Genomic DNA, 71,468 nt, shown 5'->3' on the forward strand with positions numbered 1-71,468 from the left:
TCCCCTGACTTTGTCAAGTGGAGAGCATCTTGCCTTTGTAAGGGCTGAGACATTATTATGGTCTCAGAAATATCCCTTACTTGTAGAATAAAGGTGATAATTATCTTCTCACTTGTTCAGGATCGACTGCTTTCTTACAATGGGAAGCGTGTATCCAAGTGCTTTTTCTTTGACCTTTATTGCTGTTGGCGTCGTTAATAGCACGAGATATGGACCTTAACACTGATCAGTCAACGATCCGGATCTTAAGAAACTTCTTCTCATCATCCAATTTCTCGAATTCAAATTATGACAGGCTCCATCAATCGGAATCGGTTGTGTGCCTATCACAGCAGCTTATATCTCTGTCTCAACTGTTTAGTAAATGATAGAATGTAGTTAAGTCACATCATTAACTTGGCTTTGTCTGGTATTGCAATTCAGAGTTAATTAGGAATTTTTCCAAACAGAATCTCATACGGTGATAAATTGAGAGGACCTCGAGGGGTTAATCTGATAACATGTAAAACTTTTGGCAATGCGTCAGGCCATAGCATTCTCGTTTCCTTGAATACTTTATACAGTTTATTTTTAATAATCTCGTTGTATCTCTCAACTTTCCCACTACTTTGTGGATGGTACGGTACATGAAGCTGTTTTATAACTAACAATTCACACATTTGCTTAAAAACAGACCCAATAAAATGATGACCTCAATCAGAAGAAAGTACCTGTGGTATGCCATATCTACATACAAATTCTTGTACAATTTTTCTTAGCTGTAACATTAGCAGTGGCTTTTTCAACTGCGTAATCTTCAACCCAACCACAAAATTGATCAACACATATTAATACATATTCTAACATCCTACACTTAGGAAGTTGGATAAAATCAATTTGAATTATTTGAAATGGGCCGTCAGTTGGTGGCAGGTGATTAGGTATTGTTTTTACTGCCTTCCCTGCATTACTCTGTAGGTAGATAATACATCAAGCACAGTACCTGGCAGCTATGGCTGAAAATCCAGGTGCATATCAATACATATGGACTATATTCTTCATAGCAGTCTTACCTGCATGGGTTAATACATGACTCATTTGTGCCAATGCTGGTAAGAGTGCTCTGAGAACTACAGGCTTACCTCCCTTTCCACGCCACAGTCCATCTTTACCAATTTGACATCCTGCCATTTCCCATCGGGCCTTTTCCTGTGAAACACAACCTTTTTGTATCTCAATCAGTTCAGTTTGATCAGGTATTACAACATTTAGAATTTCAGTATTTTCAACAATCTGTGCAATGTCTTTTTCTGCTGCTCTCTTAGCAGTTAAGTTAGCTCTATGATTTTCTATTTGTTACTTCATCATGTCCTGTCATATGCGCTTGGCATTTAATAACTGCTACCTGTTTTAGTAACTGAATAGCATTCAATAATTCATTCACAATTTCATGATGAGCGACTGTTGTACCATCAGCTGTAATGACATTTCTTTGTCGCCATATTTCAGCATAATCATGAACAACACCAAACTCATATTTACTATCGGTGTAAATATTTACTATTTTATCCTCTGCCAATTGACAAGCTTTAATTAATGCTTTTAATTCAACGATCTGGGCGAAATGTGGAACCGATAAGCTTTCAGAATATACAGTCACATTATCATCCACTATTGCAAATCCTGACTTCAATGCTCCTGTATCATTTCTCCTATGACAACTACCATCTACATATAACATCAAATCAGGATTTTGCAATGGTATTTCTTTTAAATATGATCGTGATGCAGTAGTTTGCTGCATGTATACAACACAATCATGTAGTTCATGAGCAAAATGTTCAAAATTCTGCCGTTCACTTTTGTTTGCATTCTCCTCATCTGATTCACTTAATGCCAAATTATTATCATCTGTATTCAAATATACCTTCCCCTCCTTTTTAATCTTATCAGATTCAATATCAGAAGTAATAAACAATTGTAGCAGATTATTTAAAACGTTACATCTGACAAGTGTAATATTTGGAGCCATTAGAAGAATCAATTCCCATTTTGTTAGTCTGCAATTTGTAATATGTCTAGTAATATGACAATTTAAAAGTGTTAGTACAACATGTGACACTTGAACAGTAAGCGGATTTCCCAAAACTATATTAGCACATTTGTCTACCAACACAGCTGTGGCTGCAACAGATTTTAAACAATTTGGAAGCCCTCTAGCCACGGGATCAAGTTGCTTACTGTAGTATGCAACAGGTCTGGGGATATTCCCATGGGGCTGTGTCAAAACACCAGCTGCATGACCTGAATATTCATGACAAAACAAAGTAAACAACAACTCATAATTTGATACATTTGGTTTCAATTTAACAGAGATCAGGCTAATCTTCATTTTCCCAGTCTCATTTAAATCTGTAGTCCACAACTGACTAGGTACATTTTCTAGCATGTCATCTACCTTTTTATTTAGCCATACAAGCTGAATTTCATATGTGTCGTGATAAGGCATATTAGCATCTATATCAAGAGCTATCTGCACTTCATGTCTATTTCTCTCAGGTATGTCTAAAAACACTCCATCCGGAGTACGATATATTGAACATCCTAACTTACACAACAAGTCTCTACCTAATAAATTAGAAGGAGCATTTGCTGCCAATAAAAAAGAATGTTTATCTGTGATAGGACTTTAAGTGACTTTTTATCTGGCTCCGTTTCTTTTAAAGAAATTACATGACCAACGACTCCTATAACAATTCTGTCAGTAATTGGTAATAAACTTTAATTTTTTAGTACTGATCTTGCAGTTCCCGTATCAATCAGAAATTCATGCTTATTACCATTAACTGTCATATTCACAATGGGGTCCTTTACATTGATTTTTAATACTGGACACATGTGCACAAGAGCTGCTGGAGACCGTTAATCAATATTATCCTGAGAAGTTGTTATTTGATCTGGTCTTACCCGATTGTCTCTGTTTCCTAGGCTTTCTGCAATTGGTAAAATGCCCCCTCTCCTGGCAGTTATAACATATCACTTGTGATCTGTTACTTCTGTCAGGATATTTAACCCTTGCATTAGAATCAGCCCCCTGAATAGTGGCTTTTAGCTGCTTGCATTTGCAAATTCATTAATTTTGTTTCTGCTTGCACCTTTTTAATTACCATATTATCCTCATGATGTGCAGCAATTGCGGCTAAGGCATCAATATCTTTCATAACCCAAAGAGGGTCATAAATTATCACTCTGACTTTTAAATTATTTTTCAACCCTTCCACAAAAGCACTAGTCAAAATACTTTTAAAATCCGCTTTTGCAAACACATCAGAAACACCCGAATAATTTACAACTTCTCTTCTGAATCTAGCATTATATTCTCTTACCCTTTCAATTGTACACTGTTTAATAAAAAAAAAAACTTTAGAACAATCTAAAAATTTAGCCATAGCAAAATTCCACTGTACATAAATTTCAACTCTTGCACTATTGCTAGGGGTTTGAAAATCAGCCTAATTTAACTAAAATTGCAAAGCTTGCATTTCTTTACTTTTAAAAACACCCTTTCCTATTTCTCCTAAGACATTTATATCAAAATTTCCTTTTTCTGTAAATTCAGGACTACTTGTTAACCATTTATGCACATATTGAACAGACCTTTTTCCATATTTATGGAACATAACAGCCACTGGAGAACCAGGAGGAAATTATCAACCTATCATTAGGCTTTTCCAGTGTGGTTGCATATGCTCCCATGGCGCAGCTTATCTTTTTTTATACTCCAGTCAGTCTGCGTCATGGTAATAGGACTACAATCACTATTAATATGCAACTCCCCATTTACCGGCTCCAACCGTTATTAGGGACTCCACACCTTATCTCGTCAGATAAATCCTGGACTTATCACATACTCACGTTACACGCACTGCTATCTAAGGCCTTATAGTGTATTTTTATGTTTCACCGTAAGTGACTTGGGACTATGCTTTGCCTCCTTCAAACGTTAACCTGAGTGATATTTGAATTCGGCAACTGACCTGGATTCTGGCCTCGTAAAGAAAGCCCAATCACACTCACATACATTCAATCATGTCATGGTTAACAAAGTAAACCCAGTCTCTGAATAATGAACAGAAAAGAGAAATTCTAATTGGTACCAAATCTATGCTTCTACATCTATACAAACATATGGACAAACAATTAAAGATACGTTTGCAATTTCATACTTACAGAGATAACTATAAATAACCTTTTCAGCAAACCCAGAGAGTGGGAGACAGAAATATATAATCATAAGATAAAAATATATTACCTTTGTGGCCACATTTGAGTATATATTTTCCTCTCCCCTCTTCCAGAAGTGTTGGCTGATCGATAATTATAGATATCTCGGTGGGACCTCCATAAATGTTGACGCATAAATGATTAAAAAAATATATAAGTATTTGAAAAAGCAAAGGTTATCTTTATTCTTACAAATTGCATATGCAATGGCTTGTATTCATCATGAAACAAGGCAATATTCTCTATGTAAGACAGAGGTTATATAGAAGTAACACCACCCCTCTTACATACGTCACTAATCACTTCACATACTAAAGAATATACCTCATAAGGACAAAGTTGGTTATATATATATTCTCCACAACCTCATCATAGTACATAGATTTCTGTGCCTAAGCAGGTCAAAGGGCATATGTGACCTCTTACACTCTTCTCTCTATATAGTGTTATGTGCGTATTGTCGCTAACCAATAACGATTGTCGAACCTCGATTTGTGTTTCCAAAGCACAAAGATTTATTCGCAATAAGTAGAATAATATGCTCAAGCAAAGTAATAGTAAATACAGCCGTTACTTATCGCAGGCGCTCTGGATCCAGTGCAGTCATTCAATCCTGAAGTCTGGGGACAAGATGTCTGCACTCTGGATCACAAGCTGCTGCTTATATACACAATCACATACAGTAATACAATGAAGATGGAATCGCTTGCATCTATTGGTCCAGGTCTCAGGAAGGTCCAAGGGGTCATCATCATTGGCCAGTTCATACAAAGGAATCCAAAGGAGGGGGTCATCTCAGCAGGGGGTATGCTCTGCTCTTCCCGCCAAGATTCCTTAGTCTTAAGTAGTTCATAATTCCCTATCACTCATAACTTGTGTATGCACTCTGCGATTCCCTCGCAGAGTGAACCAAACAGTAGGATATGTAACAAGGTTCAATATGATACCACTCATGATGTTATTCCTTCAACCCATTCCGTGTATTTCACTAATATGCATGTAACTCTGATATAACATATAAATACAACTATATTTCGACATAACTGACTATGTGTTGCAACTACCATTAATGTGTACTATTTTATAAGTATGCATGTCTGTGCGAATGTATGGTAAAAGACCGATTACTGTTGCTGCCACGTGTAGTGGATGCGCACGCCCTTTCACGCCGTAGCGTGCCCTTGTACGCCGTAGCGTACCATACGCATCTTTTCAGACAAAGACAACCAAGTTTGCTAGACCTTAATTGAAATTACTTTTATCCAATTTACTGACTTCGACAATAGCTTGACAGCTGCTGACTATTTTAACATCCTATAAATAGATGCCCTATTGTGGGGTATAACATACTAAAAAGATTTTAACAGAATACAGAAAATCACTTGACCATACAGATTTTATACATCAACATTGTTTTATCCAACATATATTTGTACCATAATTTATTCCATTACATAGACCACTTCTGCTCATTCCAAGAAAGTATCTTTCTTTCTGGTTTCAGTGCTTTGGATTACTTGCCTGTAATTCATTATCATCATCAACATTTATTTATATAGCGCTTTACAATTGGGATCGCTCTTCTTGAGTTTGCTGGCACTCTCTGAAAGTGTCTAGGTCCTCACAGTTTTTTTCCCAATTATAATTAGGGATGGGAGGCTATGGCTCACTACAAAGGTCAGTGTATCTTTTTGACCCTCTGATACTATAACAGAGAGTTTGGTAGCACAAAAGCTAAGTGTTTCACTAGGTTTACACTTGTTTCATAAGCACACCTTGTAGTTCATTTTCAGTTGGTTTACCAGGTCTAAATGGATATAAGACTTGTAGCTCTTCCACATGTACATCAACTAACTGGACTGTAATTGTCCTCACCTGGAATGCTGTGCTTGTAAATGTTCCATTTTCAAACAGTTACTGTGGGAGATGAGCTCTTTTCCCAAACATCTATGGGTGCAGAGATTGTTAACACACACAATCAACAGGCAGCTGTTTTAAACTGCAGAGTTCAGTGCATACTGTAAATCCACTTGTATCTCAATTATATTATCCTGGAAATCACTTTCCTTAACATAAAGATGTTGAAAACAATTCAGTTGCTCATAGGTTCATAGTTCATAATTCTTGCTATACAGGTTTGTAAGTTTTACTGCAAGCTCCTCCACAGCAGGGTGCAAAGTAACACTTCAAAATCACACTTCAAACATCACATTTAATAAGATCGCTTTATGGGAATACTTGTTAAAATAATGACGAGAGTTCATCAAAATGTGCTTGTGGCGCACCCAACCCTCTGCTCGATATCACTACGAGTTTGAGCCTCACAGTGGGGTCCAGGGGTCCGTGGTCCAGGCTCCGTGTCTCTTTGCCTATGTATTTTGGTTCCTGGGAGTTACAATGTGGCCTAATCTAGCGGTCAGGGTTCTCAGCCATCCAATATTCATTTGCAACCTTTGGGGTCAATTTCACAGAGCAGGCACCCAAAGGGACCCGCAGAAGACTGGAGGGCCAGTCAACAACCCATCCCCTCAACTAACCCATCACAGTGGTAATTTCCACCAGCCATCTTCGGCGATGACGTGCACAAAAGCCTGTATGTGATTCCACACATTTGGCCCAACGTGGAGAACCCGTTGGCCCCACCCAAGCATGGTCAGCTCCATATCCCCCACCACGAAAGCATAGGACCTCACGTTGCACACACAGCCCCCTTCCCCCCACCAACATGTAGTACCAACAGTCACGCCGCCATGCCCTCACCAGTGGTCCCAAACTGAGTCCCCCCACCCCTCATCACCAAATCACATTGCTGACACTGGTCACCCAAGATATATCTGGCACCCCACCGCCAGTCTGTATGACAGGTTGAGAAGCAGCCCCTGTAGTGGCCCAGGTACTAATATTTGTCGTATTCCAAATACAAATGACACAGAGTTGGGCGACACAGTGGCTTAGTGGTTAGCACCTCTGCCTCCTGTGTGGAGTTTGTATGTTCTCCTTGTGTTTGTGTGGGTTTCCTCCAGGTGTTCTGGTTTCCTCTCACACTCCAAAAACATACTAGTAGGTTGACTGGCTGCTTTTAAGTTGACCTTAGTCTCTCTCAGTTTGTGTGTGTATGTTAGGGAATTTAGACTGTAAGCTCCAATGGGGCAGGGACTGATGTGAGTGAGATCTCTGTACAGCGCTGCAGAATTAGTGGCGCTAAATAAATTCCTGCTGCTGATGAGCCATAGAGGAACCTGGACTGTTAGACAGACGCTGCAAAGATCCAACAAGATAGGACATAGCGGCAATGAGGGGCACCCACAGTGGCATCCCCACATCCGGTGAGTGTGTTTTATCCACCCACCTTACTTACACATGACACTAGTCCACCAATTGACAGCACTAGTGAAGACTCCTCTGACGCAGACTAGGGCCCAGCGCAAGCTGCTTAAGTTACTACAGACTCACTAGGAAGGCAGGCTACGCGGACACCCAAGGACACCGTTACACAGTATTAGAAATAGCGCCAGAGATAAAATTAGAAAAGGTGTATTCATAGACATGTTCACAATCATAGACATGGCAAAAAAGAATTTGCCCGCTGGGTGTGAGAGGAACTACATAGGTGAGGAGGAATACATCAAACTAGGCCACTAGGCCAGAAGAACACACATATGTTTGGCGCTACCTCCAATTAATAAATGACATATTCGTCAATGATGATGCCATGATCTGGCGATCGAATGTCAAACGATTTAGACGTAAGATGAGCGGGCAATCAAGTCTTCCACTAGGTTTCAAAGATGTTGAATAACAACAAAAGCCCCCTGCGCTTGATAGGCTCGTATAGTTACACAAATAGCCCCACAAAAAAGTAAACAAATAAACAAGAATAAACACTCAATAATACAATAGAAATTCATGATCATGTAATCTGGTACGTTATCAAAAATACCCAATAAACAACTGAGCCAGTTATCATTTGTGGGACACTACTCACATGACCATTCAAGTATAAATATTGTAAAAAAACGGTCACAGAAAGCGTTTTATATAATGCAATCATATCATTTATTTTCTTTATTAACATTTATCTATATAGTACTGCAGCACTTTACAATTGGGAATAAAAAGTAATATAACAATACTGGATATTATCAGATAAAGAAAGTGGTAAGAGGATCCTGCTCCCAACCTTACAATCTAAAGGAAAATAGGCATTTTATTCAGTGCAAGTGTTTAGTGGAGCTGTATGATCCAGTCATACAGCAATGTTGGTTTGGGGCTGAAAAGGTTGAGTATAGAAGAAAAATAAATGTAAGTTTTGAGGGAACTGTGTAGTGGGGTGTTAATTAATGGCAATATGGCATGTGATCCTCAACTACCAGAACCGCTTCACAAGGTATTCACCTATAGCAGCCCCCTTACTGTTATATGTGTTCCACAGTATTCAGTTGCCCCCATGATTTATGCTCAAGCAGTAGTAGCTGCTGATTACACTATTGCCAATGGAGTGAACAAAACACAGAAGGAGGTAGTGAGCAACCTAGAGAGTAACAGAGGAGGGGAATTTTCAGGGAACACTTAAAGGTCTGGCGGTTAGGGGAAGTCTTGTTGTACAAAGGGAGAAATTCCACAGAGTGGGTGCATACTGAAAAAAGATCTGTACCTGGGATGGGAAGTACTAATATTTTCGTCAGAGCAGAGAGGTCATGTTGGGAGATATTTTGAGACAAATAATAAAATCCATGTTGGTGCTGTTTTATTATTGGCTTTGTATGTCAATATACTGTATTTGGTAAAATACAGGCAACCTAAGCAGGTACTGACAGAGTGGAACAACAGAAGAAGAATCTTTTATGAAGACAGTTAGCTTAACCGCTGAATTCAAACTACCTTGTCTGTGTGTATGTCTGGATAGGGGAAGACCAGTAAGAAGGGAATTGCAATAGTCAATGCAGAAGATAATGAGTGCATGAATTAAAGTTTTTCTAATGTCTTGTACAATATACGTGTCTATTCTGGAAATGTTTCTCTAATGTCTTGTACAATATACGTGTCTATTCTGGAAATGTTTCTTACATGTATGTAACAGACTTTGGCTACAAATTGGAAGTAGGGAACAAAAGAGTTCTTATTCAAGGATGACACTTAAGCTTGAGGGGTAGGTAGTTTCTGTTGAGTTTGGCAAGAGCACATCCATAAATGATGAAATTACAGAAACACATACAGTAAAGTGAGTTAAAACAGATTGTGACAGATCCAGAGAGGATAAGTACATTTTGCTGTCATCTACATAGAGATGGTGTTAAAATCCAAAGGAGCATATTCATTTTCCTAGAGAAGTGGTATAGGTAGAGAAGGGGGTATAGGTAGAGAAGGGAAAAACACTTTGAACTGAGCACTGTGGTACTCCAACTAATAGAGGGTGATTCAGAAATATTAGCACTCAAAAGGCAGTTTGATAAGTAGGATGAGAACCTGTATAGGACAGTTTCCTGAAGACCTAGGGAATGTAACATTTGTATAAGAAGAGAATGGTCAAAAGTGTCAAATGCAGCAGAGAGGTCTAGGAAAAGGGTGTGATGCAAGTGTAGGCAAGCTTCTCAATAAGCTTGGAGAATCATGGGAGTTGAAAGATGAGACTTAATTTGAAAGAGTGTTTGGGCTAGAATACATTTTTTCAGAACAGGAGTAATAATCATATGCCTGACTAAGGATGGAAAGAAACCAGTGGAGAGAGAGATTACTTAATACTGTGATGAGCACAGGAGACAGCAATCAACTGATTTGTAAGAGTAAAGGGTCAAGTGGATGGCTAGTAGAGAAGGAGGAGAATAGAGTAGATAGTTAATTTTCATTTGTGGTTTCAAATAAAGAGGAGGTGCTAGATGAAGCAGGAAAGGGATTAAGCAGGCTATAGCTCTGGAAGGAAGAAATAATTTTTCCTTGAAGTAAGAAGCACTTGGAAGTAGGAAAATCTTGGGTATGAGGGTGGTCGGTGGGGTTGGCTTTGCAAAGAGGTAATTCTGGTTAGAAGCCTGAGCTAAAATGAGAGATTGCAAGTATGTTTGTGAGGCAGTGTCCAGAGCACTTTAATAAGAGTAGTAGTTAAAAGTATATTTGAGGAAGTCATTATAAGTACAAGACTTTCGCCAGTGTCATTTTACTTTGCATGTTTCTTTAGTGTGCCACCTCTAAGATTTTTGTAGGGGTTGAGTAGTAAAGAGTAGCTGGAGACACTTGATCCATGTAGAAACTGAGTACAGAATTTTTGCACAGAGGTGGAAAGTCATAAAAAATTGAATAGAAATTATATTTTTGCGGGTAGGAGGAGGCTTGGTAGAGTTTGAAAGCAAAGGGGTTAAGTGGCTGATGGGAGCTTGCAGATGATAAGGTAATGGTCTAAGAGAGGGCAAGGAGTACTACAGAAATCAGAACCTGAACAATGTCTGGAGAAAATAAGTTCAAGATAATAGCTATCACCATGAGTAGAAGAGACAGTCCAGTTGGAGAGGCCAAGAGATAAGGTTAGAGAAAGTAGTTTGAATGCATAAGGAGACTGTGGAAATTAAATGGTATGTTATAATTACCCAAGATGATGGCGGGGATGTCAGAGGATAAGAATTGAAGTGGCCAAGCAGCAACATGCTCAAGGAATTGTTGGTGTGATTTAAGGGAGTGATATATAACACCAACACAAATAGAGAATAGATTGAAAATCTGCACAATATGTACATCCAAAGATGAGAATGTGAGTGATATGAGAGATGGGACATTTAGCAGAAATCTACATGTACAGTCATGGCCAAAAGTTTATTTTTTACAAAGTCTGCTGACTCAGTTGGAGTGATTCAATGGGCTTTGGGAGAGAAAATGAGGATGCCAAGAAAAATCTGTATGATAACTTGGGAAACCAAGGGACAATTATTATCACTCCTGCATAGTTCTTCTTGATGTTCTGTAACATTCTGGATATTGGAGGGACACATAAGGGAAATTCCACAGAACGGAAAAAGCATATACAAATATTTCTTCAAATACAAGCAGAAAACTGGTACTTTGGTGTTCCATAGTAAACTATCAGATTCATTTACATGTATTTAATAGATACATGTAACCCAAAATAAGATGCATATCAAAGTAGAGTGTGTCACGAACACGCTTCCAGCTGCCGTGACTTTAGGTGTTTGCTGTATGAGGTCACACACGATTCCAGCCCGCAGTCTCTCTCTACCTATCACACAGGTTATAGACCTACTGAATCGCCCCTAGACAGCGCTCACACCCCCACACACTTCAAGTTTGCCACCACCTATTGAATATGAGCAATAGGACCCCAATATACTGTCCCACACTGGCACCACACTGGCACATAAGGCTTCTAGCTACCACAGACTAACAAGGCCCCCACCAGCAAGCAAAGGGTTAACTCTTCACGCCTCCAGACTGTTACACAAATGTAAAGGCAAACACACACTAAGCTTGTTAATCAACTGTATAAAAAAAAAAAAAATAATCACACACCGGCATTCAAAGGGTTAACTTGGTCGAGTTATATTCTTCTTAACAGGCTAATGGATTCGTTAGCGTATCAAGAATGCCACATATTAAATTATAGATTTAATATACAAAAGTACAGGGCATTCAGATATAAAAAAAAACAATTAATAAATTGACATAACATACATAAGCAAAACAGTTTAAAATAAAAAGGGTTACATTCAGAGTATAACTTACATGACTTGTATAATCTGTTCCATGGGAAATTGGCTAGGATGATGAACAGTTTATCAATGTGGATTGGTTTTCCCAAAAGAAAGACAATTTGGTGTAACTGGTCTCAGCTTTTTAAAGACACCTTTACACCTTCCCACCTCCTGGGGGTTGTGGTCTGTGATACTTTTTCAGTCACCCTTTGCATGTTGTCTGATTTACTATCCAATTCTACTATGTGACCTAACTTTTCTGTGGAGCGTCACACAGACCCAATTTTATTATTAAGAAATACCCTATGAATTTGACCATCTTTTGATACCAAACACGCCTAAATACAGTGTATTCGTAGAGCTTACACTCATTTACTTAACTTCTCTGTGGGGCAGAATTTTTAATTTGACATATGAGCTGCCCTTCATCATGCTATTGAGGAATATGTGGTTGATCACTACTTTTATTGATTTTTAAAAATTAGTTTTGTCTATATCACATATTGCCAAGTCAGCACATGGGCTCTTTGAGCCAGACACCATGCTGAGCAGTTCCTCATACTCTATTCAGGTGTCAAAACTCCATCCCAGGCCAGGGTATATCTCACAGTAGGGGCTCTTTGAAGCCTTCACAGGTGACACTTCTATCTTCTCACACTGGAATGTGCAGAGTTATCAAATACACATAAAATGAAATGAATTTAGAGCCATAAGGTCTATTATGGCCCTGAAATATCCTAATGCTTTTCAGACTAGGAAGATGTGAGTATACCCCATTCCACACAGACTATAACCTCTTCAGTTTGCCTCAGATGCTGTTAGGGGTTGCCTCACTTAATTGGACCTTATCTTTGGCCACTTTTTCACATTTCTCAGTGTTCTACAAAGAATAAAATCTGATCTTTCTGTCTTTGTCATTTATAAGGTCGACTTCTTTTGTACTTTTTTATATGAAGATTTGTTAGATGCAGCCTGAGTCAGCTCTTCTGCCTTCAATGTAGAGGCAAAAAAGTTCCTTATCCAGTGTTCTAATTGTTTAGATGAATCTACCTGTCACTAACATGGCCACAGCACTCGTCTTGCTGCTCTGCTCAAACCCATGGTCTTAGTAGACAATCACATGAAGTATAATAGTGTTTTACAAAATTATTAGGACTTTGCACTGGGTACACACTATACAAAATATCTCCTGTGTTATATCCTTAATGATTTTATCAACAATTAAAAAAAAAAAACCTCCTGATCAGCATGCCGCCTTATGTGTACACACTAAACCCAAAAACAAATGTCGCACTAGTATAAATTATGGACTGTTGACTCTTCAATTCATCTTCTAATATATGTTATTCTCTTTCAGATACCTGAAAAGCATACATTGCTTAAATCAAGTAACGGTGCTACCAGCCAGCCACAAATAACATCAATTAAGGACAAAAGAAAAAAGAGGGAAGAATGCTGGAACTCCGTTCGTGCACTACGCAGTCTGACAAAATGTATTTATGTGTTTTATCATGTAACAGACACAGACTTTCAAACTTTTCTGCATTGTGGAATATCATTGATAATAAATTATACTTTTTACAGTTTAATTTAGTCTAAAATTAGCTTACCATAAATTGGAACCCACATTAGAAGCTCACTATTATTTCAGAATTACTGATCTTTAGTCAAGCCACAAGTGACTCACCTTTTTATAGCTTCTAATTTCACCACTAGCCCCAAAAGCTAGCTTTTTTTTTACAAAAAAAACCAAACATATTTTATTGAATTTTGTAAGTGTATGAATTCACAAAGAAAGGAGGGAAAGGGGATTTAAAAATAAAGACAATTTTGCAATGAGAATTCTTGGTAACAACTGAGATGATTTCGTTTTTCAATATAGATTACATCAATAATGATAATAAGGAGGAATAAAAAGACTCATAATTAAGTAATATAGTGTAAAATATGTCACCTATTTATGTCTTAGCTATCATAAGTAGACTACTGTATAGTTACACGGAGGTAGACATTAGTGGGTAAATGTATCAAGCTGCAATTTGACTCTTTTCTCAGGGGACTTTAAACTTGCCGACGTATGTGTTACGACTGCTGCGACTCGCTCTGGCCCCACAGACGCGTCCCGGCCATATTCATGACGACCAGGGCGTCACTTCTGGTTTTTGTCCAGGGTCATCACCATGACAACGGTCGGGACGCTCCTCTTATCACCGCCTCGAACCGGCCAGCTGGCCAGACGGGCGCGTGCGCAAATACCAAAAGCTAATTCATTTCCAGGTGGGGAATGATCATCATCTATGCCCCTCTATTCTATTGGTCCTTCCTAGTATATTAGGCTTAGCTTAGCCTCCCTGCTGGTTATAGTTCTCTGCTTCAGTGTACTTAACTGCTCCCTTTCTCTGTTCCTCTGCTCCTAGCTATTTGGATTGATTTTTCTTGTATGACACCTGGCTTGCTTACTGGACTCTGTTGGATTGCTTGTGACCCTGAACTCTGCCTGTTACCTGGATACGCTGTTTTGCTGCCAGCCCTGACCTCTGCCTGGACCTCACTACCACTGCCTGCTGTAGCCCTTTTGACCTCGGCCTGTTTTCTGACTTCGCTGCTGCTACCACCACCAGGCCCTTGCCTGCGCTACGGTAATATTATAAACTTGTATTACTCTGAGTTTAAGACCTTTAACTATCAACTCATACTTGAAAGTGAAAGGAAAAGTGTGAGTTGACTGTAAATTGCCAGTACAGGGATTTTTTCAAACTCGCCATTCCCAAAATCACTACAAATCGCAGTCCCAAAGTTTTGACACTCTAACAATACAAGTCGCCATATGAATGAAGCTGCGATTTTGCACACTCGCCCCAGATTCACGTGAAAATTGCCAGATACAACACACTGCGTTGGATAGGCGAGATTAACAAACACATCACTTTTCCACTGCTGGCCAATGTTAATATAACAGAAGGAACAATACGAGTTTAACTTAATCATGATTTCTTGTTTAGGGGGCAAAAGTGATTATTAATTATCTAATGGGGGAAATTATTTTATGAATAAATTAGTGGACCAAATTTCATTAATGATTATATGTAAGGATTTTTTTTTATTTTATTATATTATAGCGGGTTACTATTTCATTACCAATGGGGCAATAATTCTATTTTGTTATATGATGTGGCAACACTTAATATTTCCAGATGGGGACACCATGTACAGTACATAGTTGTGGCACTAGAGCGGCAGCGTGCACCATTACTACGGTAACATTATTACTGCTACTACAGTTATTTCAATGCTGATTTTTCCTAGCAGCTCTATGAGCCACAAGCAAAAATCTGCGTTAAAATTACCGTAGTAACGGTAATTGAGCGCAGTCTGCGTTGGAATTGAATTTCCTCCTATGTCTTCAATACAGAGGTGTTTTTGTGATGGAATTTCCACAAATAACATCTAATACTATTTTTCTGTAGCCACTGAAAGGACGGATCCTGAGTCCAGTTCCATTTTTAACTTAACTCTCTCTACTTTAGGAATGATTCACATTACTTGGAGATGTGTCGCTGTGCAATTCAAGACAGGATAAATCTTTTTCTGTTTCTTGACTGTCAGTTGAGTCTGACTCATTTGCATCACAAGGTGAAGATTTATTTCATTTATGAGTTTGTTGTTTAATATCCTTATTGTATATTCTTTCTGATCTGTATACTATTTCAATTAGAGATGAGCGCACTCGGATTTTGTAAATCCGAGCCCACCCGAACCTTTCCGATCCGAGTCGGATCCGAGACAGATCCGGGTATTGGCGCCAAATGAAAACTTGAAACCGAGGCTCTGAGTCATAATCCCGCTGTCGGATCTCGCGATACTCGGATCCTATAAATTCCCCGCTAGTCGCCGCCATCTTCACTCGGGTATTGATCAGGGTAGAGGGAGGGTGTGTTAGGTGGTCCTCTGTCCTGGTAGATCTCATGCTGTGCTGTTTAGTTCTGTGCTGTGCTGTTTAGTTCTGTGCTGTGCTGTGCTGTGTTCTACAGTATCAGTCCAGTGGTGCTGTGTGCTGTGCTCTGTCAATTTTGAGTTCAGTGGTGCTGCTGGGTCCTGTGCTGTGTCCTGTTCAGTCCAGTGGTGCTGTTTTCTGTGCTCTGTGCTTCTAAGGGCATAGTTATTTCCCCATTATTCCCAAGTGTTTTAAAAAATAAAAAAAAGTTATAAAAATAAATACAAAAAAATAATTAATTTTTTTTTAATTACAACAAAATTTGCAAAACCAATCCTGCAGTATAAGCCCATTGGTACTGCAATATTACCAAGTTCACACATTCAACAGTAAAAGTCCAATGGTGCTGTGTGCTGTGCTCTGTCAATTTTGAGTTCAGTGGTGCTGCTGGGTCCTGTGCTGTGTCCTGTTCAGTCCAGTGGTCCAGTGGTCCAGTGGTCCTGTGCTTCTAAGGGCATAGTTATTTCCCCATTATTCCCAAGTGTTTAAAAAATTAAAAAAAAGTTATAAAAAAAAATACAAAAAAATAATTAAAAAAAAAATTAATTACAACAAAATTTGCAAAACCAATCCTGCAGTATAAGTCCATTGGTACTGTCTGCAATATTACCAGGTTCACACATTCTGCAGTATCTTGTGCTACATATAATGGAGACCAAAAATTTGGAGAATAAAGTAGGGAAAGATCCAGACCCACTTCCTCCTAATGCTGAAGCTGCTGCCACTAGTCATGACATAGACGATGAAATGCCATCAACGTCGTCTTCCAAGCCCGATGCCCAATCTCCTAGTACAGGGCATGTAAAATCCAAAAAGCCCAAGTTCTCAAAAAAAAGCAAAAAGAGAAACTTAAAATCATCTGAGGAGAAACGTAAAGTTGGCAATATGCCATTTACGACACATAGTGGCAAGGAACGGCTTAGGCCCTGGCCCGTGTTCATGACTAGTAGTCCATCTTCACCCAAGGATCTTAGCCCTCCTCCTCCTCCCCCCCTACAAAAAATTGAAGAGAGTTATGCTGTCAGCAACAAAACAGCAAACAACTCTGCCTTCTAAGGAGAAATTATCACAAATCCCCAAGGCGAGTCCAAGGGTGTTGGTGGTTGTCAAGCCTGACCTTCCCATCACTGTATCCTGTATCCTCCGAGAAATCCTGCAGCGGTACGCCTACTACTGCCACTGCTGCTGTTGCTGCTGTTAGTCGGTCATCTTCCCAGAGGGGAAGTCGAAAGACCGCTAAGTCTTTCACAAAACAATTGACCGTCCAACAGTCGTTTGCCATGACCACAAAATACGATAGTAGTCACCCTATTGCAAAGCGTATAACTGCGGCTGTAACTGCAATGTTGGTGTTAGACGTGCGCCCGGTGTCAGCCATCAGTGGAGTGGGATTTAGAGGGTTGATGGAGGTATTGTGTCCCCGGTACCAAATCCCGTTGAGATTCCACTTCACTAGGCAGGCGATACCAAAAATGTACAGAGAAGTACGATCAAGTGTCCTCAGTGCTCTGAAAAATGCGGTTGTACCCACTGTCCACTTAACCACGGACATGTGGACAAGTGGTTCTGGGCAAACGAAGGACTATATGACTGTGACAGCCCACTGGGTAGATGCATCGTCTTCCGCAGCAACAGTAACAGCTGCATCAGTAGCAGCATCTACAAAATGGCTGCTCGTGCAAAGGCAGGCAACATTGTGTATTACAGGCTTTAATAAGAGGCACAACGCTGACAAGATATTAGAGAAACTGAGGGAACTTATCTCCCAGTGGCTTACCCCACTTAGACTCTCATGAGGATTTGTGGTGTCAGACAATGCCAGTAACATTGTGCGGGCATTAAATATGGGCAATTTCCAGCATGTCCCATGTTTTGCACACACCATTAATTTGGTGGTGCAGCATTACCTCAAGAGTGACAGGGGTGTGCAGGAGATGCTTGCGGTGGCGCGAAAAAATTGCTGGACACTTTCGGCATTCAGCCAGTGCCTACCGCAGACTAGAGGCATATCAAAAAAGCATGAACCTGCCCTGCCATCACCTCAAACAAGAGGTTGTGACGCGCTGGAACTCCACCCTCTATATGCTACAGAGGATGGAGGAGCAGCAAAAGGCCATTCAGGCCTACACAGCCACCTACGACATAGGCAAAGGAGTGGGGATGCGCCTGAGTCAAGCGCAGTGGAGACTGATTTCCGTGTTGTGCAAGGTTCTCCAGCCGTTTGAACTTGCCACACGAGAAGTCAGTTATGACACTGCCAGCTTGAGTCAGGTCATTCCCCTGATCAGGCTGTTGCGGAAGCAGCTGGAGAAAGTGAGGGAGGAGCTGGTAAAGCATTGCAATCCAACAAAGCATGTAGCTCTTGTGGATGAAGCCCTTCATACGCTTTGCCAGGATCCGAGGGTGGTCACTCTTTTAAAGTCAGAGGAATACATTCTGGCCACCGTGCTCGATCCTCGGTTTAAAGCGTATGTTGTGTCTGTTTCCGGCGGACACAAGTCTACAGCGGTGCAAAGACCTTCTGGTCAGGAGATTGTCCTCTGAAGAGGACCGTGACATGCCAACAGCTCCACCCTCATTTTCTTCCACATCTATGGCTGCGACGAAAAAGCTCAGTTTTCCTAAAAGAGCCGCTGGCGAGGATGCTGATAACATCTGGTCCGGACTGAAGGACCTGCCAACCATTGCAGACATGTCTACTGTCGCTGCATTGGATGCTGTCACAATTGAAAAAATGGTGGAGGATTATTTTGCTGACACCATCCAAATAGACATGTCAGACAGTCCATATTGTTACTGGCAGGAAAAAAAGGCAGTTTGGAAGCCCCTGTACAAACTGGCTCTATTTTACCTGAGTTGTCCCCCCTCCAGTGTGTACTCGGAAAGAGTTTTTAGTGCAGCGGGGAACCTGGTCAGTGAGTGGCGAAGGAGGTTGCTACCTCACAACGTTGAAAAAATGATCTTTATAAAAATGAATAATCAATTCCTCAATGAAGTACAGCACTGCCCTCCAGATAGTACAGAGGGACCTGTGGTTGTGGAGTCCAGCGGGGACGAATTGATAATGTGTGAGGAGGAGGAAGTACACACTGTAGGGGGAGAGGAATCAGAGGTTGAGGATGAGGATGACATCTTTCCTCAGTAGAGCCTGTTTAGTTTGTACAGGGAGAGATGAATTGTTATTTTGGTGTGGGGGCCCAAACAAACCAATCATTTCAGCCACAGTTGTTTGGTAGGCCCTGTCGCTGAAATGATTGGTTTGTTAAAGTGTGCATGTCCTATTTTAACAACATTAGGGTGGGTGGGAGGGCCCAAGGACAATTCCATCTTGCAACTATTTTTTTGGCATTATGTGACCATTCAACAGTCGTTTGCCATGTTCAAAAAGTAAAAGAAAATGTCTACAAATTCCAAAAATGTAATCAAAAGTTAAATGCCCTGTCATTATTTAAAACAAGAGGGTTTGACGTGCTAAAATTAGTGTAGTGTTAATATGTTATAAACGCTACACTTGGAACTTGGAGGAGGTATTGTGGGCCAGGTATCAAATTTAGTACCGGGGCCACCCCACTACACAGTCCAGAATTTTTTTTGGGGAAATTCAGACCCGTGGAGGGTTTTTTATTAATTATATTGTGGTGACCACTCCTCTACGCAGTCCAGATACATTTATTGGTGCGATTCATACAAGTTCAGGGTTTTTAAATTATATTGTGGTGACCCACTCCTCTACGCAGTCCAGGTACATTTTTTGGTGCGATTAAGACCTGTTGATGGTTTTCTTATTATATTGTGGTGACCCACTCCTCTACACAGTCCAGATACATTTATTGGTGCGAATCATACAAGTTCAGGGTTTTTAAATTATATTGTGGTGAACCACTCCTCTACACAGTCCAGATACATTTATTGGTGCGAATCATACAAGTTCAGGGTTTTTAAATTATATTATGGTGACCCACTCCTCTACGCAGTCCAGATACATTTATTGGTGCGAATCATACAAGTTCAGGGTTTTTAAATTATATTGTGGTGACCCACTCCTCTATGCAGTCCAGATACATTTATTGGTGCGAATCATACAAGTTCAGGGTTTTTAAATTATATTGTGGTGACCCACTCCTCTACGCAGTCCAGGTACATTTTTTGGTGCGAATCATACAAGTTCAGGGTTTTTAAATTATATTGTGGTGACCCACTACTCTACGCAGTCCAGATACATTTATTGGTGCGAATCATACAAGTTCAGGGTTTTTAAATTATATTGTGGTGACCCACTCCTCTACGCAGTCCAGATACATTTATTGGTGCGAATCATACAAGTTCAGGGTTTTTAAATTATATTGTGGTGACCCACTCCTCTATGCAGTCCAGGTAAATTTTTTGGTGCGATTAAGACCAGTTGATGGTTTTCTTATTATATTGTGGTGACCCACTCCTCTACGCAGTCCAGATACATTTATTGGTGCGATTCATACAAGTTCAGGGTTTTTAAATTTTATTGTGGTGACCCACTCCTCTACGCAGTCCAGGTACATTTTTTGGTGCGATTAAGACCAGTTGATGGTTTTCTTATTATATTGTGGGGACCACTCCACTACGCGGTCCAGAAAGATACCTCGTTGCAACGTTTTGGACTAATAACTATATTGTGAGGTGTTCAGAATACACTGTAAATTAGTGGAAATGCTTGTTATTGAATGTTATTGAGGTTAATAATAGCGTAGGAGTGAAAATAAGCCCAAAAACTTGATTTTTTTACTTTTTATGCTTTTTTCAAAAAAAATCCGAATCCAAAACCTTAAATCCGAACCAAAACCTTTCGGCAGGTGTTTTGCGAAACAAATCCGAACCCAAAACATCGCGAAAATCCGAATCCAAAACACAAAACACGAGACACCAAAAGTCGCCGGTGCACATCCCTAATTTCAATAGGTCTCTTTTTATGACTGTGACAGGATGGACCACCTATGCCACCCTGTCTGTTGCTGCTAGGAACCGGCTGGGCTTACTTTGCCACCGTTCCCTTTCGTTATCCCAAATGCAACCTCTTGCTGCAGTAGGAGGGACTTACAAATGCTGCCACCACTGGCATCCAGGACCGGGTTTCTTCTGAGTAACTGACGCTGCACGTGTACCCTGTGTCACGGTCTGCCTCCGTCTGCTTTGCAACATCTCCCTTTTGAATGCTGCTTGCATCCTACAGCCCGTTTGTTTTGAACTGTGCAGTATTTGTGTTCATTTTATATGTTGCAGCAGTACCTCTAATCACCAGAGGTGCTGCTATTGTGCCTTACTTGGTTGTATCAGGGGTTAACCTGCTCTGTAATTATTTCTTGCACCTGGGTGTGTCCCTTCTTAAACCTGTCTCTCCCAGCAGTCATTGCTGGTTATTGTTGTCCCATCCTGTTGTTGCATTCTGTTGTTCCTTCCCTCTGCTGTGCTTGTGGTTTCATGCTGCCTGGATCTCTCCATATCACTGCTTACCTGCTATCTGTGATCTCTCCATATTACCACTTACCTACATCAGCCATCTACCCGGTATTTATTCCTGCATTTTCCTGTATATTCAGTATTACACCATCAGATTGTTATTCCAGCAATAAACTTTGTGTGTTTTCACCTCATTCTTGGCTCCTGAGCTGCACTTTGTATTTGAACCGTGACACCCCGTTACTGGCGTACCTGGCTGGTACTCCTGACCTCTTACTATGATCAGGAGCGCTGTGGATGGATCCTCCCTGGCTTATCACATTGACCAGAGCTGCAAGAAAAGTACAAACCCCAAACATGCCACTTCCCCACATCACAACACAACACACAAAAGACTTCCATCCACAAAGGCTTATTGTATCAGACATATACCTTAAGAAATAATGCATCTCCTCTAGCAAGGTTAAACAAGAAACTAATTTCTTCCCCTGGTCTCAGAAATTAAAGATTTCCTTAAACAAAATATACACAATATCAAAAATAAGTGCATGTGCAATTATATAAATAAGCGCCCTGCGCTATTTCCTTTAAAAAAAATTATACCAGAAGTTATTTAGCAGTGATCCAGTCAAAATGACATTTCCTGAATTCTTTTCTTTACACCAACAGTGGCTGGTGTTATATGAGGGTTGCCCACACCGAAACAATTTGGGGCCTGATTCAAAGTTGGATGTATGCTAGTTTCCGTAGTGTGTCTTGTGTGAAATTGCACTGCAAATGCTCACAGAACGAGTGTATACATTTGTGTAGAAAACATACCGGAATGCATCTGACACTTACGACCCCCTACAACTTGAGAGGCTAAACAGGGGAGGGAATGGATGGACTAATGTTACCCATGTACAGTAACTGCATGTTCATGCAGATGAGGCTCATTAAGACCCAGACATTTGCATAAGTAAGCATGTTTTCAGTTGAATCTTTTGCACCTACTACAGGGATTACAGCATTACCTCAATTGACACCACTGCATCAACCACAACTATATAGGATGATTGAATGAACACTTATTTGTGGCACTTTGAAAAGGAGGTTCCGTAAATTAGGCTATTTATGTTTTGTAGGCGGAATCACATTTGCCTGTGGCTTGCCAGCAAAGCGAATGTCCGCATTTATTATTTGCTAATTACAATAAAAGTATGTTGCGCTAGGCTTGTGTATGCTCACTCTGCAGCCATGGATTTTGCAAATACAATTTGTTATTAACATAATAGAAATTATTTTTTTTTTTTTCCAACTATCAGAAAACTGGTCATTTGTTCGTGGCAAATATAGAAGGCATGGAAGAATTTGCCATAGTAAGCATTTTTATTTTTTCAATACTTTTACGTCACGCTTCACTGCAGAAAACTGGAAATCACAGCCATGGAGCCCGATATATGATCAAAAGCATAAGATGTTTATTGAACAGGTTTAAACCAGATAATACAGGAAATGGTACAAACCAAGTTGCAGATAATGAACAAGGATATCTGAATGAAGCTGAAAACTGGTATCAATAAAGAATACAGCTGATGCGGGTGGAATGACTGAGTGGAGAGAAATCCAGTGCAGAGATGTCAGCAGCAGCATGTAGAAGTCCCAGAGAACAGGAGAAGCAGGAGAGCACAGCAATAGGAACAGCAACATAACAATTATGACCAGCACAGGTAACTGGGAGAGGCAGATATAAGTAGGGAGCCACCAGGTGCAGATGATTAATTAGTGCAACAGGTTAACCCATAGTATTAAGAAGAAGCAGACCTTGGTGGATAAGAGGTACTGCCGGATATTACAATGTAACAAGTCCAAAATAGTCCTGGAGGCAGGAGCTGCCAATACAAGCAGCATGCAGATGCAGTAAGGTGAAGGCAGATCCTGACATTTTAGTAGTATAAACTACTTATAATCATGTAATAAAAAAGAATGACACATTTCTTCAGCAAATATTTAGGTTGTCGCCTCAAATGTCAGCACCTGCAACAACATCCCAACAGCAATACCACGGCTGACTCAAATATTGACTATTACATTTCTGTGCATCTGGGTCATTCTGTACCACAGTGGGTGTTGAAGCTGGAATATCCCAGACTTCACTCAGTGGGGTACTCAAGCGGGTACTGCAGGCATTCCTGTTATGCCTCACCCATTTTGTGCATCTGCCATTAGCTGAAAAAGCTGTTGTCTCGATAAAGTAGAAATTCCATTAATTAGAAGGAGCTATAGGAGGAGACCCAGGTGTCCGGGACTGTGCATCCTCAGGCTCGGCCTTCCTGGGACAACAGACAGGACCATGTTCAAAGACATCAGGGATAAGGTACGCTAGTATAGTGGTGAGGGCTGTGCCCACCCACTCTACTTATATCATTTGTTCCATCTTGTCTGCCAGGCGTTCTTTTGTTGTATATTTTGTTTCAAATTTTGCATGGAGGATAGAAAATCTGTATGGCGCTGTTGTGTTTCATAAGTGTGGCTTTCAAATCCCTTCAAAATATTCTGGTCATTAGAACCCCTGGGTCCTCCTGCTCTTGAGGCAGCTGTTGGCCCTTGTGTTGTCAGATGCACCTCTTCCCTATCCTCCTCTCATACAGGTTCCACATGGTACTGTTTTCCTGTGTTGGATGTTTGATCGGTAGCAAAGGGCAGAATAAAAAGCATTTGTCAATGTAAAGAAATGGGCATGGTGTATGGAACCAGTGTTAAAACCCCTTAATCTAATCCATACCCGGACTGCACTTTTTAGCCATGTTGTTATCAGGAAGTATCAGTGATGGAACTATAACATCTCCTTGGAAAAGTACTTCAGGGGTTAAATTCCACTTCCACAGGAAACACTTAAGAGTTGAGTGAATTAAGCTACCATTGTTCTGTTTGCTCCCTATTGTCCACTAGTGAGCTCTACAAACAGCCAGAAGCTGGACCCAGCAGGGGTTACCTGAGGGAGGACACCTGGGGAGATAGGGAAGGGGGCTGGATAGTGTGAGAAGCCCACCAATCGAGACCTTTTGCAACTCCCCTGGGCAGGCAGTTCCCAAGGTGGGATTATGAGGTGATAAAAGAGGCTACCCTTTGAGCTGGACACATATGTGACTGAATTTGGCCTAGAGGTGATGCGCTGCCAGAGATGTGCTGTGGAACCTATTGGATTTTAATTGATCTCCTCACTTGTTGGACCTCCTATCGTTAAGGGGAGTCGTGCTGTATTTAATCCTGTTCTGCAGAATATTTTTCCTCTAATACCGTGTCTGAGTGATTTGGCAAGCACGTATCTTCACATTTGGTGGCAGCAGTGGGATCACCCAGTCCCGGGCAGGCGAGCCAGGTAGAGCCGCAGGGGAATGTACACGAGGTGTGGTCCAGGGCTCTGCAGATATCCAAAACAGAAACAAGCACATCACAGTTGGGCGAGTGGTACAACGAGGTTGAGGCACTTGGGCATAATCCAGGGCGAGAAAAGTACTGGCACGGTGAGGGTGCGAACGCCTACTGGCAGTACTGAGTGTGGGAATATGTGTCCAGGTAAAAGACACAGGGCCTAGACTGGTAACGGTGATCCATCTAGGTGCAGGCTTGGCGAGGGTTGGTACACCCTACAAGCCGTAGTGAGAAGAGTGCTCCTGTAAGTAAAGGACTGAGTAAAGTGCCAGCCAGGTGTTCGCCAGGGAGTAACAGTGGCCCAACGCAACTACTGAGTATTTCCTGAGTGAGAAAACCGAGAGCTCACAGCGAAGTGGCCCTGGCAGGGAGAACCGGACAGAACCCCACCATGGAGCACCCAACACAGAGGCTCCAAGGAGGCACATGTGAGAGCAGGACAGAACCCTGCCAGAGATACTGTTCAGGGCCCGAAAGCCCTTGCAGCAGAGTACAAGTTGTGGGTCCCAGCCTCACTGTGTATGAGAGTGGGTAGAAGCCCCACTGAAGAAGTGTGACGCCTGCAGTAGGTTGGAGCTACGGTCCACCTACAGACCAGCTTGCTAGCGGGCACATGCACCCAGTCAGCAGTGTGAGATTTTGGGCCAAGGCCCTAAGATTTGAGAATGCGTGGTGGGTTGTAACCTCACAGCAAGCAGAGTGGGTCCCAGCCCCATAGAGTATGCAGCAGTGGGTCATAGCCAAACTGCAAGTGGAGTGGGTCCCAGCCCCATAGCAAATAGAGTGGGTCCCAGTCCCACCATAAAGATGGCCCTGAAAGATCCTTTAGAAGGGATGGACCGGATGACGTTAGTAGCTGAATGTCAACTGTGTGGTGTTCCCTATTTTTATCAGGATTATAGGGACATCATTTAGGACCTGAAATGTGATCAAGCAAACCAAGTCAAGGCATTCAGCGACTACCGACGGTGGATTCTTAAGCCGGGTCCCAAGATGAGTCTCCTGGAGCAGCTGGATTGCTTAGAGGAGTGTTTTGAACTGCCATAAGAAGAGGCATCAGATTGTGGGCAGCTCAATAGTCCAATCTGTCAAGACCAGTGCCGACGATTGGATGCTGTAAGGCACCGCCTGCAGCAGCTTCTTCCACTAGCCGAAGAAGTGTCACCCAGCCTGTGGAAGTCATATTAGAAAAAGAAGAAAAGAGAATAAAAAAAATGAAAGATAAGAAGCCCCATCCAGCTGCTGATGTTAAGGGGTTAGCTACAGTGAGAAAACTTGCTCCCCAGCCAACCCGGCTGGGGAAGGACCGCTTCAAAGTAGGTGCTGGGAAGGACGCAGCTAAGGAGGAGAGTCTGCAACCAGCTAAACCGCTAGCTATGATGGAGGAAAGATCAGGCTTGTGTAGGAGGTATGGTTCCTGCCAACTGATGGAGATCAGGAGAAGGACTGCGAGGACCCTTGTTCCTCTTCATTTGGATAAGTTATCCCAGGTCTTGTGAATCTGTGTGCTCACCAAAAGCGAGGTGACAGGGAAGCCGGACCACTGCACTGCTGGCAGTCACTGGGGCTTCGCACACCCAGGAAAGCCTAAGCCTATAGTCGGATTTCCCAAGTTGGCCATATTAGGACTGGTATTGTATTGTATGTACTACTCTTGTGTCCATTGTGCATACCTGTAAATGTTACTCCTGTACATATGTTGGTTTTGTGCCTATTGTTGTTGTTCCAGTAATAAAAGCTACCATTGGTTAAGTTGGATATCTGCCTGGGTGTTAAGTATTTACCCATGTACAGGGGAATTCGTTAGGCTGTTCACCCTTGGTAGACACCGTTCCCTCACAGTCATATCCACACTTTTCAATAAGTTATACACATGTTGTACTTTCATTCTGTGACAGCTAGCTGCTATTGACATAAACTTCCAAAACAGGTGACAGAGTTCTTTGCCTATAGCAGCCAACTTTCCAGTAGAGCTTGTTGCGCTCACAGGTACTTGGATACCACCAGGTCTTAACTCTTAGCGTAGTGGAAGCTTATATGCAATACCGGTAGATAGGAGGCGGTAGCCAAGACAGGAGCAGACGGTCAGGAGCAGGCCCGGGGTCAGGGGTCCGTAGCAGGCAGAATAATCAGGAACATGCCAAAGGGTCAGGGCTGGCAGCGAGCAGGGATATCCAAATAACAAAGCCATAGGACAGGGCAATCAGAGTACAAGCAGGGCGCAGAAACAAGCCATGGATCACAACAGGAATCAATCATCAAACAGATAAAGTATCCACAGGAACAAGACTGGTCAGCAAAATGTGCAGCACACGGGACGCTATAACTGGCAAGGAGGCTAATCCCTCCCTCCCTTAAATACTAAGAGTGGCCACTCAGGAATCAGGCAGCCAGTGTGTAGTAATTAGCCCCAGGAGGTGCTTGACTGATATATAATTATTGCGCTTGAGCCCAGTTGCCAACTTGCCGGGACGTGGCGCTAATGAATGAAGAGTGTCCGACCATTGCCTAGGTAACGCCCCGGAACGACAACACCGGAACTGACGTCCCAGTCGTCATGACAAAGGCCGGGATGCGGCCTGTACGTACACAATGAGCCACCACAGCTTGGGGCACCGTTGCGGCTCGTAACACATACCTAAATCACACCAGGTAGGCCACAACACACCCAATTCCTGCCCCATGACTTCATTATGCGGTCAATATATATTAAATAGAAAAAATTAAAATAAATATAAATTTAGCTCTAGTTCAAATAATAATCTCTTTTGATTACTTTCACTGTGCATACCACATACCAGCCTGTCTCATATTGCATATGAGAGACCCCCTCCAAAGTAATAGTGCTCACATAACAGGCTCCACTCTGCTAAATAAGGAGACTTTCACCTTTACATTGACTTATTTTATGAAAACAAAATTTGTCCTCAACTTTGCAGGTTCAAATGGTTCATTAGAACATCAACAATTTCCTGAAATGTTTTGCTGGTGGATTTTACTAGATTTTAATAAACAGTGCAACAAACTGTAAGTCTCTGCACTCCATTACACTAGTAGGACTGACACTTTCTTTTTGCCACTAACATTTTTTGTATGACAATAAAGTTCCACTCTTTCCACATACGTGGCCCAATTTTCTATAGTGCCATTTTACAAATGTATCCTGATATTTTTTATGAACTTTTAACCATATAGAGGGTATGCTACATTCGCTGTACCCTTGAGTAATGGCTGATTTAACTCATCGTCATCATGATGATTTAACTCACGTGTCCCAGCAGAGTTGTGGGATTGTATGACACACTTTTACACAGGCTCCTACTTTACACAATTCACCACTGATCTTCTGGTGATTTCTTTGTGCAGTGCTGAATGTGGTTTCATCCTCATCACCAGTTGTGGCGTATGTAGTTATGAATAAACACGCTAATCACTTATATATATTTACTTCTAAGTTCATTCACAATACAAAAGATGACAGTTAAGCACATGATAGAAATACATTTTGTAGTACACACTAGTACCATCTACCTCTGCAGAACTATAAAGTATCCCACATACGCTACACTCCAAAAAACATACTGGTAGGTTGACTGCTAACAAATATTGACCCTAGTCTGTCTGGTTGTGTGTATGTTAAGGAATTTAGATTGTAAGCCCCAATGTGGCAGGGACTGATGTGAGTTCTCTGTACAGCGCTGCAGAATTAGTGGCGCTATATAAATAAATGGTGATGATGATGATGATGATATGCTACATCTTCTATTATAAGAGATAGTTAAAGAATACAATGTTCTGTAGATCATTCGATGCGTGAATATTATAGGCCAGTCTCAAAACAAAGAAGCCAGAAGGACCAAGTGGCTAAAAATGTATTATAGGTATCATGAATTATACCTAAATGGTATATTATATACTTGAATTATACTTTAATATAATGAATTAGGTTAAAAGTTTTCCAAACTTAGTTAGAGAGGGTAGTTCTTTTTTGTTTTTTTATAATGTAGTGATGGTAAAATTTGTGGTTCTTTTAATACACTGATTAATCTCATTCCAACATTTACTGATCTTGGGCCAATTGTACAAGTGTGAGATAAATGTCCCCTCTCCACACACTCTCACCAACATCTGTCTAAATTGGATACATTTTATTGAGAAGAGAAGGTACCATCTGTATAGTATTTTATAAGTTTGTGTGTTTATTTATTTACTACCAAATTATGCATTACAGATTTTACCTATTCTTCAGCCTCCAGGGTCTCCCCCACATACTCCTCCCATTTCAATTCATGTTTGTCTTTACCAGAATGTCTATGGAATATCATTAATTTACATAGTGATGAAATTAGACCTTTATGGTTTAATTTTAGTTTACAGAATATTTCTATAGGTGATGATTGTGTTAATCTGTGTTTAATCTAGCTAGAATGATAAAAGTATTTAATTAGAAGACATTAATATAGAGTTTTTGTTGGGTAACATTTTTAAACTCTGGGCAAATGTTTAAGCGTGCAATGTCTGAAAGAAATTCAGTGTTATGTTTTGTCCATAATTTCTTTAATTTATGTAATTTAGCATTTTTTTTGTATGACAAATAAATTAATGCAGCTCATAAAGGGTTAGTTCTAACCAGACTATTTTGAAAATTGTTGTTGTAGAACAAAGAACAGATATAATTCAAATTCCTACCAAATTTACGAGTATACTCAAAAATGATCAAACTTATTTCAATTGGATGTTTTGGGTCACAAGCAGGACCCTCCGGCTAACTTATATGGGCCCGTTGCACAGGCCCGGCTTCCTCTGTCAGGCTTCCCTTCGTTGCAATCTTCCGATGGCAGCTGCCATCTTGGATTTCAGGTCTGCACATGCGCAGACCTGCTTTTTATAATTTTCCCTGTCCAGCCAATCGTTGATTACTTGTACAATGTAGGTGATCAATTTATCAGTTATCACAGGAGGAATGGTTTTGCAGTAAAGGAGTGCCTTTTGGTTCTTTTGCAATACTTGAGATGTGTGATAGATGCATATCTATTCACAACACATACAGTTTTTACTCCTATTCTGTAATAATTCAGATTTTTTCATATATATTGAGTTTTGACAAGAGCTGGAATCCTAATCTATTGCTAGGAGTTAGCTTCAGGGCCCTGATATATGAAAAAATCTTACACCTATCAGAACAGTGGGATGAATCTATGATGCACATGGGCTTGTGCATGAAGTCCTTGTGATGAAACGCGTAGAGGTGATTGTGGATACATTCCAAGAGCTATACTGAGCTGATGCCTGACGTTTTTATGATCAATGCTTGAAAACTTTTATATTCTGGTACGTGCATTTTACTGTTTTGAATAAAACATTTTACTTGGTTAATACACCATGGAAGCACCCCTGTCTGTTTGATATTGTAGAATTGTTGCTGTTCCCCCGTGGAGATCGGGTGGGAGAAAGGAAAGGACGCGTAGAATATACTCTACTGGTGTTTGAATTATCGTGGAACACAAGATCTGTTATCAGCATGTGAAAGAACCAAATTGACTTTTCTAACTGTGCGCACCGATTGTACTGTCTATGTGATATATATATATATCACTTTTTTTCTCATATATATATATATATATATATATATATATATATATATATATATATATATATGTTAACTATGTTTTCTATGGTTTTTGGGATGATCAGCTATCATTATTGTTAGTGTATCTTATGTGCGGCCGAAACCAACTCGTCGTCTTCCAATGTGGCCCAGGGAAGCTAAAAGGTTGGACACCCCTGCTTTAGCATATTGAGCCGTTATTTCTCTATAAAGGCCAGGCTATATTTTAATCTCACAGTAAGTTATTCATGTAAAACATGAACTGTTAATGAAGTATGACTAATACACACTGATTACTAGTTAATAGGAATCCCAATTGTAAAATATATTATATTAGGCTCTTCATCTTCTTTGGTATCCTTAGTTTATCATCATCATCTATTTATATAGTGCCACTAATTCTTCAGCACTGTACAGAGAACATACTCACATCAGTCCCTGCCCCATTGGAGCTCACAGTCTAAATTCCCTAACATACACACACAGGCAGAGATAGAGAGACAAGTCAATTTGATAGGAGCCAATTAACCTACTTGGAGTGTGTTAATTGGCTGCTATGTTTTTGGAGTGTGGGAGGAAACCGGAACACTTTGTTCTCCCCAAACACGGGGAGAACATACAAACTCCACACAGCTAAGGCCGTGGTCAGGAATCAAACTCATGAGGCAGACGTGCTAGCCACTAAGCCACAGTGCTTGCTTCATATACCACCATATAGAGATGAACGAAATTGGGTTTTGTGGTGGAACAGGCATTTCGCCATGAGTTTTGCTTTTGGTTTGTCATTCGCTGGAATACTCATTTGCATTGTATTTGTAAGTTCACCTTTTGATGAATATATAGTTATGATAGACCTGAGATGGAGATGGTGAGTTCATTCTTCTGTGCAGTTGGGGTAAGGCTGAGAAAACAATAAAGGCATTAAGGCATAGGGAGAAAAATACAGAGCATAACAGTTTTGTAAATGTCATAATCTATCCCACCATCTAATGCACACCAATGCTAGGTAATTATATTCCATATTAGATCCTTGAGTGTGTGTGTCAAATATTCATTGATGACATCACATCTTCTGGAGGGTGGAACATCCAGGAACTGATTCAGAATCCCTTGACAAATTTATATCACATCAACACCATAAATTATGACAGAATAAACCAGGCTGTAAACAATATTGCAGAAATGGAAAAACAAAGAGCTAGATTTAATAATGAAGATATGTGTATTTGCTCCAGAAACAGTGAGCTTGACTATGGATTTAGAGTAAACATCATTTTCAGGAATAGCTAAAACAACAGTCTTTTCCTCACAGGCCAGGGTTATGTAAATATATATATATATATAATATATATATATATATATATATATATATATATATATATATATATATACAGATACATAAAGATATATATAAAACAAACCTGTTGGGTCATATCTGCAGTCTCAGCTAGCCAGAATGACTAAGGACTGCACAACCTACTATGGCCGTTACTTCCCAGAATCTGCAACTAATCCCCATCACTGCAATAAGGATCCTGGGTGGAGTTGACATGACTGACGTGCCCACCGCCCAGTGCTCTGACAGCCAATGTGCTGGGGAGCGCCCGCCCCCGATGACGTCAGCAGGGGCCGCCCCCGGTATAAAAGGCTTTGCTAGCCGTCTGCTCCCTGCTTTACACAGTATGGCCGGCGATATTAGCTAGCGCTCGCTTTACCGCGTTCTCCGTAACCGGGAGAGATACAACGGGAATTAAGAGACTGTACCGGAGAAACTTACAGTATCCATCACATACAGGAACACCCAACATCTACTACAAAGAAAGACAACTCATTGAACGTCACCTTCCAAACACCAACAAATAAAACCTCTTTATAAACACTATTTAAAGAAAGTTCTAGAATTAATATAATCAGAAGCTCCGTGTTTTTTACTACAAAGGTTTGAAAAAAAAAAAAAGATCCGAGAAAACACAGACCGACGTGGGAGGAGAATACTAACAGTAGATAAATATATTTCGTTTCTCGTTATTTTCTGCGTTGTCGGTGGGTCTCCGGCTGCCGGGGGGGAGATGGAGGAGAACGGCGCCCACTTCTTCGAGGGCACCGAGAAGCTGCTGGAGGTCTGGTTCAGCCAGGAGGACAAAAGCAAGGGATCCGGGGACCTTCGAGACATCCCAAGGTGAGGCGAGGGCCGCCGGGGATGGGGGTGAGGGGGGGGTGATCGGTATAGAGAGATCAGGGCCTGGCTGTCACCGGTCAGCACTACGGGGAGATGCGGGTGATGTCAAGGTCACTCCCCGCTCCGCCGGTGGCCCGGGCGGGTGTGATACGTGTACCTGAGCCCCATGCCCTGCTCTACACGCCCTCACTGCAGTCACTCATCACTCTCCTAGAACCGACATGCAGCCCATGTGCTCTCTGCAGCCCTGTGTGAGGGGGGGAGGGGATCAGGACATCCCTGCCTGGCGTGGATCATGAGGAAGGCACAGGGACCTTCCATTTTGTTTCAGCTCCTCTCATGTCACATTTCTGTAGCTGCGAATGGGTTGATCACATTGCTGGCAGCGGTTAAATCTGCAATCGTCATGATCCTTATATATAATCCACCAATATAGGGTGCATTCGCTCATTGCACTATGTAATTCATTCGTAACTGTTACTGTATATAGCATTAGTGCTGGGGATCTTGCTGCGTTTGGACACCTGTTTCTTCCTGTCACACAGGCAGCTCAGTAATAAAACAGCCTGTGAGTGTCATAGTTAGCCTGTGATCTATAGATGTCTATCACTAGTCAGCCACAGTAGGTGTAGAATACATTAATTGCACTAGGATCTGTAATGTATATGTTTGTAGGTGGATTTCAGGTGTAGATTAATGTCAGAAATGTCTGAAGAGGGTGTGGCTGCAGCTTCCACACTCACCAGCGTGAGATTAAGCATATGCTTCATACTGCTCATTGCCAAATGGCTCCACTCTCCCATTACCCTTATAAGGGGAGTCAGCAGATGGGTTTCTAATCCTGAGTAAAATGTACATGTGATAGTTTGTTTCAGGCATTTGAGATATCTGTTTTATTGCTATATTGTGTTCTGATCAGTTTGAATAACAAATAAATGGTTACTGCACTTTAGAGATTTAGCAGATATATTTGCCTGTTAACTTCTGCATGATATCTAATGAAGTCATTGCTCACCTCATTAAGTGTGGTAGAGGGATGTGTGGCGCAGTGCTCCTGGCGGCAGCCATGCAAAGATATATTACCTCTGCAGTCATCTTGGCACAGCTCTATTGATTTTGTTCATTTTACCTCTGAAATGTGTTAAGATAACTAAAATTTTGTGCATTTAACTTTAGCCATTATGATCACCTTTTATACAAGCAAACACAAATGCCTTCTGAATTACTGTGGGGTATTATATTTCAGTTTGATTATTTATAGGTTTCCCAAAACAAGAAATATGCTGTTTGCTGTACCAAAAACTCTTAACACAGCAGCTGTTACCATTGCAACCTAAACCTAAAATGAATCTGACGACTTTAGCTAGAATATTGAAAATGATCATAGGCTGCGCTGATAATACTAGGCCTGATACTGTTGCTGATAGGCTTTTAAAATTGAGATATTTGGAAGAACACATTTTGTCACTTAAAAATCTATAGAATGCATATTTAAGAGACCAGCATTACATTTTCAATAATTTAGATATGAGTAACATAACTAAATGTTTTATTTACCAGTGTCTATAAACTGATTTAGTAGCCTTCTTCCTTATAAAACATTTTTGTTTTATGCTGAGTTACTACGAATGCTGTTAAACCTCCATTCTTGCTAGCGTGTGTCTGCTGCAACTACACGTGAGAAGTAGTCTAGGTCAGCCCATTTACTATGTTAGTCTCCAGCAGCAAATCAGACTAAACTATGTCTTTGGTAATCTGCGGAATGTGCCCACTGCCAATTCCAGACTTTAACTCCTGCAATTGCCAGAATGATGAGTCCTGGATACCCCCCAACCCCTAAAACTTGTAGCACATGTTTTTATTACATATGAATGTGGCCTTATATTTAGTCGGTTGATATTACTAGACAGTGCAAAGATTAGGTTGATAGGTTTGTGAGTTTTTCCTTGAATGGGATTACAAGACTAGAAATACTGGTTAGGTAACTGTGCTACATGTTGTTTTGCACCAAATTTATCTTAATGTCATCAAGTTGGTTGGGTTTATATACTGATATTTCAGTGTATTTGTATATTGCAAAGAAATACCCAGGACATATACCGAAGGGTGGCATATATTGTAAAACAGTTTTCATGAATCATTCAATGCAGTATTGGTTGCAGTAAATTAGATGAAGTGCGCACACAAGGATGCAGTTCAAGATATGCAACGTAGTTTTGCAGTGATGCAAAGCTAGAGGCCATGACCCTGTGGTATGCTTCTATATTTCGAAGATTCATTTGCACTATGAACATGATATATTTTAGCTTATTAGGTTAATGGAGCCTACAAGATGAGAGCATGGAACAGTAATTACTGAAACATTTCTAATGGAATTTGTTTTTTAAGGGTAAAGGCTGATGGAGAGCAGCTTGTATTCCGGTAGAGAAGCTGATTTTGACTATTATTCTTTCTAGAAAATAGTGATTTTATTTCAGTTTACCCAACTGGCTCCACATCAGGCATTGGGCTAGTAATTTCTGAAGTGGGCAGTGTTCATTTCACTGGACATATTCAGTTGCTAAAATATGTGATATTACCCGTTATTCTGTATTGGTCATAGCACTTATCCATTAGGGCACACCATTAAAGCTTGGAAACTTATAGCCACAAGCACTTTTCAAATGTTAAATGTGCGAAAAGTATTTCCTTGTTTTCTGACAAGCCACAAATGCAATGTTTAAATTGTACAGATTATATGTGGCATAATAAAGTGAAGACTACTTTTGGAGCGGTCTATTGACAATCTCCACTTTGGAAAAATATTTGCACCTTCAGTGGTATCCAAATGACCGTTATATTTGCACCTTCAGGGGTATCCAAATGACCGTTTATTTTTGCATTTTTTGACAGGTCCAGAGATCGGAAGTGTTACTGATTACCTCTGCAGATCTACTACATTTCTATGTAGTGCTGGTAGCATTCATTGACCACCTGTTTCTCCAGACTTAACTTTTTTTTTTTTCACCATAAATCAATGGACCATTCTTCCTAAAATAGAAGTTGCTTTAAGAGCTTTTGGTAATGTGCACCATTGTTTCACAAGCTTATCGGAGTTGTAGAAAAAAGATTATTTGGAGTTATTTAAAATTAGAGCTCCCTTTTTAACCTTCAGGTGTGTTAAGCAGGAACAAAAAAATTAGGTTAGGGTACTTGTATGTGCGTCACATGGCCCATCTCTCATTTGGTTATTGACACTACACATCTTGTTCACAATGTTCGGGGCTCTCCGGAAGCAAGGTATTCGGTCAGTAAGAAGATGACACATTCTAAATGGCATGGCAAGCCAATCATCATTTATTTATATAGCGCCAACATATTCCGTAGTGCTTTACAATTGGGGACAAACATAGTAAACTAATAAACAAACTGGGTAAAACGGATATAGAGGTGAGAAGGCCTTGCTCAATGTTTGTGTTTGGGACAGGAGGGATTCGGTCAGCAGCACTCTTTCACCACATGCTCGTGATAATTTAAAGAAAGGTGGGTGGAGTCCATATGGCACCTTGGCAAATACCGGTTTTAGAATCCTTAATTTAACTCTGGAGTTGATTCACTATTATGTTGTTTTTTAATGCAGATAAAGTACATCTTTGTAGTTCAACTTGCCTGAGAACATTATAGCGTACCTGTACAATACTGCTATAATTAGCATGCTACACTGTATTTTAGCACTACATTGTTTTTTTAGTTGATGCTAAAACCTCATGACCTCTATTGTTTTAATACTACAGCTAAAGTTTTAAAATTCCATTTAAAATAGTTGAGTTTAATTGTTTTGGAAGGCTTAACATACAGGTATGTGATCGATTATCTGAAATGCTTGATCATTTGTGACAAAGGTGTTTAATTTGGAGCACTTTTTCTAAAATGTTCAAAATTTACGTGAAAGCAGATCTATGTTTACCCACACTGCCTCGGACATTCCCATTATATTTCGTGGCAGTATTCCTCAGTGAGCAAGGAGACAGGTTTAGTTATCATGTCTGTGATATTATCACCAAGAAGCAGCAAAGTACTTTTGTCACTTTTCATAACCTTCTAGACAATGGGTTTCCAAATAGATCCCATGCCTGTGTCTACAGCAGTAAATATCCCATATACTGACAGGATCATGCTCACTCTGCTTCCTTTCTGGGAATGTCAAACTGTCAGCTTTTTGCACATGGTTCTGAATGATCATATGAGATGTCTATTAGAAGTGAATATGGACTGTAACAAGTGTTGTACTGTTCCCCTCATCCATTTACTTCTATGACCCATTCATTTCAATAGGGTTTTGGGCCATCGGTGGACTGGTAAAAATTTTTTTACCACATCAATAGTTTAAAATTTCTTGATGTATGATCAAAGCAGGTACTCCTTTCACTTGGAAACTGCTTGTAATTGTCCGACACACTCAGGCAAATTGATTCCCTTTGCATTCTGTGTTAAGGCTCTTACTGGAGCAGTTTTGACTGCTCTTATGCTTTTTATAGCCTGTCAATGAAAATATTTTGCAGTTGATTACAATGTGTAACATTTTTTGATTGGCATGCAAGACTACATTTTTATGTTAATCGGTGAATGGAGGTTTGGAGAAGTTTAACAATCTTTTCACATTTTAATTGGATGGGGTCTTATGGACCCCTTATTATACTAAGGTTCCCTGTGGTGGCAACTGGAGCCTCCAACCGTGCCCTGACCAGTCTAGTGTGGCTCCCCCATGGCTGGAATCTTTCGTGCTTCAGGTTTCCCAGTTCAGGCTATGGCTGGTTTCAGTGGTCCCCAAGATTGTCACCCTGCTTTAGTGGGAATCAGTCTAGGCTGTCTACCACTGGGGTTGGTTGTGGCGTTTGTAGCACACATAGCTTATCCCATTTCTTTTTTAATAGCCTGTTTATTTCAATAAGGTTTATACGTTTAGTGCATGCACTGGAAACCACTTTGAAATTATTGGTAAAAGCTCAGTGCTGCTTTCTTCTTGATGCAAATTCATGCAGGGGCATCAAGCACAAATCAAACAGAGCGTTTGTATGCATTTTGACTTAAGGTTTTTGGTGCAAGTTCAGTGCTCCAGTGGGTAAATTACCTTTAGCGGATTGTATTTATACAAGACATAACAGGATTGTGATGGCCTCCAACAAAGCCCCTGTATTGTTGGGGAATGTGTAATGTCTGTTATCTTTGCACTATGGCATGAAATTTGTTGGTTGCTGTCTAAATGCAACGCTTCTTTCCATTCTTGGGGTATATATTAGACACATACAAATAGTCTTAACTTCTGTGTTCCTTCCCCCTAAATAAATATCCAAGTAGAACAGATACTATATAAAACAATTCAAACAATAATTGGGTTATGCTTCACCTGTACGGTCCTCATCTAGGAACACAGACCAAATACATAAACACAAACTGGAAAGGCCAGGAGAGCGCTAATAGTGTAATAAAAACAATATGAAGTCCAATAAAATGCATCCTCTAATTAGAGAAAAATCAATCTTGCCTGGTGAGCTAAAATAAAACCACTGGGGTTTGTTCCACTTAGAATGGATTCCAATGTAACATCTATGAAAGCCATATACCAACAAGAGTAAAAAAAAGAAAGGCCACTTATGATAAATTTTGTGTTTATTATAACAATACATTACAAGATTAAAATCTTTCTTCACCTGAAATCATGAATGGCTCACCTGGAAACAGGATCCCACTGGAGGGAGCTGCTGCCTGAACCAGAAGTGATGTCCTAGTGATTTCACGGATCTCCTCCAGATCTTTTTTTGTCCTTTCCAGAAGCAAAGTTCAGTAGAATCACTGTGCGGGAGGCCACCATACACGTTTCATCAGACTTCAGCCTTGTGGTCTTCTGCACCCTAAGTGGCCTTTTACGCTATACATGAATGTCGAATTAATCACCGTTCCGTATAAATGCATTCAATCTTAATGGAAGGGGGAGAGTTCAGCAATTGACTATGGCCTTTGTCATTTGTTTAATAGTAAAAATGCACGAAATAAAACACTAAAAAAGGAGGGTGAAAGTGGTAGCAGTTGTTAATGCAGTGGTGGGCAACAGGCGGCCCTAGGGCCATCCGAAACTTCTTTGTTACAGCTTGTAACACTTGCCTAAAATGCCTCTATGCAGCCCCTAAAGTCTCAAGTTTCCTAGCACTGCTTTATTGCTTAATATGAATTGGAAACAAACTATGGGTTAAATGATTGAGAAGAATAATACATGGGGAGTGACTAAATACGAAGATACAAATTCCAATTAAATGCATATCGCTGCCATAGACATTTTATGACATTTGGTATAAGTTTTTTAAACTTCCAACGCTATTTCAACTAAATGATCATATTAAAATACTACGACCACCATTTTTTTAGACAACTATAATGCTGTGAAAATCATATTATATAGTGCGGGCAACATTTCTTTGAAGATCATTGTGATAATGTTAACTGCCATACTTGTATTTGGTCTGGCAGCTATTTTATTATTGACTTACAATTAACTGTTAATAGCCATCTTGAAATAAGTAATATATCAAGGTATATATCTAAATAAAAGATATAAAGGCAATATTATTATTTTACTATACTACTAAAAGTTAATTACCTTATGTTTCATGATATAAATATAGATTTACAGTTGTCTTGCTTATATTCATATAACTAAATGGGTTCAAATATTTAAACTATGCTCATCTTTGAGCTTTCAGTGGGGACCTCGCATAGTACTTGTACAGAGCAGTTTATATAAAAAAAACAATGAATAGCAATAAAGAAAATGAACATAGGAGAATATTACAAACACATTGACAATCATGACCAGTCAGTATATTAGTGCTCAAAATGGAGCCTATAATCTAATCCCTCAGTGAGTCCATTGGGAACTAAGGAACTCTGTGCATAGATCCAATTAGTCTTCTCTTTTAGAGCAAGCAAGTTTTATTGTCACATCTACATCACACCAACGCTTGTTCTATGCTGCAGAATTTTAAGCCACTTACATATGAATTTTCAAGGTACAGCGATGACGTAGACTCTGTGCATTAAGATTGTGTTTAATATTTTATAAATGTTCTTGGATCCTAAGCTTCAGTTGCCGTTTTGTTTTACCTACCTAAATCACAATCACACTTGATAATTTAGACAATAAAAGTAGAATTACATGTGGTGGTTGTGATACTGTGCACCTATATTTGTATTAAAACTATATGGCTGTCGATCAATGTGTTTACACAAGTGTTTACAGGGGAACCCTCCATGTTTAAATCCTGAAGTCAACCAAATGTCACCCAGATTTGGGTTAATTGACAATTGAAACAACATACTAGGAGCTACCACATCAGAACATAAGCACTTTTTCTGGTCTTACTGAGGCAAAAGGGAAAAATGGGACTCTTCCACATGAAATTGGCCAAGATGACTTTTATAAATTTGACTTTTGTAAAAGTAATATGTTTAGTAACAAGTTTGTTCTAATATGTGTGATGGATAATTTAGTTTAAACCCGCCCTTTGTATTCCATTTCAGTAAATATTTTTGTTTTTCAAATGTTTTTTCATTGGTTCAAATGTTTTACACTTTACCTTTCAGGTTTGAGTGGGACAAACTTTTGGAGAATGTTCACTGTTTGATCATAAGTGTGACAAAAACTGACAAGCAGGAAGCTTATGTACTCAGGTAATGTGAATTTTTTTGTCAGAAAACTTGTTACAGAAATTGCATCTGACTTGTGAACAAATCCTACCCATCTACAATTATGCAAGGCTAAAAAATGGCAATACTTGGTAATAGGAATGGTAATAATAGGAATCTGTTCTTAGTTAAAGGGTAGCTTTACTCAGCTTATTTTGCCAAATTATTTTTATACTGTGTACACCAACATATTGTAATGACTCCTTGTACTTGAAATACTTTTAAATGGCAAGTGTTCCTGTTTGACACGGTTGTGAATAACTGACCTTAGCAACATCTGTAACCATGGTCCTCGGTGTAGTCCAGCTTGTTTCCATTGTTACATTGTTGCTGACAGTCAAATGACAGCAGCAAAATATTTGTGTTTAAATGGCAATTTCAGGCAAGAATACTATTTTCACTTGTCAGGAATTATTCTAGAAAGTTGCAGAACCCATCATAATGTTTTAATTGGGCAACATCCCTTTTGAGTGCAATTTGCTATTAACCATTTGTGTTCCTATAGGTTGTCACAAGTAAGAATTGAGTTGGGTATACCCTTATTAATAGGTAGCATACACATTTAATCTTCAGTTTTTACAGTGTATATGTATGTGTTTCCTGCAAATTTACCATTCAGCTAAATTGCAGAGTTTAAGACCAAAAGCAACACGCTAAAACATTATTGGACAGCTCTTCTAGCCACTGATGAGATACAACAGTTTGCATGTTCTTCAAAATAGTGTATTTGTGCAGAAAGAACAGACTTGGGTTAGTTTCCCATTATGGGAGGAAGAAACTGGCCATGGTAAAATAGCCCAGGCATGTTATAATATGGTTGCAAGAAAAAATTGAAGCACACGTTTGTGAAATCTTGTCTGGAATGTCAGCAATCTTGTGGGAGACCCTCCTCACACATCAAGTGGAGGATGTTTCTATTGTCTGAAGTAGAGTGAACCATTTAGCCTCAACACTGGTTGTTATGGCTAGAGTAAGCAATACATCTGTGCATTATCTCAAGAACACTAGTCATATGATGCATTGTGGTGTGAACATACTGCTATAGGGATTATACCTCTGCTTCCGGGCCTGGAAAACGTGTCAAAACTGAGGGTAAAATGAATTGAAGACACATTTGTAGGAAGACACAACATTGACCCAATGCATACAGCAAAGGCCACATAGTATCTTAAATACAAAGTCTTGGGGTTAAAGCCTAGTCCTGCATAACACTGAATTGTGAATTCATATAAAATTGCTTATCACAAAGAAAATAGTTGCAAGTGTATTAAAAGGGGTGAACACTTGTAATCGTCTATTTATAATAAGAAAAGGCTTTTATTTTGTTTTTTAATTGGACAGAGTATTTTGTGATTAGTGATGAGGTTTCCTGAATGGACCATTTTGTTTCCATAATGCCAAAGGGGTGAATACATTATAGCCACTGTGTATACGTTTACTTTGTTACTGTTGGCGCTGAACAGTTTTGTTTGCTAAATGCATTTTACAGTTTATTTGGTAAAGTGAGACTCCCTCAAATTACACTATTTTCTGCATCTGTCTTGTATTTACCATCATGTATATGGGCAATTATTTCCATATCGAATGCCCTTTCCATACAATGGGTCTTCATTGCACTCTTCTCCATCAAAACTCAAATATGGTCTTCCATACACTGTCTTCCAGTACTTTCTGTCTTGAGGGCGGTTGCTGCTTTCCTGTTTCACAGCTCCCTTTACAGGATGTAGACGGGTAGTTTACAGAGAGATGTTTGGCTAATATGTAAATGTATGGTTAGAAAATGTGACCGCAAGTTGTCAGTGTATTCATGGCTAGCATTGTGAATATTCCTACAAGTGGGGTTTTATGGGAGTAAAGAATTACAGAAATGTGTTGGGGAGGCAGGAATTTAACTTGCAAATGTCAAAGCTTAGGGTTAGAAATATGGGAGAAGTGATTTTCCTAAACATTACTAACTTTATACTAATGGTGGGAAGAAGAAAAACAATATCCTCAATTCAGATAATACTGAAAATATAACTGCAATAAAGCTGGATAATACACAGACTGTGAGGGAATGTTAGGGGAGTATTCAACCTGTGAAGAAGTTTTGTGCCAACACAAAATGGGGATGGTTTACTAAATGTTCACAAGCCATTTCTATTGCTGTATGCGAATGTATCCAATATGTATTTTCCATTTTACTGATATACAATGTTAATATAATGCAAATGAAGTAACTAACTAGACACTGTTGTTTTTTTCTTCTTTCACGCAGTGAGAGTAGCATGTTTGTCTCCAAGAGACGTTTCATTTTGAAGACATGTGGTACCACCCTCTTACTGCAAGCACTGGTTCCCTTGTTAGAGCTCGCTAGGGAGTACTGTGGGTTTGACATTCAGGTAAGTTGGAGAGTTTTTGTTTCATAGCAACCCACTTTCCATAATGCCTATCATGTACGTTTGTTTACAAGAAATACAACACCTGAATATAATACAATTTTGAAGATCTGTTTTGCCGTAGGTGTTATGTAAATGGATGGGAGGGTGTATTTTCCATTGATCCACCCCTACGCCCAGCATATTCTCATTAGTCCAGTGTATGAGGTGAATTTACATTCATTTCTCAGCACTCAGTCTGGTGCCTGTTCACGTATCAACTAAATGTGTTTCTATGAAGGGAGTTACAATAAAGCAATCAAACCGCTTATACATACTTTTGGAAATGCAGTAGTTATGCACTGATGGGGTTGACAGTGTTACTATCTGTGGTTGCTTGGTGAGCGGATCTGTGTAGATTGCAGGGGAGTCTCAAAACATGCAGGGCTTTTGATGACCCACATTTTAGCTATTTGGCACACACAGATGCCAATCGGCCAGGTAATAGATCCTGTATCTGTAGTTTTGTTCCAGATTCACAATAAAGGAATTGCGTTAGTAGCAGTAAAGGAGGTAATAGCAGGCTTTTTCCTACAGCGTAAAGTAGTAGTTCTGCTATTGATAGCCCGCAGACCCATATTTATAACATGTAACATTCTCACAGTAATAGCTGGCACTTGTTGAGTATTCCCTGGTTGCCAGAGACAGCCGCAGCACACTCTCAGAATTCCATTTGAATGATCACTAACTAGAGCTATGAGTGACAACTCTTACAGCAAGAAGACATCACTTTGTCACAAGTGAGCCGTTAAAGATGGGTAATTCAGTGTAAATTCATTCTTAGATGTAGGTGATTAGTATTTACATGGGTTATTTACTATGTAAACTTCCTAAATAATAGGGTGACATGCAGCTAACTTCACTGGTGAAAGCAAGCTTGCGTTTTTCAACCAACTTGTCATCTGAGATCAGTCCTCATACGCAAATCACTACAAAAGCACTTTAAACCAATGTATCTCTGCACGATGGTTGGCACCAAGTTGAAATGTTTTTTGACTGTCAGAAGAAATGTTTAGCTTACAGTGTAAATAAAAGTAGACTACTTTAATGTGAGAGGCTGTTCATTGCTCAAGTACTTTCTTTTGCAGAACTTTTTTTATTCACGTAAAAACTTTATGAAACCAGACCACCAGGAATACCCACACAGAAATTTCCAGGAAGAAGTTGAATTCCTAAATGAAATTTTCCCAAGTAAGTTATACAAAAGTCATGTAATTTCAGGGGGTTTCTTACACATTAACGGAATACTGAATGCTTGCTTACCCCAAGTTGGCGATCAAAATTAAACTGGAAGACAACTTTTCTTCACCTGCCAGTGTGTATGGCTAATGGGAACACAGGTGGCTTGGTCAGATTGGCGTTGCAACCAAAGTTCACCTCTAGTTTTTATCATGCCAGCCTCATGTAAATGGGGTTTTCCATTGGGAGCTCTGACAGTGGAGTGGTGGTAGTGTGCTGTATATCTTCAATTAAACCTGAATAGTGATAGAAATTACCTGCTGTATTTTCAAATTGTGGTATTTAAATAAGGTATAAACATGTCCACTATAGCATTCATTGCTAGTTATAAATCAGCGTTTTGTTCTTTTCTTATTTCAGATGGAGCAGCTTATTGCATGGGACGTATAAATTCTGATTGCTGGTATGTAATTTACTTTGTTTTTGACCCAAGCCATTAACATATACGTATATTTACAAACATTCAGCTCTTTGTTAATCTTTCTTGTAAAGTAGTTGTTGTGATATGGAAAAGTGAAATGTACAATATTCCCCTTCCATCAGCGTGTACTCTTACATCTCCATAGTGTAGATAGGGTGGTCCAGGAAGGGATTCAGCAGAGGAGAGTCTAACCTGGTTTGTTCAGACAGACTAGCTACACAGCATTAAGTGTCATTTATAAGAGTGCATAAATATGCTGCTCTTTTTTATATACATTTAGTACATTAAATGTGTGCGATATTGGTATTTTGTTTGGTTTTCCAAATTTCTATATTGCTGAATTTTGATTTGTGAGGACAACAAGATTGCACAGGTAGAATTTACATGGTAGCTGTACATAGTTTTCTGCAGTATGCAAATAAAGGCTGGTCTTGTCACAATGTGTAAGATAGTACAGGCCATATGACCTCAAAGCTTGGCAGCAAGCGGTCACTAATTTGTGTGCTGTGTTCCCATTTCTAGGTATTTGTATACTCTCGATGTCCCAGAGGGATTTGTCATCAACCAGCCAGATCAGACACTGGAAATTTTGATGAGTGAGCTTGACCCAGAGATCATGGACCAGTTCTACATGAAAGATGGTGTTACTGCAAATGATGTCACTCGTGTAAGTTTAATATTCAGCACTTAATTTCCCATAAAAGTTTGTGTATTCATTTACTATCTGACGGAGAAGTCCTAAATCTTTACATAAAGAGCCAATTCCTACAAAATAGAGCAGAAGTTATGCGCTCCTAACATAATTAGCAGCATCACTGTATTACAGTAGTAGGACTGCAATTACTCTGACTAACCTGTTACTGTCTCTTTTTAGAATCCATTTAATTGGTAGCGGTTGTATTTATTTCTTAGATGAGTGGAATTCGTGACCTGATACCAGGTTCTGTCATTGATGCTACAATGTTCAGTCCTTGTGGTTACTCAATGAATGGGATGAAATCAGATGTAAGTATATTTTGTTTAGTCTAATTTGTGGCTTGTACTAGTTATACTAAATGTTTAACTGTATTGTAATACATTGTGTTCTTAGGGAACTTACTGGACTATTCACATCACTCCAGAGCCAGATTTTTCCTATGTTAGTTTTGAAACTAATGTATCGCAAACAACATATGATGATCTCATTAGTAAAGTTGTGGATGTTTTCAAGCCAAGGAAGTTTGTGACCACCCTCTTCGTTAATCAGGTAACGTGATTGTCTGTGTCCTAGATAACTTCGATTGTGAATATAAAGTATAAAAGGGCATTATGTTTATAATGCTGAACTTTTTATACTATCTTTATAATGCCACCAAATGTATTCTCTGCAAAGTGCTTTGAAATGTCCTACATCCATTATGGCGTCCTGTTTAGAACATCCATTTTGGCCTGTATATTAAGCTCACGTTGTGCAAAGGGAAAACTGCATATAGTCTATCCCAGAAATGCGTTCTGTAAGCCTAGATTTGTTTAGACATGTTACAACAGCGCATAGGCCAATGTTCAGCCACCAGTTTCTGCCTTGAATGGTTATTACTCTGTGAATACGATAAGTGGGCTCTCATTGTGATTACTAATGCTTACATCAACAACATTGCTCTCATTGTGATTACTAATGCTTACATCAACAACATTGTGTATACATAGTCTTCTGTTCAACTGCAGTTACAGCTTTTTAAATTAAAATTATTGAAACTGCTTGAGTGATTTTTAGTTTCTACCTAAAGCTGGGTACACACTACAAAACCTTTAGACCAATTTGTTGTCTCGAATGATTGTATAAATGACTGAAGTGCCGATCAGGCTGCCGATTCAGGTGTACACACTATACCCAATTACCTTCAGATCTCTGCTCTTCATCTGTCATAATCATCGGCTACAAGTGACAGCTGCCCTGGGTGGCAGTGGGTAAAGCAAAATGCTCAATGAACTTTGTAAGATTCAGAAGCTAAGATGTTAATTTTCACACTGCTATATAAGATAAGTGTTTCAGCAAAGGCTGACTTCAGGTAAGACACTAGCTCCAATACAGCACCTGTGACTTACGACCAGACTGTGTCAAGAGTATAATTTATGTGCTGCAGTAACTTCTCCTAACGCACTATACACCTCCTTTGTGCTCAGATCTCCTGCTCTAAATACGCTGCTGCCCTAGCTGTTAACTGAGTCATTCCTGACAGTTCTCACTACATCTCGGAGCCCGGTTAACCCATTCATTGCTGGCCAAAGTTACCTAAAATTACCTTTGAGGGAGTGAAGATCTTCCAACCGAAAGGGGTATTCAGCTGGGAAGGGGTTAACTCGTGCATCGCAGCTCAGGTATGTCCCAGCAGCCAAATGGAGGTGGTGAGGACCAGCATGGCAACTATTCCTATGTTGCACTTTGCATTGCAGACAAGGAACAGAACAGCATGTGATGGGCACAGTGACAGGCTGCATACATGTAAGGATAGATAAGCGGTGGAAAGGCTGCACAGACATGGTGACAGGCTGCGCTCTGCACATACACAGTGACAGGCTGCTAACTCTCTGGGCAGACAGTGACTGGAGCGACAAAAATCAAACAGTACGACCAACCAAATGAAAGGATGATCGGCACTTTGGGCCGACTTTCATTTATCGTGTAAGTATACACACTCACACGATATCTGACCAAACGGTTGGATGTCGGCTGTTTTGTCCAATTATTGGATGAAAAACCTGTAGTGTGTAACCAGCTTAAGACAGACTAAAAATAACATCGATTACAGTTTGTAACTCTCAAAATCATTTCAGAGTATTGATGTGAAATCTGTTTGAAAGATGAATCTAGAGTTGACAAATTTTTAAAGCAACAACCTAAGTGAATCCATTTTTAGGACCATTTGGGGATATTTTTTCAGTGTAATTAAATTTAGGCGATTGCTAAACCTGTTCATGCTATTTTAGACAACTCCCTTGAATTTGTGGTCTAAGTAATTTTTTGTGATTTATATATACTCCAGAAATAAGCCACACCCTTATTCACATTAATATTCCTAACAAAGGCAATGCACAATATTATATGTAACTTGGCTTGTTATAGGTGTACATTACTGTGTATCTGACCTTTGACAATTAAGCCTTGTGTTGTTGTTTTTTTCCAGAGCTCCAAATGTCGTACCGCATTTACTTGTGCTCAGAAGATTGAAGGCTTTAAGCAACTGGATCGCCAGTTTGCTCAGTTCAACGATTACAATTTCGTTTTCACCAGTTTTGCCAAGAATCAGCTGCAGCAAAGTTGATTAGGAATAATGAAGAGAAAACGTAAAAAGAAAACCAATGAAAGAGGTGGTGGGTGCTTGCTAGCTAATGATGCCGGGGGCCATGTTTTCCACAACCATCACCTAGTAGTTGCAGGAAGCCCTGAATATAATCATAGTATGAGTTTGAATTGTATCCATAATTATATCAAGGAGTTAGATAACTTGCATGAATGCTCTCTCCTGTGTGTAGGTAATCTATGCCACTCATGCTGTGAAATTGAAGTGCATGTGGATAACTTAAACACATACTCTACTAGACTCCATAATACTTGTAAAAATGCACATAGTTCAACACACAGCATAAGTTTTCTACAGGTGTCACCAAAAATTCCCCACAGACAAGGTTTTCGCCCCCACTAGCTTCTGTCCCAGAGCCAATACACATAATAGGTTTGAATTGTGGACTTACTGCAGAATTACATGCATGCTGTATGTTCACTGGACCATATTTCTGGCTATATGTAGCATCATTTATTTTTTTTTTTCATTTTGGATAGAGGTTAGAAAAGTCTGCTTAAGGCTAGTAACTGTCCTTAGTCATTGCTTAAACTGTTATGCAATGTTCTAATTCAGGCCTGTCCAACCTGCGGCCCTCCAGGTGTAGTGAAACTACAAGCCCCAGCATGCTTTGCCAGTAGACAGCCTGTTGATAGCTGGAAGGGCATGCTGGGACTTGTAAGTTTCACAAAATCTGGAGGGCCGCAGGTTGGACAGGCCTGTTCTAATTTCTTGCTTGGGGACTGTTTGTTTTTTAAATTAAGTTATTGATAATTTCCCTCTTCCTTAAGAATTTGAATCATATATGGAAGGGGGTAATTACAGGTGACTTGAAGCCCATGCAATCTGACAGTACTCTGGCTTTGTTGCCAGTTTTGGCCTGGATCTTTCTCTGCAAAAATAACTTTCACAGTATCTGACATTTCTGATTGTGTCTGAACAATATGCTGTAAACCAGTCCAGATCTCAACTCCTCTATTTCAAGCTGAATCAATGCCTTTTCATCTTGCCACTAAAAGGGGATGGCCTGTGACATTGTTCATGTGACTACTATGCTGTATTTAACAGTGATGTGACCTCATCTGCTCTCCCTTCTGTAATGGTGTGGTGGTGATACCGTTTTGTTTTTTTAACCATGTGTAGGTAGCATATAATGTGGGGAGTTAATGAGAACTATGGACAGGAAACTTTTTTAATGTCAATTGTGATTAATGCAGGTTTTCAAATACTTGTGTTGCATTTGGAGCTCTGAAGTAACTTGTTACTATCTCTTCCCTGTCTCTTGATATTATTTTATGTATCCATTCTGGATATGTTTCAGCAATGTTCCTTATGTATTTATACATAAACACTTTTTGTAATGTTCTAAAACAGCACTTGGTTTGAAATCAATGCATTGGAACATCCATGGTCTTTCTGAGCATCTGTAAATATCGAGCTTCATTCAAGAAGTTTAATAAACCTTTGCTTAGATATGGTATTTAAAGGTACCTGTTCTATCCTTTGTACTTATTTTGAGGACCAATATTTAAAATGGTTTGTCATTAAATGGGTTGTATACTGTTTCCTTAATATAACCTGCACCCACAGTTAGTATGGGGGTCCCCCTGTTACCTGCATCTGGGAGCTGGATTGCACTGCAGTTCGCTAATTTTCGCTGCAATTTAAAATGTTTTGCAGCCATTTCAGTCCTCTTTAATAGAGTACTTTATATGAACACTTGGACAGATTGAGTACTCCAATAGCAAAGCTCCCCAGGTATGAGACCTTCCATATATACTACATTGGTGAGGGTGGGATAGGTTATATTAAGTTGTCCAGAAATTGAAAACACATTAAGTGTCTGAAAATAATTGAAGCCTCTACTTTGACTAAATTTAACCCAGGTATATAAAATACCTCACAATAAAGGAAAGTGCACAGTAATATATAATTATACTGCTGACCTGTTTGAAAAAGATGGGAGATGAATTCATTGCATTATTAGGTGACTTTGATCAATTGAACTGTACTGAAAATGTATCTGTACCACAGACCTAATGCTTCAATAAAATGCTTAATTCATGAGCTGTTGACTGGTTTTGTCCTTTGATTTGATCGTTTTATTGCTTTTTAGTTTTGATGTAAACATATATAGCTTAAAAGGTAACAATGATGCAGCTTATTAAAGATGTGCATTTTTTCTTTCTACATGATTAAAATATTTGTATTATACAAAAAATTGCAGGTGGTTTCCTACATTACATGGCCAAACATATGAGGACACGTGAACATTACATCCATATGTGCTTGTTGAACATCTCGTTCCAAAATCATGGGCAGTTATATAGTTAGTCACCCCTTTGTTATAACAGCCTCCACACTTCTGAGAAGGCTTTCCAGTAGATTTTGGAACGTGGTCATAAGGCCTGGTTTGCAGTCCAGTTCATTCCAAAGGTTTTCAGTGGGGTTGAGGTCAGGGCGGAACCTGTGCAGGCCAATCAAATTCTTCCACACCAAACTTGGGAAAACATTTTTTTTTCTTTTGATGGACCTTGTTGTGTATACATGTAACCGACATGCTGAAACAAGGCCCCACCCCCCAAACAGTTGCCACAAAGCTTGGAAGCACACAATTCCCTAGAATGTCATTGTATGCTGTGTCATTAGCCCAGGCCAATACATGTAAAACAACCGAAAATCATTATTCCTCCATCAAATTTTCAGTTGGCACTACGCTTAAGAGTCTGACGCATTCTCCTGGCATTTGCCAAACCCATATTTGTCAGTCAGACTGCCAGATGTTGAAGCTTGATTTGTCACCCCAGGGTATGTTTCCACTGCTCCAGGATCCAATGGCGGTGTGCTATACACCGCTCCAGTCAATGTTGGCAATGCACATCATGGTCTGAGACTAGTGTGCGGCTGCTCTGCTATGGAAACCCAGTCCATGAAGCTCCCAACAAATAGCTTTTGTGCTTCCAGTGGCAGTTTGAAACTCTGCAATGAGACCATTTTTACATGGTTCAGCATTTGAAAGTCCTGTTCTGAGCCTTCGTGGCTGATAGGTTGTTGCTATACCAGGGTTTCCCAAACCCAGTCCTTTTGGCCCCCTAACTGAATGTTTTTCATATTTCCTTGCTGGAGCACAGGTGTATTTATTGCTGACTGACACAGTGTAACAGATCTACAGGTTGAACTAAATATTTCACTTGTCACCTGGAAATCCTGCATTGTTAGGGGGGCCATAAGGACTGTTTGGGAAACCCTGACTTAGACCTTTCCAATTTACAATAACAGTAATCGGGGCAGCTCTAGCAGGGCAGAAGTTTGACAAACTTGTTGTAAAGTTGGCATCCTATAACTGTGCCACATTGAAAGTCAGTGAGCTTTTCAGTATGACCCATTCTATTGCTAATGACTGGAGGTTACATGGCAGTTTGCTTTATCTTGTGCTCCTGTTAAACATGGGTGTGGCTGAAATGGGCAAACACTAATTAGAAGAGGTGCCCACATAAGGCCATGTAGTGTAGCTTCAACAGGCCTGTCTGCTAAACTAGTCTGTCCTTTTATCCTCAGTCTCCAAACTCTCCTGTCTCTTATCCACTTGTAATTTCCACTGAAAATGGCTTTGGTGTTAGGAGCAGAGTATGGCCATTGATGGCATATGGTATGAGACATGGACATCCTGTGATCTGAACATGAGGCAGTCCTTTAAAAATATGCTTGGTTATAAATAGTACAGAGAGGAAAAATGATTTAGAATCGCATTCTCCAGCTTTATTCCATGGTTAAATGAATTCATTAAGGAAAGCACATATTGCAAACATGCAATGAGCATATGCCTACAGTAGTAACAAGTCAATATAGGATAGTACACAAAAAATAACCAGTTCTATATTTGTGCAATTATTTCAAGAACATTATAAACTATAATTTCCTATTTTATTAAATAGCTTGTTTGTGTTCATCTTAATCTACAAATAACCTCACTAAATCATACTCCCTAGATCTACACTTCATCCTTAAATGCATTTGATTGCATACTTCATTGTCTGATAAGATTTTAGTTCCATCTTTTGATTATTTTGGAAACTTTTATCAATAAAGCATTTATTGAACAAATGTTTAAAATCATGATGCAAAACATTTTTTTTTTTTAAATGCCACGCTCAATTTGAGCTTCTAGGGCTTCAAATATGGACACTAAACTCTAGTCAGAAGTGTATACCATAATTTATCTGCTTTCTTTTTAATGTTGTGCAGAACTGAGCAGAAAGGGTAGTTATTGACCCATTAAGACGGACACAGCACCTTGTTCTGCCTCAAAGACCTTCCTATTTTAAAGGGTTAGTAGCCCTTTATTTAGCTTCTGGACACATTTACAGCCTTAATGTTTTGGCTTAGGATGTGGATCTTCCTGGTAATGCATAGCTGACCAATTTAATCGGAGCCCCTTCTTCATATAGATATATATATATATATATATATATATATATATATATATATATATATATATATATATATATCTATCTATATCACACAGAAAACCATTCTACACATTGATTCTTGGGAGTTGGCTGCATTTATTATAGCCAAGCATAATCTATACCTTTGGGTGTTATGTGAAGTTGACAAATAGCTCTGTTAGTCGCATTACAGTACAGTGGAGTTATACTTGCTGTCTTCTATGTCCAAAAGAGAAATATGGTTAGTATTGTTTGAGTGCTGTTTTTAAAAAAAAAAAAAAACCCATTCCATTTTAGAAGATTCAGATACTGATCATTACATTTAACAACTTAATTTTTTATTGAAGGCAGTGTTTCCCAAACCCAGTCCCCATGGCCCCTTAACAGTACATGTTTGCCATTTCCTGAAACAGGAGACTTGTATGGGTGCAGATCAGGTGTTAAGACATAGCAGCACTTATGACTAGTCCACCTTGAAAACATTCTATATAAATAGACCCAGACTCCTGCTTCAATGTATGACCGTTCTGGTTCCTTCACCTGTGTGTGGAAAGACAATTGCAAATCAAGAGCAGATGAAAGTACAAGAAAAGATGAATGCAAACTTCTAGTCTTTCCATAAGTATCTTGGGTGGATTAAGTCCATATTTTATTTTTTGGTTCATTTTATTGGAAGCATATTATGAGAAAACAATACAATAATGTTTCTCAAGTATTATTGTAAAGTTGAATATATCAGCTTGCATCATATACAGCTATAACAAAATATAAAGCTGAAAAAGTATAAAAATACTAAACACAGTTTGTATGATAAAAGTTATGTAACATTCAATAATCTCTGGGAAATGTTAAAGAAAATTGGCAGCTGCAATCGGGCGTCTATACAATTATTTCACTACAATCTAGTAGCCGCAGGGAGGTGCAAGGCATGAGAAAGAAAACGGGGGGAAACGTAAAGAATTAGTGGGGGGGTATTTTAGTTAGTGCCTATGGCGTATTTTTTAGGTATTTTATTTTTACTCTTATGTTTTTCCTTCTTCCAGAGAGTGAACACCGTGGTTGTGAGGAGTGCGATGCTCACAGCTACAACACCCACTGCATACCTGGGTCTCCCGGTGAAAGGGTCACTAAGTCACCTAGAGCGGTGACCAAGCACCCAGCTGTTCAACCAGGACAACAGAACTGGGCTGCAGTAGCAGCTTCAGTCTCCCCATACGCAGGCTGAGATGGAGCTGCCGGCGCTCCCTGTCCGCTCTGTTTACACAGGGCAGGCACCAGCTGAAGAAGCGGAGGAGATTACAGCTTTCATTAGATATAGTACTACAGGTGCCATTTTACAGGGCTGATTTGGAGAGGAGGTGCTTTAATGGGTGAGGTAACACCTCCTATCTTGCTGGGCTTTTTCCTGTCCCGCCATTTCTCAGTGCTTCCTGAGCCTCTGTGGTGCCTGTAGACATTATTTCTTGAGGGAAACTTATCTGTCTTTGCAGTCTATATATCCTGTAACTATTTCATAATGATGGATATTGAGTGATTTTTCATTCCCTTTCTGTGTAGAGGTTGAGTACTGATTTGTTTTCTGATATAGGCTATTGTGCCCTCTATGTTTAGTTGGTGCTACCTCACACAAACACATATAGCTATATATACTATATATTTACATTATGTATATATGTTTGTGTTGTTGCACGTCTGCATATTGTGTGTATAGACTTAGAGGAGACACACTGTAGAAAACAGTCTGTAATAGAAAGTTATCTGTTTCCTTACTGTTTTCTGTATTGCATCATGTCAGAAAGAGGAACACGTTCCAAATCAAAGGCTGCCAGAGCCAGCTTAGTGGTATATTTCACCTGTTCCAGGTGTCATGCCAAGCTGCCTAATGGTGGTGATATTTTTCCTACTCTTCCTCTGTGAACTCAATTTATAGATGCTATTCCCTTGGGATAGGCATCTCACGGAGCTCTGATGCAGTAGAGTCGTCACTTGACCCTCCCTGCAAAAGTTAGTCCAGGGACTGGTTAGGGTTTTTTCCTCCCTAGAAAAGATGTTAGTCTTCATCCTCTGATAGGCAGCATAAGCACCAGGTTCAGACTCAGCCGCAAGAGCTGCTGGATTCGGATACAGACCCTTCCCTTCAGGTGGAGGGTGAACTATAGGAAGACTCAGATAATAAGGACCTGGGTGGATGATTCCTCCAGTCAGCAGGGAGTGGAAGATCTTATCGTAGCGGTAAGACAGACACTTAATATTACTGAGGTAGATCAGGTGGCCCCTCAGGTTTCCCTGTTTAAATGAAAAAAAAGAAACAAAACTATTTATTTTCCATCTTTTCCACAATTGTCAGAGATTTAGGGGGCAGGGATTGTCCGGGACTTCATCACTGGCAGTGGCGGCTAAATGCACGATTTGGCTCAGATCTTGGGAGGCAGATGCTGAATCCATGAAAGCCCTGGAGGCCTTACCTTATAATTGCTCAGTGTTATTTGGTCTGGCCTTAGACAAGTTCATATCTTAGGCCACTGGAGGGGAAAGTTTGTTCTTCCTAGATGCTGCACCTAAGTCAAAGGGCAAAAGCTTCACTCCTTTCGCTTTGTTGGAAGATCTAGCGGTGCTGCCATTCAAGGTTTATCCTCTACTCCTCCCGAGTGTTGCCCAAAGAGGCAGGCCTGGACGGGACGAAGTACTGCAACAAGCCAGTGGACAAACAGCCTTCAAGACTTTCTTCTTCCCCGCCCAGAACTTCTGTGGCGGTGGCTCGTCTCCTACTCTTTTGGGAGTAGTGGTTCAATTCTTTTACAGATGCCTGGGTAAGGAGAGTGATGGCCGGAGTTACGCCACCGCAGCGATTCATGTCCTTCCAAGAAACGAGGCAAGGAGAGTGGCTCTTCAGGGGACCATTCAGTCCCTGTAGGGGTCAGGAGTCAGGAGTGATTGTCTGGTTCCAAAGGTGCAATGGGGTTTGGGTTATTACTGGAACCTCTTCCTCGTAAAAAAAACCAAACAGATTTGTCTTTCCACCTCATTCTGAACCTCAAATCCCTCAACATTCACTTGAGGGTACCCAGCTTCAGGATGGAATCCATCTGTTCTGTCTTCAACTCCATGGAACGTAACAAGTTCCTCGCATCCTTAGATATCAAGAATGCTTATCTTCACATACTCGTCTGGAAAGGCCCCCTCAACCTTCTCAGGTTTGCAGCGGACCCATCCCAGTTTCAATTTGGGGCACTACCCTTTGGTCTGGCAACAAGTTGGTGTAGATATTTCCTCCAATCCCGATGTTGCCTCGGGTGGTAAAAAAGGCAAAGTGTGAAAAGGTTCCATTGATTCTTCTAGCTCCCAACTAGCCGGTCATGTTGCGCAGATATTCTCGCCATAACTGTAGATATACCTTGGATACTCCCTCTCAGGGTGGATCTTCTCAGCCAGGTTCCGGCTGGCTTTGACGGCCTGGCGGTTGAAGCCTTGATTCTTAGACAAAAAGGCCTTTCAGACAAGGACATCCAGAAAACCAACTTCTTCTAGTAATTACTATCTTATCATTGGTTGGTGTGAGAAGCAAGGGGTTCCCACTTCTTCCTTCTGTTTGGCTCGGGTTTTGGCGTTCCTCCTGAATGGCCCAGACAAGGGCTTGAGATTGGTGTCCCTGAAGGTCCAGGTTTCTGCCTTGTATGGTTACTTCCAGAGGCGAATGGCTCTGATACCAGATGTCCACACCATTATTCAGGGGGTCCTTCATGTTTAGCCACCTTTTGTTCCTTTGGTGGAGCCATGGGAACTAAACTTGGTTCTCATGGCATAGCAAAAATTTATTTTTGAAGAGTTAGACTCTGTTTCTTTGAAGTTTCTCACATGGAAGGTTTCCTTTTTACTAGTGATTTCCTCAGCCAGGCGTGTTTCTGAGCGGCAGTTCTGTATTGCCGGTCAGTTCTCCTTATTGTTCACACAGATCGGAGCGGTTGCGTAACAAGCCCTCTTTTCAGCCCAAAATGGTCTCCTAATTTCATATAAACCAGAATATTGTTTTTTCCTGCGTTACTTCAGGATCTGCATTTCAGCGGTCAGGATTCTCTTCTTCCTCTGGATGTGGTCAGAGCCTTGCGGATCTATGTTGATCACACAACAGCATGAGAGATAGTCTCTTAGTTTTGTACATGGCCAGCCGACCTCTAAACAAATGGTCGCCAAATGGATTACTGCAACTATTCATTAGGCTTATCTCTCCAGTTCCTGACAGTCCTACTACTCATTCTACGAGGTTGGTTCGTGCCTCTTGGGCAGAATGGGCCGTGGTCTCAGTTGAGTAGTTGTGTTGGACAGCTACCTGGTCTTCCGTCCACACGTTTTCCAGATTCTAAAGGCGCCAGTTTTGGGCAAATTTTTTTTTAGCAGGACTCAGTCTGAGCGTACCCACAAATTGTGAGCAGTGTCCTCCAAATGGTAGTGTAAGAGAAAATGGGATTTTTTTTACTTACCGTAAAATCCGTTTCTCTTAACACATTTGGGAGACACTACGTTCCCACCACTTTTTCTGATGGTTCAGTTGAATGTGACTTTGTCCTCTCTTTGACGCCTTTGTTAGTTAAAATAACTGATACTTTCCATCCAGTGGGCATGAGGGGGGTGGAGCGCTAGAAAAGTGTCTAGTTTTTTTAATGCCTTACTCCTGGACAGTGTCCTCAATACCACATGGTGAGCAGTGTCCCCAAATGTGTGAAGAGAAACGGATTTTATGGTAAGTACAAAAATCCCATTTTCTCTTACACTAACATTTGGAGGACAAGGGGAGCATTTGATGCTCTGGTGGGTATAGATGAAGACATCTGGAGCTCTAGCATTCAACAGCAGCACATGCACCGTATAGATAATAGGGCAATAAAGTTGTGAGAATTGTTTATTATTTTATTTTTAAATATAGCTCACCACCTCTATCACCCAGTGGTATATGTTCATAGATATTAACACAATTCTTAATATCTAATATGTTCTCGTATCCTGAGTTGTCTTAGTCTTACCCAAATATTTCAATCTCCATGACTATGCCAATAGGTATATCATTGATATACTCATATAGCTTTTAATCTGAAACAATGTGAGAGGAACCTCTCAAAATTTTGAATTAGCTTGAGCAAAGTGACATATACTCACTGGCCACTTCATTAAGCACACCGGTACACCGGCTTGTTGATGCAAAGTTATAATCAGCCAATACTGTAGCAGCAACTCAATAGATAAAAGAATGCAGACATGGCCAAGAGAAATGTGATCTATGTGACTTTGACCGTGGATTGATTGTTGGTGCCAGACATAGTATCTCAGTAACTGATGATCTCCTGCGAGAATGGTGCGACAGACAAAATATTTAGTGAATGGGCATAAACACATGGATCTTAATCCAAAAGAGTACCTTTGGATGTGGTGGAATGGGAGATTTGCAGGGTTAATGTGCAGAAAACAAATCTGCAGCTACTGCGTGATGCTATCAGGTTAACATGGACCAGAATCTCTAAGGAATGTTTACAACACCTTGTTGAATCCAAGCAACAAAGAATTCAGGCTGTTCTGGGGTAAAGGTAGGTCCTACCCCGTACTAGAAAGGTGTACCTAATAAAGTCGCCTCTGAGTGTATATATTTACAGTGTCCACATCAGAATCCATTGGTTTATTTAACTCCAATCAGTCTGACTTTTTAGTCTTATCTAGTATTGTTTTAAACAGCTTGGAGATAGTATGACTTTCAAGGTTCTTGATTTCTTACAGATCATGCATGGTTTATCTGCTATGGAATTAATGAAATGTGGATCACTAAGGAGAATATTTCAGTGTCTATATACAATGTGTTTACTTATTATTTTTAATATTATCCTATATTATTAACTGATTTGATGTAATTTCCAGTGTTATCTTGATTCCAGTTTCTAACTGGAACATAAAAGTTGTTCTGGTCTTGATGTAATTTCAGTGTGAATTTAAGATTGAAATCATTAACATCAGTTTAATTTATAAAGTTGCTGAATTCTTCCTGGCTACATTTCCAAGCCATCAGGATATCATCAATATCTTTTCTAAAATGTTACATACGTAAATGGATTCTTACCATGGATGAAACAACTTTCCCAGACTCCCACATATGTGTTAGCACTGCTGGTGGCAAAAACATTCCCCATTGCTGTCCTCCATATTTATAAATCGAAATCGAGAAATATAAATTCACTATATGTCAGAATTAAATCAATCAAAACACAAAGAGTATGTGTTTTGTCTGTGAGTTTTTTCATTATATATTTCTTTACATGCCTGTATTCCTCTTGTTTGATCAAAGCATTTAATGATTAGACGTCTATACTTGCCCAGTGATAGTTGCCTTGCCAATCAAAATCCTGTAAGTGGTTCAAGACGGAGATGTTATCTTTAAAATAAGTTTGTATTTCTATTATATGCTTTTTTTAACCAGGGATTTATGAATTTAAGGTAAATCGTAATCTATAGAATCCTAATAATTTTATTACATTCAATAAAAAGCCTGAATATATTAGGTTTATGTATTAGTGCAGAGTTGACCATTGCTCAAATTTGTCTAAAAATTATTAATAAACCCCCAAAATACTTCTCACACTCACTATTAAACAAAAAGTACTGCCACAACTAAATTAATCCCTTACTTATTTGAAAATTTTATCCCAACTTCGATTCTTTAAACCAAACAACTCCTTGCATAAATGTAGAGTTAGAAATACCAAGCCTGATGCGTGAAGTCTTTAACAATGTTATTAAATATGATTTAATGTGACAAAAGTCACAATACCCATTGGGATGGCAAATGTACATACTTAAATGTAAATGCAAAACTGTTCATAAAATAAAACAGAAATAAAACAGCAATAGAAGAACTTTTCTCACATACTTTTTCACATTGTCTTCCACTAAGGGGTAGGTTAGAAGATGGACAATTCTCAGTAGCAGACTGACTACCAAAAATTGATAACGCTATAATTGCTATTTAAACGTTCTTCCTTGTTAAGACCCCCTTCCTCTGTGACATCACTATTAAAGGAGCACTGATATGCAAATCTGTCTTTCAATTGCCCTTTTGTCCAAGAAAGGAAAAACAGACAGCAGACACGAGAGGAGTCAGTGGAGGGGATAAAACGCAAGAGGGACATGAACAGGAAAGAGGGAGGAGGAGAAAAAGAATAGAGAAATTTAGGTGGATGTCTAGTAGGCTTTGAGGAAAAGATGGGCTACGAGTGCCCTTTTGAAGTGTACAGTGAGAAAAGAAGAGGGCCGAGAACAGAGCGCAGAGGGACTCCCAACGGGGAGGGCGGTGCGGGGGTGAGGAAGAGTCAGGAGTGGAAACAGAGAAGAAGCAGTTGGCAAAGTATGTGGTGAATCATGTGAGGACAGTGCCAGAAAGGCTGGGGAAAGAAGGGTCTGGAGAAGGAAGGGGTGGTCCATGGTGTTGAAGGCTGCAGAGAGGACCAAGAGAATGAGCAGGGGGGAAGGTCATTGGTAACATTGCCCAGGGAAGTTTCATTGGAGTGTAGGCAGCGGAATCCAGAGTGCAGGGGGTCGAGGAGGGAATTAACCAAGTGGAAACTGGAGAGGTGGTTGCAGAGGAGAGAGTTGAATGTGGCAAAGAGGTGGCGGGGATTGGATAACTGATAATAAGGGACTTAAAGAAGGATTGTTTGGCAAGGGAGAGGGCGGAACCATAGGAGAAGAGGATAAACTTAAGGTAAAGAACATCAGCCAGGGAGTGAGATTTCCTCCAGAGACATTCAGCAGCTCGAGTGCACTTCTGAAGGAAGCGGGTAAATTTGGAGTGCCATGGTTGAGGTATCAGACGGCAATGGCGGACAGAAGAGGTGGAGGCAAGAGCATCCAGGGCAGTGGTGAGGGAGTGATGTAGAGAGAGGTCATCTGGTCAGGGCAGACCAGGGTAGGAACAGAGGAAAGAAGAGTTTCGAAAGAAGAGGAGAAAGAGGTAGGGTCCAGAGCATCAAGGTTGTGCCTAGTGAGGGTGGATTTAGGCAGTAGGGGTTCAGGGGTAGACAACAGAGAAGGAGAGGATATGGTGTCAGAGTGAGGGTAGGGGGAATTAGAGAAGTCAGGGAGAGCATATAGATGAACGTCAGGTTAGCGGGATAGCTAGAGGGTGGTGGGGGTTGAAATTGGGGCAGAGAGAGGGGCTAGGGGAAGAGGATGGTAATAGGAAAGGAGTGAGGAAGCATGGTAAGAGAGCAGGACACGTGAAAAGAGAAATAGGTAAGGGAAAAAGGAGTGGAAGGAATCAGGGGCAGAAGAGAGAGAGTACAGAATGTGGAGACAGATGTAAAGATCATCAATGTGAGCATTAATAGGCACCCAGTGATGAATAAAAAAAATAAATAAAAGACTAAAACGAGAATAAGGCAGTAACACAGGGTAATCAGATTGTAGGCTAAAGCTAAAAGTCTAAGTAAAACAAGGCAGTACCAATACAGTAAAGAAGAAAATTCAAGTCCAGGGTAATGGAGAACAGGTGAGACTAGGGTAACAGGGACCGAGGTGAGTACAGGGCCCAGTAGTAGGTAAGTGGTGGAGCCAGCAAACGGTCCAGTTACAGAAGATGAATATGGAGTAGTTTCAGATATGGAGCAGGTCCAGATTCAAGTGGTGGAGCCAGCAGAAGGTCCAGTTACAGAAGATGGATATGGAGTAGTTTCATACATGAGCAGGTCAAGATTGAGGAGGTGGACATGGGAATGGGTCCAGAACCAGGAGGCAAATAGGGGACCTTGTCCAGGTGGCAAACGGGAGTGCAGGTCCAAGTGGGAAATGGGGGAGCAGGTCCAGGTGGTAAACGGGGCAGTAGTTCCAGAATCATGATGCAAATGGGGGAGGAGGTCCAGAATCAGGAGGCAGAAAGAGAGGCAAGCAGGGGATGTAGACCAGATAGGATATAGACAGGGTGCAGAAGAGTGTGGAGCTGCAGAGCTGGGAGGCAAGGAAAAATGGAGAGTTGATCCGGGAGGGAGAGACAGAGGCAGATGGAGTCTGTAGGTAGAAGGAGGTCTGAAGGAAGCAGGGGTCTGAAGCGGTGGATGGCCAGATCTAGAGAACAAAGTTCAGGAGATGACTCCGGCGGGAGGCAAGGCGCAGAGGCGTAATGGAATAAACATAGAGGGCGATGAGCAGAGGGGTCCCAGAGGCAATCCAGAGCGGCTGAGGGAGGATCGGTGGAGAATCAGCTGGAAAGAGGACCCAGCAGGTGAGGAAAGGAACCTAACCGAGACCAGAGACAGAAGATGTGTAGGTGAGGTAGAGGGAAGATAGGCCAAAGCCGTGGCCTGTAGTTTGAGCAGCGGTCTGGCGAAGCACAATTGGAAGAAGAGATGTCCATAAGCGGGGAGTCCAGATGAAGGATCAGGCAGCATAGTGGGCAGCCGGGAACAGAGCAGCAAGCCTCACTGTGGAGATCGGAAGGCCCGGCGGTGAATAGGCCAGAGCCGCGGCCTGTAGTAGGTGGAAGTAGCCAGGACGGTCACTGGTGGTGCCCAAGTGTAGGGCAAGTGAAGGAGGTAGGGTCAGGCATCAAAACATGAGCTACTCCAGTTTAGTACAGGGTCCAGATGGTGATCCAAGCTGGGCTCCAACAGAGAGCTCACCCAATACACCTTCCCTGACCAGGATCCGTAAATCTAAATATTGCTTTGTTCCATTATGTTCCCATAATAATTCTACACTCTTATTGGAGTGATCTAAATATACATTTTAGCTAATTTTGAAATTTGAAACGGCAAATAAAAAAGGTTGATTGATCTTCTGTAATAACAGGATGTAACCGGCCTATAAAAAATGGCCACTGAGCTCTATTTTTATTGTATTCATACTTTTCTGTGTGTATTGTCAAAATGCTTATCTGATCAAAGGCTGGGCCGAGACATCTCCACATATAATGCCAGGACGTTGTCTCAGATGCTTCTGCACATGAGCAAGAATATATTATTTCTTATCAGTAATGTACCAATAGCGAGTCTGAAAATATGTCTATACCCTTATACGTAAGTTGATTCTAAGACCCTTTGTTCTCTGGGTATAAAACTGGATTGCAGCCAGAGAGACCCTTGCCTCATGACTGGACCTTGATGAAGAAAAGTGCCTATTGTTTTTACAGCTTCTGTGTGAAAGAGGGGTCCTGGAAATTGGCTGTTACTTCAACATATTGGAAGCTAAGTATTTGATTTACTTTTTTTTTTATATTTGTTTTTTTCTTTTATATATGTTTATCGTAAAAATAAAGGTAAATCTCGCAATAAATCTTGCATTTATGAGTCATTAACTCATTGAAACTGAAAGAACCTCATTCAACCTGGAACACAGGACATTTCTGAGTAAATAGTCAAGGTAAGCTGACAGAAAGCAGACCTTTAAAGTATGTATTTTTCCTTTGTCAAGATACAGTATCACCTTGTTTGCTTAATTTTGATTTAATGAAAACCAGTTTGACTAAAGTAAATTCAGATTTTAGGCTATAGATCTGGGCAACATTCCCATACTACTGCACAATTAACGTTACGATAAAATTTTCATTAAAATGGAGCTGTTTTATAAATATAATTAAGGCCTTTAGGACATTTATAAATCTATTGCATTTCTCTTTGGGAAAATATTTTATGCAGATCACACCCTCTATTACCAAACTGTACATATTTGATAACTTTATAAGAGGAAAAAAATTAGGTTAGAGTTGTGCTGTTAAATGTCTTAGAATATAGTGATTATCAATGCATTTCTTAATGTTTCTAATATGTTCTTGTATTCTTTGGTTTAAGTTGTCTTTTAGTCTTATCCACATATTTCCATCCACATAATTATTCCAACTGGTATATAATTGAGATGCCTATACACTTTATATAGCTTTACATCTTAAAAATTTGTGAGTTAGTATAAACAAATTGACATTGCCCCCATGTTGCAGTGTCTTTCCTAATGGGAGGGGTGTTTTCCATGATGTCGTGTTCCCAATTACAGATCACATGTGGTCACCCAATAATTTGATAAGCATGACAGTATGTTACACATACATCATGGCTTTCTCTGTAACCACATCTAAATGGCCAAAAAGAAAAAGAATAACTGCCAGCAGTTGGCACTACTGAAGAAGGTGTCACAGAGTCTTTTCACGCCCTAGGTGTTTACCAGGGACCGCGCAAAGAGGTTTGGGCTTAGCTGCGTGGCACGTGCAGGTGGCTGCCTTAGATGTCAGTCGATGGCGAGCCATCCGGGTTAGAACAAGAGTAGTCAACATAGGTCAGAACTGGAATCAGCGGTAAAAGAGTAGTTAAATGTAACGGGTCAGTACCAGTAAATCTAATCAGAGCCTGAATCAGCACTGAGAAGAGCAGTAATACGTAGCCAGGGTCAGAGCCAGGAATTGAATATAGCCAAAATTATATGCCAATAGAAGTGTCAGGAACAGCAGGGGTCAAACCAGGAAGTCAAAAGCACAATGTAGGAACAGTAGAACATCAGAGCAGGAACCACAGGTGATCCAATACAAATGGTAACATTGATTGTGTCAGGAATGGGTTACTCTGCTATCCTGTCTTTCTTTCATCAGCTTATCTTTGTCTTGGGGTTTCCTTTTACAGACAGTAATTTGCCATAACTGACCACTCCTACTGGTGTTACTCGGCAATCAGGCACTCACCAACTGCGAGTGCCAACTGCACATTAGCTGTAGAAGTGTAGATACTGCCATACCAGGCTTCAGCACCTGGAACCTCTTACTTCTGGGTGTTGTATATGGTTGCTGCAGCACCTCTTTGCTGGTGACTGTGGCTGGTTCCACCTGACCGCTTACTTAGGATTTGCACTGCAGGGTAGTAGGCAGAGCAATCTGGATGCTGGGTTCAATATGGGACAGTCGGTGAATGGATTACAATTTTAGCTTTTATCTGTAGGTCACAGGATTACAGCAGATAATAATAAGCACTGTGCAGGATCCTGTAAGCAGGATGGTGTTTATTGCTCATAAATAGTCTTTGCAAAGACTGTTACAACTCAGTATGTGGTACTGATGATCACCCAGGAGTATAGGATGGTACACACACAATACAGCAACATGTGCTGTTTATATAGAGTCTCCACCCCCACCATAAATTTAAATAAGCAGGTGGTTAATCTGATAGAGGGGGTAGACAGCACTGAGTCAACCAATCAGGACTAGATTTGAATGGGCCAATGAGCAAAGATATTATGAGCATGCTCAGCTCATTTATCCACTGGGTTTGAACGATGTCCCTTCATGCCAACAGGATACAACACAGTGACTTTTACATTGTAATGCTTAACATCAAGGAGTAGCTCTGGTTACAGGGAGCAATGAGTTATCTAAAATTGAGATCCAAAAATAAAATACAATAATGTGTAATTTACTAAGGACTGTCTGCTTCATCATTGGGGACATTTCCATGTTATCTCTAACACAGACAAAGAACAGGAGACCCTTTGTCAGGAAAGGAATACTGTCAAGGTACCTTCTGCCTGACCTGGACCAGGACAGATGCTAATTTACATATGATTTACTGTCTCAAAATGTTACACAAACATGCTGTTGTCATAGAACTAGGGATGTGCACCGGCGACTTTTGAGGTCTCGTGTTTTGTGTTTTGGATCCGGATTTTCGCGATGTTTTGGGTTCGGATTTGTTTCGCAAAACACCTACCGAAAGGTTTTGGTTCGGATTTAAGGTTTTGGATTCGAATTTTTTTTGAAAAAAAACTAAAAAGTGTAAAAATCAAGTTTTTGGGCTTATTTTGACTCCTACGCTATTATTAACCTCAATAACATTCAATAACAATCATTTCCACTAATTTAAACGCTATTCTGAACACCTAACACCTCACAATATTTTATTTTTTTTAGTACAAAACGTTGCAACGAGGTATCTTTCTGGACTGCGTAGAGTGTTCCCCACAATATAATTAAAAACCCATCAACTGGTCTGAATTTCACCCAAAAATAGTATCTGGACTGCGTAGAGTAGTGGGCACTGGGCACCACAATAAAAAATATATAGAAAACCTTCAACAGGTCTGCATTACACCCAAAAATAGTATCTGGACTGCGTAGAGGACTGGCCACTGGCCACCACAATAAAATATATAAAAAACCTTCAACAGGTCTGCATTACACTGCACATACGGCTGCTCCTCCATCCTCTCCATCATATACATGTTGGAGTTTCAGCGTGTGAAAACCTCTTGTTTTTGATAATGTCAGTGCATTTTGAATATTTTTCAATTTGCCCCACAACACTGAATGTACTTTATCTATGATACGCATCTATCTTTCTTGACTGCGTAGTGTGGTGGCCCCGGTACACAATTTGGTACCGAGGCCACAATATAATTAAAAAACCCTCCACGGGTCAGAATTCCACCAAAAAAGGGTATGGACTGCGTAGTGTGGTGTGCCCGGAACACAATTTTTTACAGCGCCAACAATATAATTAAAAAATTGGGCATCAACTGTCACCGTTGTTTAATATCTGATACACCTAAATATGGACTGCACAGTGGAGTGGCCCCGGTAGTAAATTTGGTGCCGGGGCCACAATACCTCCTCCAACTTCCAAGTGTAGTGTTTATAAAGACAGACAGCGTCGAAGTGTTATTTGTTGACTTTCTTAACCCTAAAATTGTCCCTGTTGCAAATATTCGTGCAATGGAGAGTTACTTTTTCATTGAAAGACTCAAGCTTTCAAGTGTAGTGTTTATAAAATATAAACAACAATACAGTAGTTCTAGAGCACGTCAATCCCTCTTGTTTTAAATTATGACATGGCATTTTACTTTTGGTTTAATTTCTTGAATTTGTTTAAATTTGGTTTTACTTTTTGAACATGGCAAACGACTGTTGATTGGTCATATAATGCAAAAAAAAAAGTTGCAAGATGGAATTGTCCTTGGGCCCTCCCACCCACCCTTATGTTGTTGAAATAGGACATGCACACTTTAACAAACCAATCATTTCAGCGACAGGGCCTACCAAACAACTTTGGCTGAAATGATTGGTTTGTTTGGGCCCCCACACCAATAAAACAATTCATCTCTCCCTGTACAAACTAAACAGGCTCTACTGAGGAAAGATGTTGTCCTCATCCTCAACCTCTGATTCCTCTCCCCCTACAGTGTGTTCTTCCTCCTCCTCACACATTATCAATTCGTCCCCGCTGGACTCCACAACCACAGGTCCCTCTGTACTGTCTGGAGGGCAGTGCTGTACTTCATTGAGGAATTGATTGTTCATTTTTATAAACATCATTTTTTCAACGTTGTGAGGAATCAACCTCCTTCGCCGCTCACTGACCAGGTTCCCCGCTGCACTAAAAACTCTTTCCGAGTACACACTGGAGGGGGGACAACTCAGTTAAAAAATAGAGCCAGTTTGTACAGGGGCTTCCAAACTGCCTTTTGGAGTTCTACCACGTCACTACCTCTAGTTAATTTAGATTGCAAGGCTTGTAAATATAAATACTTTGAAGATAAAGTGTGGAGCTAGAAAGTGTAATTAAATGGACCACGTTACTTTGGTGGCTATCTATGCCCCCCCCCCCCCCCCCACGCCCAACACTTGTAGTTGAATATAAATAAAGCAGCCTGCATAGACTGTAGAACTAGAAATTCAAATATACAAAGAAATGGACAAAGACAGTTTGGTATCTGTCTGCATCAGATCCCCTCTCCACTAGGAGTAAAACAGAAAACTATTCAGCCGTTATATAATCTAGAATATAAATAGAAATTGAGAAAGGCAATTTGGTATCTGTCTGCATCATAATCATCAACATCCTCCTCAGCACCAGCTACATCAATATCCTCCTCCCGGTGTACAACATTCACACCTTCATTAGCCAAATCTGTAACTGGACTGTGGGTGATCCTTCCAGCATATGCAGAGGGCGTGCTGCAAATGCTGGATGGAGTCACCTCTTCCCGTACAGTGATGGGAAGGTCAGGGTTCACAACCAACAACACCCTTGGACTCGCCTTGGGGATTTGTGATGTCATCTGTTTAGAAGGCAGAGTTCTTTGCTGTTTTGTTGTTGTTGCTGACAGCATAACTCTCTTCAATTTTTTGTAGGGGGGGGAGGAGGAGGGCTTAGATCCTTGGGTGAAGCTGGACCACTAGTCATGAACACGGGCCAGGCCTAAGCCGTTCCTTGCCACTACGTGTCGTAAATTGCATATTGCCAACTTTACGTTTCTCCTCAGATGATTTTAAGTTTCTCTTTTTGCTATTTTTTGAGAACTTGGGCTTTTTGGATTTTACATGCCCTATACTAGGAGATTGGGCATCGGGCTTGCCAGACGACGTTGATGGCATTTCATCGTCTATGTCATGACTAGTGGCAGCAGCTTCAGCATTAGGAGGAAGTGGGTCTTGATCTTTCCCTACTTTATCCTCCAAATTTTGGTTTTCCATTATATGTAGCACAAGAGAGCGTACCCTTAAGCCACACACACTCGGCAAAGCCTTTAAAAATTATATGCGGCCCAGGAGAGTAGCACTGGACTTATACTGCTGAATCAGTGAACTTTGTAATAGCAGTACCACTGGACTTATACACTGCTGAATCAGTGAACTTTGTAATAGCAGTACCACTGGACTTATACTGCTGAATCAGTGAACTTTGTAATAGCAGTACCAGTGGACTTATACTGCTGAATCAGTGAACTCGGTAATATTGCAGTACCAATAGGCTTATACTGCAGGATTGGTTTTGCAAATTTTGTTGTAATTAATTTTTTTTAAAATTATTTTTTTGTATTTTTTTTTATAACTTTTTATTTATTTTTTAAACACTTGGGAATAATGGGGAAATAACTATGCCCTTAGAAGCACAGAGCACAGCACACAACACCACTGGACTGATACTGCAGAATGTGTGAACTTTGTAATATTGCAGTACCACTGGACTTTTACTGCTGAATGTGTGAACTTGGTAATATTGCAGTACCAATGGGCTTATACTGCAGGATTGGTTGTGCAAATTTTGTTGTAATTAAAAAAAAAAAAAATTCGTTTTTTGTATTTTTTAAAATAACTTTTTTTTATTTTTTTAAACACTTGGGAATATTGGGGAAATAACTATGCCCTTAGAAGAACAGAGCACAGGACACAGCACCACTGGACTGAACAGGACGCAGCACAGGAACCAGCAGCACTACTGAACTCAGCAGGACAGAGCACAGGACACAGCACCACTGGACTGATACTGCAGAATGTGTGAACTTTGTAATATTGCAGTACCACTGGACTTTTACTGCTGAATGTGTGAACTTGGTAATATTGCAGTACCAATGGGCTTATTCTGCAGGATTGGTTGTGCAAATTTTGTTGTAATTAAAAAAAAATTAAATTAGTTTTTTGTATTTTTTAAAACAACTTTTTTTTATTTTTTTAAACACTTGGGAATATTGGGGAAATAACTATGCCCTTAGAAGCACAGAGCACAGGACACAGCACCACTGGACTGAACAGGACACAGCACAGGACCCAGCAGCACCACTGACCTCAGAAGGACAGAGCACAGGACACAGCACCACTGGACTGAGCACAGCACAGCACAGAACTGAACAGCACGAGATATAGCAGGACAGAGGACCACCTAACATACCCTCCCTCTACCCTGATCAATGCCCGAGTGAAGATGGCGGCGACGAGCGGGGAATTTATAGGATCCGAGTATCGTAAGATCCGACAATGGGATTATGAGTCAGAGCCTCAGTTTCAGATTTGAATTTGGCGCCAATACCCGGATCTGTCTCGGATCCGACTCGGATCGGCAACGTTCGGGTGGGCTCGGATTTCAGAAATCCGAGTGCGCTCATCTCTACATAGAACCTTATAAATCAATACACTTTTAGCATTTACAATAATATACACCAGGGACACTGTGCCAATAACATAAATGAAAACAATAAATTATTTCTTCCCATTTTTCATGTGGGAGGAAGGTGGATCCTGCCAAATCTGAGATAGTTATGTGGTATCGAAAAAGTATGCTATTAGGCGACACCATGACAATGGGACAGAACGACAAATATTGAACTTTTACCTGGGAAGCCTGTTCTGAGCATGCATTCAGGCACCCCTGCACCAATTGGGATGAAACCAACGTGAGGCAGTCCAGTTCGATCTTGGCCTGGTTTTAGATGGGTTAGTGTCCCAGTTGTCCTCCCGTTGGTGTACGCTGGGCAGAACTTTGACCCGGGGAGCCGATTCTGAGCCTGCATTCGGACACCCCTGCACCGACTGGGATGAAACCAATGCAAGGTTATACAGTTGTATCCTGACCAGGTTTTATGGAACTTAGGGTCTCAGTCGGACCTCCCATTGGGGTACGCTGCGCAGAATTTTGACCCGGGGAGCATGTTCTGAGCCTTCCACTGGTTGGATTTGGATGACATTTAATATAAAAACAAAAACAACACTGGGCAGCCACCTCATGGGTGTGTTGGAAGAGCTACTACAGGGCCAGATTTACCGCTAGGCAACTGCCTCGAGCCAAGTGGTCCCCAGGCCCAGCGGTGTGGACAAAGCGGCCCTGTAAAAAAAATTGCCACTTGACGGAGGCGGTTACCGCCAGATTCCTCCCGTTGTCTCTGCTCTGTTTCACTGAATCAAAAAAACCCTATTTCTCTGGCGCTAATAAACAAAAATTAAGAAAATATATAAATAAAAAACATTTAGGTATCAAATGCAGCAACTTAAAAAAGAGGCAGTGTTAAACCTCTATAAGGATGTAACAAATAAAGAACAAAAAGTTGCGCAGAATCTCCTACTATTTATTCGATGGATCAATGAGGATAGATAAAACATATAAAATAAGTGCACAATATATAATGCAATAAAAAAGATCAATTGCATAGATGTTCAAGCCACAGTTAAACCACAGGTGTTGATACAGATAATGTAATATAATTTTATACTCATAAATATCCCTTGAGCCTGAGATGGTAATTGATATATAATATTATCCAGCTGATGTACTAATGTTATAATATCAAAATAAATTGACATATATAACAGGGATATCCCTCCTGAATATTTAAACGGTCATGCATGCGTTTTTTAAATATAAAATCCACAAGAAATATAGACAGTGGTCCAGTAATGGAGGATCATATATAAATATATATTTGCAGTCCAGAGTAAAATTAGATTTCTTCAAAACCAAATCCTTCAGGGTTATGTATCAAATATCTTAATTTGTATATCACAAGTATATTTGTAGCTTCCGTAATGAATCAAATGCCTGAGGCTAATCACGGACTGGACACATATAAAACAACTTCTTACCGCCTGAGCGGCTAATAAATGGTTGAATCAAATACCTCCAATGGGTTTGCTTCCAGAAATAATCATATTTAAATTCAGTCCAATGTTTGAGGCTAATATCGGATTCTGCACGTAATAGACAACTTCTTACCGTCTAAGCGGCTATATAGTAATTGAAGCACGTACCTCCGATCGTTCTGCCTTCAAAGTTGGTGAAGATAGTCTCTTATCCGGAAAAGAAATAGAAAGGTATACCTTCTTACCGTAAGAACGGTTAATGAAAGCGTGTTACATCAAGTCTTCGGTGCGCACCAATTCAGACTTCCGAATTGAAAGCAGTAATCCTAAATGAAAGTTTCATTTGAGTAGTAAGGTGATACCTTATAACAATTTGATCTAAATGATAGGCAGCAGACAAAGCGACGCGTTTCGTCTGTAAAACAGACTTTCTCAAGCAGTAAATCTCTAACTAGGGAGCTGCCTTTTAAAGAGGAAATGTCTCGTTAACCTTGATTGGAAACATGTGTATGGACAACAAGCAAATACAAGTAGAACTGTTTCAGCAATAAACTTGATATGATCCTTTATATAGAAGTGGGCAAATAAACATCTATAAATTGATCAAATTATACTCCTATAACATATTATAAAATAGGTAAAAAATCCAAATATACATATATAAAATTATACTATAAAATTCAAGTAAATAAACATACAATGATAAGTATGAAAAAAATATAATAAAATAATATAATAAATTTGTATATATGCATGATTATATAAATACTCAAAAAATATATACGAAATATCAAAATATATAAATAATCTAAAAAAAAACATAGCTATTTTTTAATTCTGTTTCTATTAATATATTTTTTATCAAAACTTACTTTCAACAAAATCAGATATAAAATTCAATGGATATGATGTCAACTTTATAATTGATATTAACTCCATATTAAATCATGATTGCCAATCATTGAAA

The 71,468-nt window shown here is 40.2% G+C and overlaps 1 protein-coding gene across 1 annotated transcript; it reads left to right on the forward strand.

The window, feature by feature from the left end:
- The first annotated feature begins 32,059 nt into the window (after window positions 1-32,059).
- AMD1 (adenosylmethionine decarboxylase 1) lies at window positions 32,060-49,768 on the forward strand. Its single transcript, XM_075202925.1, has 9 exons — window positions 32,060-32,585; window positions 40,203-40,289; window positions 42,562-42,685; window positions 43,810-43,912; window positions 44,321-44,363; window positions 44,904-45,048; window positions 45,294-45,386; window positions 45,472-45,627; window positions 47,546-49,768. The coding sequence occupies exons 1-9, from the start codon at window positions 32,476-32,478 to the stop codon at window positions 47,681-47,683; spliced, it is 999 nt and encodes a 332-aa protein (XP_075059026.1). The 5' UTR covers window positions 32,060-32,475; the 3' UTR covers window positions 47,684-49,768.
- The last annotated feature ends 21,700 nt before the right edge of the window (window positions 49,769-71,468 follow it).

This window comes from Mixophyes fleayi, chromosome 3 (assembly GCF_038048845.1).
Source record: "Mixophyes fleayi isolate aMixFle1 chromosome 3, aMixFle1.hap1, whole genome shotgun sequence".
NCBI classification, from domain to species: domain Eukaryota; kingdom Metazoa; phylum Chordata; class Amphibia; order Anura; family Limnodynastidae; genus Mixophyes; species Mixophyes fleayi.

Coding starts and splice junctions, on each gene's coding strand:
- AMD1 (XM_075202925.1), top strand. CDS start 32,476: ATGGAGGAGAACGGCGCCCACTTCTTCGAGGGCACCGAGAAGCTGCTG. Junction 32,586..40,202: donor GACCTTCGAGACATCCCAAG/GTGAGGCGAGGG, acceptor TTTACCTTTCAG/GTTTGAGTGGGACAAACTTT. Junction 45,049..45,293: donor CTGCAAATGATGTCACTCGT/GTAAGTTTAATA, acceptor TTTATTTCTTAG/ATGAGTGGAATTCGTGACCT.